Below are 72,089 nucleotides of genomic sequence, written 5' to 3' on the forward strand. Positions count from 1 at the left end.
AACCATATTTTTAAAAAACATAATTTTTCATCAACAAAATTAGTCCATGCATTTGTTACTTCTAGGTTGGACTACTGCAATTCCTTATTATCCGGCTGCCCGAATATGTCCCTTAAGACTGTCCAGCAACTGGACTGTGCAACGTTCTGATGTTAAACTCTTACAAAACTGAAGTTATTGTACATGGTCCCAAACACCTCTGAGACAAATTATCTAAAGATATTGTTACTCTAGATGGAATTGCCCTGGCCTCCAGCAGCACCGTAAGGAACCTCGGAGTTATCATTCATCAGGATTTATCCTTGAACTCCCACATGAAACAAACTTCAAGGACTGCCTTTTTCACCTACGTAATATTGCAGAAATCAGCCACATCCTGTCTCAAAATGATGCCGAAAAATTAGTCCATGCATTTGTTACTTCTAGGCTGGACTACTGCAATTCCTTATGATCTGGCTGCCCGAATAAGTCCCTTAAGACTCTCCAGTTGATCCAGAATGCTGCGGCACGTGTACTGACAAAAACTAGGAAAAGAGATCGTATCTCTCCTATATTAGCTTCCCTGCACTGGCTCCCTGTAAAATCTAGAATAGAATTTAAAATCCTTCTCCTCACCTACAAAGCTCTTAATGGTCTGGCACCATCATATCTTAAAGATCTCATAATACCATATTATCCGACTAGAACACTGTGCTCCCAGGATGCAGGGTTACTTGTGGTTCCTAGAGTCTCCAAAAGTAGAATGGGAGCCAGAGCCTTCAGTTATCAAGCTCCTCTCCTGTGGAATCAGATCCCAGTTTGGGTTCGGGAGGCAGACACCATCTCTACATTTAAGAGTAGGCTTAAGACTTTCCTCTTTGATAAAGCTTATGGTTAGGGCTGGCTTGGGTGAGTCCAGAACCATCCCTTAGTTATACTGCTATAGGCCTAGACTGCCGGGAGACTTGATGCACCTCTTTTCTCTCTCCTTCTCTCCCACTCGATCTGTATGCATTTTTATCCCATTACTACATGTTACTAACTCGACATCTTCTCTCTCCCGTAGTTCTGTGCTTTCTCGTTTCTCTCCTCTCTCCTTCTGTCGCTTTCAGCAGGTATTTCTGCCTCTGGAGCTTCAGAGGCTGAGCTGTGGTTGTGGGCCACCTGCTGCCCACTGACATCATTTTTCCTACAGCTGGTATTTGCATTGTGCCCCCCCCCCCAAAAAAAGCCTTCCCTCTCTCCTCTCTCTCTCTCTCTCTCTCTCTCTCTCTCTGTCTCTCTCTCAAAACCAGCGGATGCCCACCATTGAATCTGGTTCTGTCCAAGGTTTCTGCCTCTTAAAGGGAGTTTTTTCTTGCCACTGTCACCAAATGCTTGGTCATGGTGGGATTTGTTGGGTGGTAAATAATATTATAAAGAGTACGGTCTTCTGTTATTAATTGGTGCTATATAAATAAAATGTTATTGAATTGAAATGAAAATGAAAAACAATCATAACTCAACATAATGATTAGCTTGTTATCCACCAATGTTATTAAAACTTAATTTAAACACGAGGTGAACCCTAGTGTAAGCCGCGCCTAGTACTTTCAACAATGGGTTGCCATTCAGTCACTTAGTCAATCAGTGTGTTACTGAAACTCTACTTGAGCCTCCCCGCTGTGCAGTACAGCTAAAAATGATTGATACTCAAACTATATTCATTAAGATATGTGAATGGATTTTTAAAGTATATGTCTGCTTTTTTAAGGCATCATTTCAATTCTATTTACTTTCTGCTTTGTTCTCTTAGGTTCTTCTCCCTTCTGCATAGATCCCTGCTAATTTTCTCTCTATACTTCTGTGTCCTCTCTCTCCCACTAATTTCTCTCCCTCAGTTCTTTCTGTCAAATAAAGACTTAAGTATCACATTTTATACTTATTTTCATGACACTTTGTAACAGTACAAAGTTTCTGCAAAAACTGCAGAAAATATTTTAATTAATGCAATTATTACATTTAAAAACACTGAATGAAAAAAGAATAAAAAGGAGTTAAACAAATCTTATTTAATCATTTAAAATGCTTCTTAAAGAGACCATGTCCTTTTGTGACATCTTTGTCCTCCAGTGTGACAGTACAGGTGTCAGGACATTTTCTGTCACACCAAAGGATGTTTCAGCCTTTTGTGTCAGTTAATGACCTTGCTATTCCTAGCTAATCTGTCATTAGCAGTTAGCAAGACACAGGTCTGTGAAGTTAAGTGATTTTGAGTGCTTATTAACTGGTGTATTTTATGTCATAGACCAACTATGACATAAAATACACCAGTTAATATCCAACTCATGAATTTTGGAGCTTTCATATGCCTTTTAAAAGGCGGTTGCTAGCAAGTGGCTATATGAAACTACAATAGTTGTAGTTGCACCTGAGCTACACAAGTCTTCGGGGTAAATGCAACGGTTTGTAGTTTAGCATGATGTTAGCTTTTTACTATTATCTACTCCATTTATGCTTAAAAAATGTCAAATGTGGCTCTCATTCAGCCACATTGGAGGGTTTTTGAGCATGAACTGCCTTTTTAAGGTCATGCCACAGCATCTCAATAGGATTCAGGTCAGGACTTTGACGAGGCCACTCCAAAGTCTTCATTTTGTTCTTCTGAAGCCATTCAGAGGTGGACTTGCTGGTGTATTTTGGATCACTGTCCTGCTGCAGAACCCAAGTTCGCTTCTGCTTGAGGTCACGAACAGATGGCCGGACATTCTCCTTCAGGAGTTTTTTGTAGACAGCAGAATTCATGGTTCCATTTATCACAGCAAGTCTTCCAGGTCCTGAAGCAGCAAAACAGCCCCAGACCATCACACTACCACCACCATATTTTACTGTTGGTATGATGTTCTTTTTCTGAAATGCAGTGTTACTTTTACGCCAGATGTAATGGGACACACACCTTCCAAAAGGCTCAACTTTTGTCTCATCAGTCCACAGAGTATTTTCTCAAACGTCTTGGGGATCATCAAGATGTTTTCTGGCAAAAATAAGACGAGCCTTAATGTTCTTTTTGCTCAGCAGTGGTTTTCGTCTTGGAACTCTGCCATGCAGGCCATTTTTGCCCAGTCTCTCTCTTATGGTGGAGTCATGAACACTGACCTTATCTGAGGCAAGTGAGGCCTGCAGTTCTTTGGATGTTGTTGTGGGGTCTCTGAATGGCTGAAGAAGAACAAAATGAAGACTTTGGAGTGGCCTAGTGGAGATAAGTTGAGCAAACTGTTTGCGAATGTTTATTCAACATCTGTTGCATAATAGCCGAACCTTATATGGATTCAGATGTGAATTTGATACAGCATTCTAGTGAGGCTGAAAGACTTTGGAGTGGCCTAGTCAAAGTCCTGACCTGAATCCTATTGAGATGCTGTGGCATGACCTTAAAAGGCAGTTCATACTCGAAAACCCTCCAATGTGGCTGAATTACAACAATTCTGCAAAGATGAGTGGGCCAAAATTCCTCCAGAGTGCTGTAAAAGACTCATTGCAAGTTATCACAAACACTTGATTGCAGTTGTTGCTGCTAAGGGTGGCCCAACCAGTTATTAGGTTTAGGGGGCAATCACTTTTTCACACAGGGCCATGCAGGTTTGGATTTTGTTTTCCCTTAATAATAACAACCTCAATTTAATATATATATATATATATATATATATATATATATATATATATATATATATATATATATATATATATATATATATATTATTCTCAGAAATATAATAATTTGAGATTTGGTTAAAACTCCATTTTTGGTGTCATCTTTTAATGAACCAACCTCAAGACAGAACTCTTCTTTAGAGAGCAGTTGCTTTGTCCTTGTCCTTTTTTTTGTTTATTTGTTTTAGCTTGAGACAGTTACTAGTAATGTCTAAATATGTTTAGTATAGTAGCTACATCAAACATAAGTAAGTCACAAAATCAAAAGAGATACAAAAAGATGTATGCAGTATGTCAGAGCAAAATGAAGGAAAACAACACCCCTCAAAGTGACATGATACTTAAGGACTGGTCTGGATAACAATATTAGAGCATAATTGCTTTAGACTATTAATCGACTCATGGTTTTACTTTTTTCGTAGGGGGTTTTACGGATTTTCCCAGGGCTTGAGGCTGCGCCAGATTGACATGTTGCAGGAAGTATACGCACACTGTCCAAAATGAGCAATTCACCGCAAGCTATCTACATTTGGGCAATGAGGAGAAAGAAAGGACAGCAACTTGGTTTTCACATTTAGTTTTCATTAACGATAATAACCTTGCTACAAACAGAAGGTTTTTGCTCTCTTATGATATAGTCCAATTTACTCTTACTATTTATATATTATTCTCATGACTAAATGCTTGGCGTGCAATTGTAATTAAAATAATACATTTTCATGATATTGCCATTAGTAGGCAATATTTTTTCATCCTTTTATCTTTTCTCATCAATCTGCATACAAATAGCATGACTTTACACTTTTAAATTGCGTGCAGTCCATACGCCAAAGTCCAATTTTGTGTGTAGGTGATATGCCAGTCCTTCCCATTAACTTCTCTGGAGAGCAGATGCTTCCACATACCACGCATCATCTTGAACGGTCATGACGTCACCAGCGAGTCTCAGTTTGGTTAGGTTTAGGAAAAGATCAGAAGTTAAAATAAGTTTGATTTCACAGGGGCTCAAACAGCGGACTCCTGGGTGAAAATCCTGTGTTTGTTTGACCCATCCATCTTCCCAAACACAGACTTTATTGCGCTTTATACTACATCACCTGACTTTTTTTTCCTATGAATGGAAAAAAATGGGCCAACCTCTCATTTAATTACTGGTCTGGTGCTAAGCCCCATATATGTGAATGGCAAGAAGTTGTACATTTTCAGTGATGAGCAGTAAGTGAATGATTTCACTGGTGAATGTGTATTTGTGCCTAGTTTTTGATTCTGACATGTTCTGATCTTTGTAAATTATCATTTAACAGCATGGTCAAGGGCGAAACAGCAAGACATGGAGGAGACGAAAGTGGGTATTTGGAATGCTATGCATCAAACAAGAAAGAAGACGGCCAGTTCTCAGCCTTGTGAAGAAACCCTTTCAGTGCCATTTGCACTCAGTAACGCAGACCTTGTTGTGAGCAGTTTTATGTAGGAACTAACAGTAGAAAGAAAATAGTTCCTACATGTAACTGCTTACATCTGTGCAGCTGAATATCACATCTAATTTATCTGAACACTGTCAGTATTCAGATGAAATTTATGAGTGAAGTTTTTGGAAAAAGTTAAAGAAAGATTAGCTATAATGATCGAGCTGCAGGTTGCCTCTTTTTGAGTCATACAAAACTCCACCAAAAAACAGTTTGATTCACTTTCAAAAACAGCCTTTAGTGATGTTCATTGCATTCTAGGTCTGTTTTGTTAGGCATACTTGTATACATAGATTCTGCAATTTTCATGTTGAGACATTCCCAGCTCAACTACCATGTTTTTGAGTTTCTGGGCGAGTTTCAGATGACTGAAACACAACAGTAAATGTCAGTCTCCCTGAATCAAAAAAACAAAACAAAACATTTTTTACCCACATTAGAGAGGGTAGCAATAGCAATAGCAGCCGCATTATGCCAGAATGTTTACTTAATCCCCATCTTTACACACACACACACACACACACACACACAGGAAGCTGTCCCTTGCCAAACTTCATAAAGGCCCCTCAGGATTCCCAAGGCTTTAAATTGACTTGACAGAGAGTTCAGTACCCTGCAGACCTCCCCATAGTTCATTACACTAGAGATGTGATCATTTAAAAATATGAGGTGACATAACCCTACCAATTAGTCCATTTTAAGACCATTAAACTAGCATATATAGTTAACTAGTTATATTTGTAAACCCATAATTACCACTGAAATGTGAAGTTGACTTTCCTTCAACTTAAACAACAAGTTTATGGCCCCTGTTTGGTTGTTCAAAGTCATTCAGGGGAATGTGGGAAAACACTCAGACAGAAAGAGGCAAAGAGTTCTCTTGGGTGGAAAATGACAACAATTCATTACAGACCCCAGGAATGTATTGAACTTCACAGAATGTTGGTGTTCAACAGTGTGAGTTTATCCTAATGTGGAATGTGTTAAACTGCCGCAAAATTGTAAGTTGGGTCGATGTTTGATAGAGATCCACAAGAACTGTTTTTCACCAAATCAATTTGGTCAACTAGAATCAAGAAACTAAAAAAAAAGGTTTTTAAGGTGAATTGAAAAGGTCTGCAGTGCCATAACTAAACATGTTGACCACTAGATGTCCTCAAAGTTATACCGAATGTAGTGAGGGTGGGGAAAGGCGAGCATGTTCACGTGCTGTCGGAAATATCACAACTAAACCTTGACTAAGTATGGAGGAGCGAACAAAGTGTTAACTGTTGGGCGCTAAATGGGGAAGTTTTCTGTGGCATCCGTATTACTGAGAAGTCATTATGGGAAGAGGGCACGAAAATGAGAAGCTGAGTCAGTGCTAAAAGTAATTCAGTCATTGTACTCTACCAGCTTCTTGGGTGGGTCCCGCTTCTGGGGCTAAATTAGGTAACGCAGGAAACATTATGTGTAGGTCCCTAGACAATCAAAGGACAGCCGAAAAGTAGACTATTTTACTTCTCCTCTATTTTCACCCTTTGTGACATTTTAAAAATCGTGTGTGTGGTATAGGCCTATAAATGAACACGTGCCACGTGATCTCAAAATAGCTCTGTACCACTTCACATGCAAAACAGGCCAAAGTCAGCCCCAAGACCAAGGCTACCTCTGTAACAGGATCCTTTTGGGGTCAGGACAGAGAACCCTCACAAAGTAGGCAATTCATGTTACCGCTTCCTGTAGAGAATGAATTAGTCCTACTGGTCCTACTGAATCGAAGTTTCGTTTGGGGGTTCATCAAACGGCGAGAAAAGCTTGGAATAGCCTAGTGCATATATGATAGCCTATATGTGTCCTTTAATAGTTTAATGACAATTAATTAATGGTTGTGGAAATCCTGACAAAACAAACCAATGACAATAATGGAATGTCAATCGCTATGAATGTCAGATAAACGCAGGGCACAGGTGGATCCATACAAAGCTCACAGCATGTCGCTGTCATCTGTATGCACTTAGTGCATCATGTGCAAAAGTTACGAGTGGTCAGTGCTGGCCAGGAAATAGACCCGCCATTTTCCTTCAAAACCCTCAGTCCATTTAAACGATGATTTAAACCCAGCAGGGGGAGGCGCTGTAGTAAACTGGACGGAGTTCGGCGTGGGAACCAAAGAAAGCGAGAACGAGAGCCGCATCCAGCTAGACACAGTTAATCGCAATAACACCGGAACTGACTCCAAAATAAAGGCTCAATTATCACGCCGTTATTGGTTTCAAATGGGTGGTAAACCCAATTAGACAATGTTTTTTTTTTTTTTTTTACCACTTAGCTTTTTGCTTCTAGGCCATAGCTTCATGTGCAGCGAAGCATTCTTGGGGACTGAATTTGTAGCAGCCCAACAACATCACAAAGTGTGTGCTTTTGAATATATATAAACATAATATTTCATTAATATTAGTGGGTGTTCATTTTACTTGTCTTTAATATATGATAATAATACTGAAGCATTTCTTGCTTTTCTTAAATGCTTTTCTTCAATTTCCTCAATGTAGCTTTTATTGTGAAAAATGGTGTCCGGAAGTAACATCTATTTTTAATCTGTCTATGTAGCTACGGTATGTGAGAAAGATTTGTACGGGAACTGGGAAGACAAATTGAGAAGAGACCGTAACGTTAGACGTGAGGGATCGATTTAAAGACTGGGTTTGTATCTTAGAATCATGAAATATGGAAGGTTCTTACTGCAGGTTTAGTCAGTGTCTTTAACTTAAGTTGTATGGGCGAATGTATCTCCCATTAGTTGGCTTGCCAGCTAGCCTACAAGTGAAATGTAACGCCTGCCGTCATCTCATTATTTCTTCTCTGTCTCTCTCTCTTGTCTCCAGTGTTGTCAGGTGGCACAGAGTCTTTGAAAACCGAAACCGTCCACAAAACCCAGGCTGTTCCGCTGGATTTGGAAGCGTTTCTGTAACTGTGACCGTTTATTCGATCCGATACAGGATGTCTGGACAGAGCATTACAGACAGGATAACCGCCGCTCAGCACAGTGTCACCGGGTCGGCGATTTCCAAAACTGTGTGCAAGGCGACCACGCATGAAATAATGGGGCCAAAAAAGAAACATTTGGATTGTAAGTATATTATTTATATAGCTGTATATTTCAATTCGGATCGGCTTTTTTGTAGTTACCGTCGGAATGTAAATGCTGTGTCCGTGGCTATAAGGCCTGCACATACAACGTTAACGGCACGTTAATTTAGCCATAGGTTACTGTGGTAGTCTACTATTACAACCAGTATACACGTTCCTACAGGCAGGCAGTAGACAGAAACCGCCCGTTTTATATTAGATAACGTTAGTAGCAACTCATAACTGACAAGCAGTTTGCCAGTGACACGGGCTCAGTTTTAGCAGCTTGGGTTTTTGTCCATGCTAATTCGTTGTAACATGAAAGCTTTAACATTGTTCTTTTAAATGATCAACCCCATTCTCTAAACAGCCTCAGAGGGACTAACGGCAGTCCAAACATGTAGTAATTATGAGTTAACTTGCTTAGTTGCAAAGGCTAACTTAGATACCTTATGAATCACAGTGCAATTTGATATTTAGGTTCCAGCAAACAACTCGCACTTAAGCAATATTAAGTTATTAAGCAAGTTATATTAAGCAAGCTTTAGAATGGCCAATAAGTCCCACTGTCTTATACAACATACAGTGCAGCAGGTAGCCAGCAGAGTGTATTCCAAAACTAAGTATTTCATTTGAAATAGTATCTTCCTGATGCATAATGTAACGTTGGCTTAATTGAGCCAACTCCTATTAACTCCTAACATTGTACATTGGCTTTCTGAGGCTACAACCATGTGAGCTGTGTTAGGGCTCTGTTTGCTAAATGTATGCTATGATAATTACATCACTTCAAGCTCAGTAGGATATTCTGTGGACTTTGAGTCCAAGTCCACAACCCCACACAAGTTTTTAAGAGCACACAAGCAAGTGAATATTCAGCAGGGTCATGACCAGATGCATTGTTACCATCTTTCAGAATAAGATTATTTTAGTCTTGAGCTGTTATTATAGTCTTGAGTCCAGCTGCATGGACTTAAACAGTTATTCTCCTTTAGTGCATTTGGAGAGCTTCGACTGCTGGATGGCTGACACAGCCACGCACTTCCTGAACTTTGGGTCATGTTTGAGTTTTTATCTATCTTTTTCTATTTATCTTTTTTTTTCTATCTACATGGTGCTGTCAGGGGCAGTTTGGTAGGTGGTCAGGTGGAACAATATTGGCAAAGTTGTCAGCAGCATTGACATACCACTCAGAATCCGCATAAGTCAGTAAATTTGTGTGTATTTGTGGTCTGATATGGCTTGTTTTATATCTATGATTTTACTCATTGTTTCAGGTAACAATTTACTTCAGGTACGCTTTCCATTTTCCATTTTCCCTAAGGAAGAATTGTAAATATGATGTCTGTTATTTTGCCTGGCTAGTAACTGCGAGGAGAAACAAAAGGAGAAAGGTACAGCTTGTTTGAAACATTTGAGCTGTAACACCAAAAAGAAATGGGTACTTTTAGTGCAGCACAAGAGAATAGTCCATAGTCAGTCAACAATTACATAATTTTACTTCGGTACATGCTTCACATGCCTCCCTATTGGCTTGGGTGAATATATTGAGGAAAGAACACAGTGGCTTGACTAGCTGGTTTTGTGTAAATAGAAAAGATACATGTTTACAAAATAATAACAGTAGTTCTGAGGGAAGATATATAAATTTCCTTTTTTTGCAGTAATATGAAAATGTATCTCGCTTAAGACTGATGTTCTGACTAACCATCTCATTTTGCTAATCATGGAAGATTTTTGTTTTTTTACTGTCATCTGGTCTTTGCTCTTTTGACTTCAAACTACTCCTTTTTGCCCGACAGCGTTAATTTTATGTTTTAGTTCATACTCAGCGTGTATAGGATGACATGTTGATATCAGTCCTAATGCAATACCATTTGTTGAGTAGAAACCCATTGCTGCATCGTAACTTGCAAGATGTCATCCGGTTTTATATATTGCCCTCATTTGTAAACCAGTATGAACAGGATTGTCCATGGTTTATCAGCTTGATCATAGTCAGAGCAGCTAGGTCAACCCTGTTTCCAGTGTAAAAGCTGACCAAGTGAATATGCTGCTCCACTCCATATAGTACAAAGAGAGTGAAAGTAATCCACATCCATTATATTTTCACATATTGGCACTTTAGGTCTCAATTGAATTTCCTGTTATAATTTGTAGCCCTTCTGGTATTGGCTAACTGTGTGTATTACTCATCTTTCAAAAAAGTCTCTCTTCTTTTTCCATGTTTTTCTTCAGGGATAGACTATCTCTTTTGGCCTGCTTCTATCAGCCTTGCAAATGAAATGAGGCGCACCAGAACTTGGCAACACTTTGGTCCACAAACAACAAACATGCAGTGCACCTATTATGCAAATTGGTCAGTGCAGTTTAATTTGAAAAGCAGCCATCAGTCAGACTGTTGGATACATAGTATACTTTTCTGTCCTGTCCTACAGAGAGATTTTATATACACTACCGCTCAAAAGTTTGGCATCGCCTGTTATATTGATGTTTTTCTTCTTTCCTTCAATAATGGCTATTTTAACATAGATACTAACAGTTTAATTATACACCAAATGTATTATTTACATTTGAAAGAGTTTTAGAATAATTAAAAGTCCCCACAGTGTTGCATGACAGGGGAGAATGCTGTTGTAACCATTTTTTTGCCCAAATACTCTTCGATTTTTAATTTGTTTTCCAGTCCAGAAAAGCATAAGTGACCCTTGATAATTCTGAACCACAACTGTGTTTGCAATTGGGCTCTAAATATTTTGGGAATCCGTTTTTCTTTGGGCCCTCTGCAGTCTCCTCAGTGGTTAGATTGAATAGGTTTAAACTGTGATTTGTCAGTCCATGGTATGATCAGCTGCATTTCCGTGATCCAATTCCAGTACTGTTAACCCTGGACTAACCTTCTATTTCTATTTAGAATTTTTAAGAAAAAAAGCAACACTCCTGTTAATTCCAGCTTGTTATAGGCATTATCGTGCACTTGACACTGAAACAGGAACCTGCTCCTACATAAATCTGCACAGATTTGAATGCTCAGCTTCCAATTTCTTTTACCAATGACTGCTGATATCTTATATTCTTATTTAACTGTTGCTCATATGTTTTGCAAACCCTTCATACAAAATAACATCTATTTGTAAAGAGGACTTTCTACAACCTAAAAGCATGAAATACCATTCAAAAAATAAAGTATTTAGTATTCCTCTCAGCCATCTGACTGTACTGAATCAAGCTTTTGTGGCAGGCGACTCCAAACTTTTCAGCGGTAGTGTATGTATTCTCACCATGTTAGATGTTGTAACATGTGGGTTTTTGAATAACCACAGCTTTCAGCTGATGGAGTATGCAGTAATGAGGCCATGTTCCAGTGACCTTCCTGATTCCAGACAACCAGGTGATATGTGACTCCTCTGTGGAGCTGCTGAACTGAATTCTCTCCCTGAGGTCATCTAGAGACCCACTGCCTAGCAGGAATTTGACTTCAGTTTGAGGTATTTAAAGAGGGTTGAAGAGTGCACTTGTGTTTGGAGTTTCGTGACCGGCCAGATATAGCCCTGATGTGTTTGTGTGATGTGTTTAGCTGCCATCCCTGTGTTCCTCTTGTCTGGATTGCAGGAGAGATATGGCCCTCTGCACTTCTCCGTTGAGTTTGTGCTAGACCACGGTTCACATTCTTTAACACTGGCATGCTAGATAAACTCAGTCATATAACTTTAAAGAGACTCTGCAGTGATCATACAGGGATAAGTAAAGGGTGAACAAATTGACCTCCGCTGCTAGCTTCATCTTATTTACCTGCGTGTTTGTTTAAAGTAAGTGTGAATTGACTTCCTGGAAAATTAGCACCAATTGGGTTTGGTTCAGTTTACACCTCAGCAGGGTGGATGAGGTTTTTGTAGCTACGCAGTTATGTAATTTTTGGTATTTCCTACACTGTTGAATGGAGACTATTGAATAGTGTATGGCAGCAATCTTTTTTGTCTAGGTTAATTGCCATTATGTAAAGTTCATTACACACTGCTGTTAAACTGCTCAAAGGTCTCTCATGAGGTAATGAATATATGAAATCAGCAGTGACGGTTGACCTTTGGTACTGGCATAAACATCTTGACTCAAGAGGAAATTCCCATAGGATTTGTTGGCATAAGAATGGGTCCTTTAACGTCCTTTGGTCTGTGGTACATTACCTATGTGTTGATTGATATGCCAATCTGACATAAAGTTGTGTTGGTTGGAGAGGCTGCCTCAGATGCCGTTTATTTATTTATTCATTCTCCAGTGGCTGGTGTGCTCTATTTACAGACACAGAAACAGAAACATACCCTTGATTATTTCTTTACCATCCCCTCCCTTCCCAATATAGTGGATATAACATTAAAGGTCATCCAGAATAGTAGGTTATTTGTTAGTGTTATTTTATTATTTTTGCAACAGAAAAAATAGTGAACTAGTGTTAAACACTGCTGTACACGCACTTATGTTTATGTTGGCAAATTCTTTAGGCACCACAGGAATGCACCACTTCCCCTTTAAAAATTGTGATTAGTTCTCACACAGACACATAAGCAGTACATAACTAGTGTTCTAAAGCTGTCCTTCTCATTTTGATAATGTGATGACTTTGTTTTCGGTCTCTTGTTTTCTCTTCTCGGAGAGAAACAGCCTTGCAGTAATGACACGCCTAGCATTTTTTTCTACTTTGATTTTAGGCAAATACTACATGTGTGAAAGGGGTTGGTGATTGCAGGTTTATTACAGGTTATACACCTCCAACAAGACATTTGCGCCACTTCCTGTTACAGGGTGCAGAGGGTTGGAAAGTATATGTGGTTCATATGTGTATATTTGTCATGCACATTGATTATTTCCATTATTAAATCAAAGGCACATTAATGTTCGAGACTATTATCAGTTACTCAAACAGAGGGCAAAGATTAAACTCTAATCAGTTTTTTAGGCTTGTGTCATCGCGTGCACAGCTGCATCGAGTGCATAGCCATTGGAAATTGACAATTCTATCGGCGGGGGGGGGTATATTACCCTATTTTACTTACTACTTATTTTACCGTTTAAATTTTACTTAATTCTCCACCTTATTTTAGTGTTTAAGTCATCTCACTGGCTTGCCCCGCCTCGTTCTGTTTCTGTTTGCCCCGCCTCGTTCTGTTTCTATCTCCCTGTGTGTCGCCTAATAAACACAACTCGCCTTTTGGATTTTTTCACCCAATTCCGTTTTCAGAACAGCAGGTGAGCTGCATGTGGAGAAGGCTTGTTGTTAATAGCGTAGCCTATCGAAACGTTTGAAACCAACGTGGTACCAAATGACAAGATCTCATTCATGTCTCACCTGTTTTGAGTTTGATGGCTGGATTGTGGTTTTGGGTTTATCTGGTTCTCTGTTGGCACCATTTAACTTGCCTAAATTGTATGGCCTGTGTGGCAAGTTTACAGGGGTAGCTGTGGTCAGACATTGTTTTTCTGTAAAACTACTTAATATAGGAATCTGGATTTACTGATTTGCAGAAACTGTGCATGTAAAGTAGGTTTCTAAAAGACATATAGGCAAATGTGCAGTACCAAAGAATTTAGGCCTACTGTTAATGAAACAGCAAAAAGCAGAGGATTTAAAGGCCTTAGAAAATTGCATTTTGGGAATATGTTACTCCATTAGTTTTTTCTGAAACAGGATTTTATGGAGACATAGTTCTGGCAGTGTTTACAAACCAAGAGGATATCCGTAGAGAATAGAACATGTTTATTTGAGGAGTCGGGACTAGAGCTGCAACGAGTAGTCTGTTCATGGATTAGTTGTCAACTGTTAAATTAATTGCCAACTATTTTGATAATCGATTAATCGCTTGGAGGCATTTTTTTTTTTTTAAAGAAATTCTCAGATTTTTAGCTTCTCAAATGTGAATATTTTCTGCTATCTGTAGTCCTCTATGAAATTAAACTTAATAGTATTGGGTTATGGACAAAACAAGACATTTGTGGATGTCACCTTGGGCTTTGTGAAACAGTGATCAACATTTTTCACCAATCAACTAATCGATTAATCGAGAAAATGATCGACAGATTAATCAATAATGAAAATAATCGTTAGTTGCAGCCCTAGTCGGGACTGTTCAGAATTTTAGTTGGTTTTACTGCTTTGGCAATTTTATTTGCACCTGCTGGTTCAATCTGAAGTATTAGTATTAAATTAGTGGAGGAGGGTGCATGCGTTACATCCCAATATTAGGTAAATCATTAGAGAACAAGATGGTGATAACAGTGCTTTGCGATGAAAGCGTTCATCTCCTCAGATCTCACTGGTCTTATAATATCTTGGCCCCCCAACAAAGGTGAAGGTGGCCGTTCTCTTTCTTTCTTTCTGGAACCTCAGCCATGTCCATCTGTACATGGTTCATCTGAGCTATAATGGCAGGCACATTAGTATACATCTGTACATTTGCACCCTCCCAGAGGCCCTGCCCCATAGCTTCACCCTCCCCATGCTGAATGCAGCGCTGCACCAGGAGCATGTGACTGCAGTGGCATCAAGTGACAGTCCTTAAAAAGAGTGCTAACGCCCTGTCCACCAGCTGAGCTGAATAGAGCTCACTATGACTCTGAGAGGCTTGTGAGATTCAATGGCACAACTCATACTAGCTACCATGACATGCTTGCTCCTGTAGCCCACCAGAGCCCACACTTATGTAATGGAGAAGTCCTTGGGGTGACTGTGCTTAGTGGTAGAGCGGGGCGTCCACCAATTGGAAGGTCGACAGTTCGATCCCAGCCCTCCAGCCCACATGTCGAAGTGTCCTTGGGCAAGATGCTGACGCACACATTCACAGGTGTGCCCCCACCATGTGGCGCAACGCTTTCAGACACCGAACGTGTGTGAACGATTAGTTACTTTGATAAGCAGTTCTGCCATCGGTGTACGAATGTGTGTGAACTGGGGTGAAAGTGATATGTAGTTGAAGCTTTTTAAGACTAGAAAGGCGCTATATAAGTACAGTCCATTTACCATTTACCATCTTTGTCAACAAGTGACACCTGTCTGTCGCCTGATTCTTGGCAATCTGTGTTGAACTTAAGTTTCTAAATTGTGTACAGTATTTCTCTTGACACGGAATGTTTCATAACAAAAAAATTACCAGCAAGTAATCTGTAAAGCGGAGCATAGGTAACCCTTATCCTGTCACACACACCTCTAGCCTGTGTGTCCTGCTAGCTCTGCAATGAAACTTCACGAAGTATCTGAGTTTTGCACCGATGTGCGCTTTACCCCACATTAGACATTTCCTGAAGCAGGAAGTGTTCCTCTAGTTCCTAAAGCAAGCCTTGGATTGCCAAGAGTAAACAGCCAACAGGAAGTCATTACATAACCTAACCCTTTCCCAGAGCACGGTGGAGCTGAGCTGATCAAATGTGAGATTGGCCGGGATACTTTTGATGCATTTCCTGGCAATAATGCTGCTGATTACAATGACTCCAGTGACCACACTGGACCACACCACTGGAATGCCCTCAACACGCCGACATGCTATACTCATGTTATCTTAAAATTCCACATGATTTCCAAAATGAGATGCATCTAATTGAGAATTGCTGCGCGGCAGAATGTGGACATGGAGGTACACATCGGTCAGATCATCATGGATGTCATCTAGTTGCCTGGTTGGATGCACTCCATCAGCTGTTTGATTGTCAGCATGCGGAAAGACCTTTGCGCAATGTAGTTGTTCAGAATGCACAGGTCTAGTATTGGCTGCATGCCCCCCGATTTCTTGGGCACCAGAAAATACGGGTTAAAAAAACCATCCGTGCCTCCGGACGGCAGACTGCCGATATGAATTCCTTCCGGTGGAGTGCGGCTATCTCGGCGGGGATTGAGAGAGATGTCTAAATGATGCCGCTGAATGGAGGAGGTTGAGGGCAGAATTGCAAGGCGGAGCCCTTTCGCAGCGTCCTGTCTAGCCAGGCAGGAGGAGGGCCGCAGAGCTGCACCCACATTGCGGACCCATGAGGGGTAGGGCGATGGGGTTGGCAGGGAGAGTTAGAACGGGCAAGCCAGTGAGCAACAAAACATTCATTAGCTGACCACCCCAGCCTGGGTGGTGCATGGGGCACAGCAGCGGCGAACGGCAAACCGGTATGACATGCACAGCCTATTAGCTACTGAGACAGAGCGTGAGGCCCAAGGAAGAGCGGGCAGAGCACACCACCTTCCCCTTATTTGCTTCACCTGGTGAGATCCGGACCGGGCGGAGCACTTCACATACTTAGCCTAGCTAGGTCTGATGTTAACATTGCTAACAGTGCTAGAATGAGAAACAGCATGGCTAACAGCGGTAACATCTGAACAAACCTGTACGTCAGTGTGTGTCATACCAGAAGAAACACTCCCAGTGGCCATACAAAGTGTATGCCCTTTATTGACATAATAAGATGTGCTGATGTTGCTGTCTCCAGCCAGGGACAGCCGCACGAACAGGCTCCAGCACCACTGCTGCGGCCGGGCAAGGCCCGGGCTGGCTTGCGCTGGCGGTGGCCCTGGTACTGTACCTCTCCATGGGGCGGCCACGTTGTCTGTGGCCTTGCCACTGGTGCTGCTGGCAGGAGGAAGGCTGCTAGGGATGGAAGAGAGGACCCAGATGCTCCGATGCCTTCCGTGTGGCCTCCAGCTTTTCAATCATGGCCCATATGTCGGTGCCGAATAGTGAGTCCGTGGAGAGCGGCGCATTCAGAAGACAGCGCTGCTCCTCCTTCTTCAGAGCGAACAGGCCTAACCAGAGGTGCCTGTGACAGACCTGAGATACTACTATTACTTTTAAGTCCTCTGCCCCTGCCAAATCCAGTACAGCACATCATAAGCAGTAAGGCAGAGTAAAGTACAGCTGAAACAAAGTGTTTTTCCAGTGTGTGTTAATTTACCCTGCGATTACTGCGAATCCATTGCACAGTAGTACTTACATCCTATATCCTCTTTACAAAAGAGTTTACTCATCACTTCCTTTTTCATGTTTTCAGTATACTGTCAGCCATCCTCGCTGAGCTACTTAAATCCTCCACCCTGTCATGCTACCCCTTTTGGAAATCCTCCATGGACACAAACCTTTTCAAAACCTGAGAACCATGCATCTTACAACTAAGCTCTTGTCTAAGTTCCATCAGTTGCCTCGTTTTATTTTGACCTGTTGAATGTCACATTTTCGAGACGTTTCACATTCTTTAGTGACATTGCGGCCAAAAATCTGTTAAGCCCATCTGAGTTGTTGGCAGAGTTCAAAATGATCACCAATACGCAGCATACCATGACCTTGCAGCGTGTGCTGCCATCTTTTCTCTTCAGGGCTTTATCATCAACACATATTATCATTAATCATTTGCCTCTTTTCTTTTTAGTTTAATTATAGTTTGAAGTCCCCACTCTGATCACTCTTTTTCATGAATCTTCGATATGCCTGTATATGGTATTAGTGAAATAATAGACTGATGTTAATTCACCATCATTTAGTATCAAAATTGCACACATAACACACACTTAAGTTCTTGTAGGAGCTCTTCCTTCGTGTGTGTGTGCGCGTGTGCGCGCGTGCGTGCGCGTGCATATATGCGTGTGTGCACGTTTTGAAAGTTGACTAAAATCTACAATTGTGGGCTAATGCTTCTCTGCAAATGGCCCATGCACAACACAGACGTGTTTAATTTTTTTTTTATGCAAGTCTGTTGTGGTGAGGCCTTAGGCCAGCTAAAATGTTTGCAGGCCATTCCAACCCACAGACTGTGTGTGGGTTCTATAAGCTTCTTGTTACAATGCATTTAGTGACATTTTAATGTGTGCTTATAGTGGCCAAGCCAACATATAAAAAGAAAGCAGGAAATAATGTCTTTTTGTATTATTTGGCACACTGTCTCAGGAATTTTGCTGATAGACGACTTTAAATGTAGTATTTGCCAAAAGCTGTGTTAATGTTTTCCTTGGAAATAATTGGAAGGAAGGATAATGATTTTTAGAACAGCTGCCTTCAAAGAAAATGTCTTTTGCTTAGGCGTTTAACAATATCAGTTCTGTTTCACTAACAATAGATTTTAGGGAAGTCAGTGGGTTTCGAATCAATTCCGCACAATGGCTATTTCACAAACAGGGAGGAGCAACAGTTACTTTGAAACATTCTCAGAATACCACAGAGATAATTATGAGAGATGAGGACAGAGGTAGAAGAAAAAGCAACTGGTCTCTAACCACAATCACTGATGCAAAGTGGAGCTTTTCCTTTGGGGATTCTTTTAAGCCATATCATGTCATTTACAAAGTGCAAAGAGATAACTTCTGTTATGAATTGGAGCTAAATAAATAAAATTGAATTCACGCAGGCTTTTAAACAGCAGATTTCCGATGAACTGGAGTTATGAGTAGTTTGTTGTGCTTGGTTTCACATATATTCCGAATTGTTCTGTTTTTAGATTTAAGCAGGAGTGTTTTAACTAGCAATGCTCAGTAGAAATGACTGAACTCATGTCATGGCTTCTTCCTCTTTCTTTCTGTTAAATGTTGCTATTTGTTTGGATGCTGCTTTTTACCTAATGTCTTTCTTCACTTTGGTAATATATTTATGTATTTTAAGAGAGGTGTGAGCCCTGATCTGAGCCTTGTACACTATGCTAGTGTGGCTATGGACTTTTCTGCTTGTTCATATGAACCATTCGGTACAGGACTTCAGGTTCGATATGCGACTTCCTCGGATCGGTGCGCCCTGTGACCCAAACAATTACTCAAAATTAGTCAAAATAGTTTATTTATGTCGACTACTTGCATGCGTAGAACAGAAATTCTAGAGCACAAGTTTTAGCCTTGGCAGTGCACCAGTTGCTGTCTATCAGCTGTAGCATGCTAGTCAGCTTAGCCCGGTTAGCCACATTAATCAAGGTCCTGTAATGTTTGCCTCCGAATGGCAAACACAGAGCTGGAGGATCCTCCCGTGACATTTAGATCCACTGTATGGGAGCATTACAGTTGCCCGTTAGTTCCGATGGGCAACGGTGAGTGTCAAACTGTATGCCGACATTGTACACCTGAAGTCGGGTATGTCTGTGGAAACACAGTACTGTTACAGTAGAACTGCTGGCCAATGAGCCACTGTTGAATGTTTGCATTTTAAAATTAATTATAAAAATCTATTGTCTATTTTTCCTGCTGTACCGAAAACATACCGAACCGTGACCCTAAAACCGAGGTACATACCGAACCGTGAATTTTGTGTACTGTTACACCCCTAGAAACTACACTAGCAACCATATTAAGTAAACACAGAAAACAAAATTAGATGAAAAATAGAGAGATACTTTTGCTATTCTTAGGTTGTTACTACAAATATTCTAAAATTTGGCCTGTAGGATTGCAGTACCAGAGGAAAGGTCATGTTTTATCTAATCAAAAGGTTTGACCTCTGTACATTGGCCTTTTAAGAACATCTCCGACTCAGCTTGTCAGGCTCAGCACTACATTGTCAGAATGGGCTCAACATTGATCAGTCTAAGCTGTAATATGTCAGTCTCAGCTGTGCTTTGAGTTGAAGGCTAACATTAGAATGCTGACATGCAATACAGGCCCTGAGATATGCAACCATAGAATGAGAGTCAACATGTGAGACACAACACTTACAACAGAAGATCATTTGCATACGGGAATAGGACAAGAAACCAGAGGAATTTAATTTCAGATAGTCCATATATCAGTTTGACCTCGTCTGTCTATACATGCGAAGACGTTTCCATTTTTTATTATTTTAAGTATTATAACTTGTCTATCTGATGAGCAAGAGAGAGTTGGTATTTGTCCTTTATACAAAACAAACTTCAGGAACACCAGTGGAGAAAGTTGGTGGTGAGTTTGTACTCCCCACAGCCATTTCAGTTGCGTCTGAAAAGGCTTTTGTTGTCACATGGATGCCCTACTGTGTATGTAAAAGCAAAAAGCCTTTTGTGTGGCTTTCAACAAACACTGAGGAGGATTCATAGACCACTCATGTAAATAGGCCTCAATGGGTAGCACAGCCGCCACCTACACAGCAGATATTCAACTATATATCTAATTGTTTTTATTTTGATTCTATTCTAATTTTAAATATTTGTTTTGTGTGTGTAATGTTAAGGGGTTTATAACTTTCATTTCATTGTGCAGCTCTGTGTTGTGGAATGACAAATAACGGTTGGAAAGCTGTATGCCTAAGTTGTCTGTTATTCGATGTACAGTATATTACTTAAACCTTACTATTAACTGTAGTCCATTTTGGTACTCTCTTTGAACCTGAACTTTTTCAATTGAATTTTAATTTACAGTTATACCACAGTCAATAAAACACACATAAAAATGCAATTGGGATATATATTTGAATATGTCATTGTTACTCTTAATTTCACATCTTGAGGGATCAGTAGGGCCTGGAGAGGATCATTCATCTCCCCTCAAATATAAAATTCACTTAAATATTTATTTACATTGTCTGCCAAGCCTCTTTTTGGCATCTGATGGGTATTAATGTTGGATAACTCGGAGCATTCTCAACAGTTAGCCTGTCACATAATTCTCTAGAAGAGGACAAAATAATATCTGATTATATGTCCTGGGACTGTAGAAAGAAGATTACAGTGTTCAGTAACTTTGTTAAGAGTTTACTGCTTAGGATTTTTCAGATTCATCACATGATTTGGCATCATTGCAGAAGAATGCCTCCTATTTTTGATTGTTTGCCATATGAACACAGCAGTCAGTTGAGCTCCTTATCCTCCTCCTTTCCGTTATTTGTATCCATTCTTGCCTAACTCAGTTATTTTCAGCTTAGTGTGATCTCTAGGAATCTCACTTTAAAAAAACCCAAAGTCTGAGATGATTATACCAACAGTATATAAAACCAGGTATCCACATAGTAGATATTTTTAATTGAAGAAGGGGCCATTAGGGGTTTGACCAAGCTTTTACCTTTCACATATGTCTTTCTTCAAGTACAGTTCACTAGTACCACTTAAGGCTTTGTTCAGACTGCAGGCAAATCAGATTGTTTCTCAAATCAGACATTTAAGATCAGATCGGATTTGTGTGTCCAGACATCACCGACATGTCTGCATGGGTTGCTGTGGTAACGGCGTAGGCGTCAGTAACTACATACACTGCTGACACAGCTTTCCAACGCAGAAGCAAGAGAAATGGAGATCCATCATCTCGCCCTCCAAACAATCGTGCTGTCAAGTCGTGGTGCAGAACTTCTCCATTGCACCAGACAAACTCAGTGACGCAGCATGGATTCTGCTCAGCCGCTCTGATGCACTTCTGTCACTCTGAATTTGATGTTGTCATTGTGTGTTGCATTGCGAGTGAGGCAGGGTTGGAAGTGAACTTTTTGGTCCACCTGCCACTGTGGAGGGTGAATTTCAACCAGCCACTCAATTTTTTTTACCAGCCACTTTCTTGTTTTAACCGGCAGTGTGTAACTGCATGTGAAAAATTATAAAACAAGATCTACAATATTCAAGCAAGAGGCTATTTTATTTCATAAGGTAAATATTTAAACTCTTAAGGAAAATACTGATATTGTCTCTCATATATACACACACACACAGTAGGTGTAGTGCTATTGTGTTGTTGTTGTTTGTTTACCTTGTTGAGCTTGTTGTTCTTGTTTTTAGCTGTATTTATGTCTTTTTGTGTGTATGTACATTGAGAGCAACAAAAAACCAGAGTCAAATTCCTTGTATGTGTACACATACCTGGCCAATAAAGCTGATTCTGATCAAGTACCGGAGCGCACCTATGACGCATGCGCCTGCATGCATGTGCATGGTTAAGTTGTGGCTTGTTTCGAAGGTTATGTAATCACTGTTCTTGCGAAGGCAAGTATACATACATTAATCAACTATAACTGACCATACGATCAAATGTTAGTTTCATCATGTTGAGAATATTATGCGGCAGTCAACCAAACATCTAGCTAAGTAGTATTAGGCGATACCATGGATGATGTAGGTTGTAATTAGCATGCCATTAAGCAATAACGAATGAACACAAGTAAAACTGTGTTTTGAATAAATTATTTTACTTACTTGTGCCGAGCTAATGAAGCCGCGTTGGAAACCTCCGTTCTGAGGAAAAGTTGCAGTGCGTGCAGAAGTCAAGCTCATCTAATAGTTGAGGCCATGAAACGTAGTTAAGCAAGCTTTGATTTTCTGCAGGCATTGTGGATGCAGCACAAGCTGGCCAAGTTTAACAGGCTGGCTTTGTCATGTTTCTTTGAAAATGCATCACAAATAAAGAAACTGTCAGAGGAGTGAATGATTAATGAAAGGATGATTTGCAGCCTTTTCATCTTTACTAGTTAATGTTAGCTAGCTACAGACTTCTGCTCAAGGGCTACCAGCAGCTAACAGCAACTTTTAATTTGGAATTTCTTGCATGTTACTCAATGCACGAGTTGACGTTGTGAATCAGTCAACACACCTTAAATATGAAGCCATGCAATCAAACGCCACATTGTTTTTCTGTGTCTCTCTGTTAAAGTGTCCGAGTGAAACAGGCAGACTCGCGATTCAATCTGCGTTGTGGAATGTCACAAATCACTCATCACAAATCAAATATTACACTACTTTTATTTACCCACAACCGTGGCTGGTTAGTTGAGCAAATTCACCAGGCACTACACAAAATTACCCGCATTTGGTGGGTGCTAATTTCAACCCCTGACTGAGAATTAGTAGGGCGCATGCGCCAGCCTTGTATGCTGCCTGTTGCCGTAGCTCAAAGAGTTTCACTATGGGGATCAATAAAGTATTTCTGATTCTGATTCTGAGAAGCATCTGTAGAAATCCGATTGGAATTGCATTTCAAACCAAATCGCATTTCATGTGGTTTTTTTTGCTGTCCAGACTCCAAATCAATCTGGATATGCCAAAAAATTTGAGCTGGCAGTCTGAACAAGGCCTAAAAGATCAAAAATTGTGGCACCTTAGGTTACTATCAAGTTCAAGTGCAAGATGTGCAGTTAAGAATGGGCACACAGCACTGAGAGAGAAGGCTCTGTGAGAGTGTGTGTGTGTGTATGTGTGGGCGGCCTGATGAGGTCTGGCATCATTGATCAGTCCCATGGCATTCATGGAAAAAGGAACCAGGAGGCTTTTACTTCAGGCCAGATGGTCATGGTGCACTAGCATGGCAGCTGCTGAGGATGTGTGCCCTGCCTGTCCACAAATCAGAGCGTGTGTGAATAGTAAGGAAGAGTCATGGGTAACATTTCAAAATAACAGTGTTTTCTCAGGAATAGTGTGAATAAACTGTAATCTCACTTTGATCAGGGGTCATGATGATGAGACCATCCACTTCCAGAAAGTTTGTCACATATTCCTGTACCGTAGCTTTCTAGAAGTCTCCATATTTTATTGATTGTGGTCAGCATGGTGTTTTGCAAAGGAACAGATGAAAGAAAATGAGGAAGCTACATGGAGAAAACCTCTGCTTTCACTGAACAGCAAACTTGTGTTTCCTCTGAGATGCTGTGCATTGATTGCCTCATAATACCACACTGGCTAATTGATCCATGCCCCCCTTTTCCTTCCTTCCTGCTCTTTCTCCTCCCTCAGACTTGATTCAGTGCACAAATGAGATGAATGTGAACATCCCTCAGCTGGCCGACACACTGTTTGAGAGGACCACCAACACCAGCTGGGTGGTTGTCTTCAAGTCCCTCACCACAACACACCATCTGATGGTCTACGGCAGTGAGGTCAGGACTTAAGTAATAACTGTTCTCTACCTTTGCTGAATTGGATGGAAATATCATAGGTTATTTAACAAAAATAACTTTTCTGAAAAAGTTATGAGATATCTTGTTATCATCTCATAGTAATGCACTAAGTGGTACATGTAAAGCTGTTCATTGCACAACAGTTAGCTGGTTCAAGAGCCTCACTGGTGGTAAATGTCCCTTGTGCAAGCACAATATGAGTTCCTCATATGTTGTTTTTCTTGCAGAGATTTATACAGTATCTGGCTTCAAGGAACACACTATTCAACCTCAGCAATTTTTTGGACAAAAGTGGCCTACAAGGTATATTACCCACATTGTGCAGCAATAAGCCTTTGAGTACTCAGCCAATATTCATCTGTGTCATGACATTTAGCATGACCCCCTCAAATGTTTTGTTTGTAATGTAGGCTATGATATGTCAACGTTCATAAGGAGGTATAGCCGCTACCTGAATGAGAAGGCTGTGTCGTACAGACAAGTTGCTTTTGACTTCACTAAAGTGAAAAGAGGGTAAGAAGCATTTACTTTCACTTCTTAGCTTTCACTGTTGTGTTGACTTGTACCTGAGCCACAAAGCTTGATGTTCTTCTTCCAGAAACCTGGTCTTGTTTGACACCCTAGGGAAGGGTATCTGATCTGATACTGAAAAATAACAATGCAATAGTGTTATTTCTTGCAAAATGTATTGTGACAGTTTTGGTAAAAGTTGCATAAGTTCATTAGATATATGCAGAATTTATCTTCTACAGCTCTATTAGGGGAAAAAATAGTTCCTGTTTTTGCTTAACTTTTCTTCACATCGTTTAAAGCCAAAATTTCTTCCCATTTTTCACCAAACCTTCTTATTTAGGATGTTGTTGTTGTTTTTTTTCAAGCTTTGTGGTGGGCCTGGGCACAGTGGGCCTAATTTGACAGATTATTTTGCATCTATTGCAGTGTAACTATAGTTATTACTCTACTTCATCCAGTGGGACTGTTTCACATTGGTACATTGCAGTGTCAAACAAGACATTGTGAAACTCTACACTGCAAAGTCATATGTATGCACTGATACATATATGTTTTTGTGTTGATTCAGTTAGTTGGAGATCATTTGGATGAACCATGTCCATTTACAGTTTAAAAAAAAAATCTAAATCAAGTAATGAACAATCAAGACTAGGAAGCCCATTTCCATCGGTGTCAGCAGACTCAAAAATATCTTTATTAGATTAGATTAGATTTGTTGAAGCATTCTCTTTCTTTTCCACAGGTCTGATGGAGTGATGAGAACCATGAACACAGAGAAACTCCTCAAGACCATCCCTATTATCCAAAATCAGATGGATGTGCTACTTGATTTCAATGTGAATGCTCAGTATTGGCTGTACTGGTTGGCATCTAAATCTATTGCTGACAAACTTAAAAATGATTGTTCTGAACTCCTCCACCTCTCTTCCAGGTCAATGCTAATGAACTGACAAATGGTGTGATCAATGCAGCCTTCATGCTTCTGTTCAAGGATGCGATCCGACTGTTTGCAGCGTACAATGAGGGCATAATCAACCTCCTGGGTAAAAACAAGCTTTTGTGTTGGTATAGCCGTGCAGATTCACTATTTGGTCTGCAGGCTTTTTCTTACTGACTCTGGGCATTATGATTGAAGGGATCACTACAGATGATGAAGGACAGTGGTGAAAGACTAACTGAATTACTATAGGCGTCCTTGCAATTATTTAATACTTTGTTTTCAGCCTTGGAAGCAAGGATTTGCTGAGGGAATTTTCGTTAGCATTCCCGCACAGTTCATGTAAGTCTTTAATTAACAGAAAAATGGAGGACTGGAGAACTGATGGCTTTCTTGAACTGCAGACCCCTAACAAGCTTATTTCAAAGACTGTTTATAGAGGGCAAACTATTTCCCTGCAGACCTCAAGAATTCTTTTCTGACCCCAGCATAAAATTAAAGGGAAAATTTGGCACCTTTTTTATGTGGATGTCCAGTCATTGTTGATATTATATGTAGTCAATTAAAGCAATAAATTCCTCTCGCGAAGCCATGCCTGCAGTGCCTGTATGTACTAGGATGCATTGCTCGCGAGCTTCTGATCTCCACCCAGCGGGCAATTACAGCTCGGAGCAAGCTTCTTTGGCCATATGCTCGAATAAATACAGCTGAATATCCGAGTCAGCCAAAACATTGTAAAATGTATCCTCGTCCATAATATCCTCTGCACTCATATTTTGGGATGACATTTTTGCTGTTGGAAATGTAGCTTGTTTGCAATACAAGCGAAGAGTTGAGTCCTTTTCCAGTTTTGTTTTTGAGCAGCATCTAGAGCACGCCTCCTGGCTACCCAAGCTGAAGTAGCCTGTAGTTCTTCCTTGCCTCTAACTACGTCACTGTCAGGTCAAATATCGGCGCTGGATGCAGGAAGAACTACTTGGCGTACTCAGCTTTCTCAGTCAATATAGCACGCACTGAGGAAGTTATTGCTTCAATCGACTGCATTTTCCATCAACACTGATTGGACATCCACATAAAAGGTGCCGAATTTTCCCTTTAATGTGCAGCCAGCTTTCCTTTCTCCTGTTGTAGCATGAGCATGCACTGCTCAGCTTCTCCTGGGAAAAGGTTACCCACCTTGGTTTCACCTTGTAGACAAAAAACGATTTTCAGTAGCCTTGTTTGCATATCGTGAAACAGGAAAAACTGCTATGATAGGGCAGATCACTTGAAACTGTAGTTTGGTACAATAGTCCCCAGTGCTCATGATCATATGATGGGCCTTCAATATTTACTAAGCGAATCTCACAACATATTGGTATGATTAGTGATTTGTTCTCATTGTTCTCATTTACTTTTTGTCCTGAGTCCCAAGATTTCAAAGGCAGCTTCAGGCGTTGAATTTTACAAGCATATATCAGTGTCTGCTGAGACTGACAATTTGATGTACAGTGGTGTGCAAAAGTGTTTGCCTCCTTCCTGATTTCTTTTTGCATGTTTGTCACACTTAAATGTTTTAGATCATCAAACAAATTTAAATATTAGTCAAAGATAACACAAGTAAACACAAAATGCAGTTTTTAAATGAAGATTGTTATTATTAAGGGAAAATCCAAACCTGCATGCCCACGTGTGAAAAAGTGATTGCCCCCTAAACCTAATAACTGGTTGGGCCACCCTTAGCAGCAACAACTGCAATCAAGCGTTTGCGATAACTTGCAATGAGTCTTTTACAGTGCTGTGGAGGAATTTTGGCCCACTCATCTTTTCAGAATTGTTGTAATTCAGCCACATTGGAGGGTTTTCGAGTATGAACTGCCTTTTAAGGTCATGCCACAGCATCTCAATAGGATTCAGGTCAGGACTTTGACGAGGCCACTCCAAAGTCTTCATTTTGTTCTTCTTCAGCCATTCAGAGGTGGACTTGCTGGTGTGTTTTGGATCATTGTCCTGCTGCAGAACCCAAGTTCGCTTCAGCTTGAGGTCACGAACAGATGGCTGGACATTCTCCTTCAGGAGTTTTTGGTAGACAGCAGAATTCATGGTTCCATTTATCACAGAAAGTCTTCTAGGTCAGGAAGCAGCAAAACAGACCCAGACCATCACATTACCACCACCATATTTTACTGTTGGTATGATGTTCTTTTTCTCAAATGTGGTGTTACTTTTACGCCAGATGTAATGGGACACACACCTTCCAAAAAGTTCAACTTTTGTCTCGTCAGTCCACAGAGTATTTTCCCAAAAGTCTTGGGGATCATCAAGATGTCTTCTGGCAAAAATGAGATGAGCCTTAATGTTCTTTTTGCTCAGCAGTGGTTTTCGTCTTGGCCATTTTTGCCCAGTCTCTTTCTTATAGTGGAGTCATGAACACTGACCTTATCTGAGGCAAGTGAGGCCTGCAGTTCTTTGGATGTTGTTGTGGGGTCTCTGAATGGCTGAAGAAGAACAAAATGAAGACTTTGGAGTGGGCTAGTGGAGATAAGTTGAGCAAACTGTTTGCGAATGTTTATTCAACATCTGTTGCATAATAGCCGAACCTTATATGGATTCAGATGTGAATTTGATACAGCATTCTAGTGAGGCTGACAGACTTTGGAGTGGCCTAGTCAAAGTCCTGACCTGAATCCTATTGATATGCTGTAGCATGACCTTAAAAAGGCAGTTCATACTTGAAAACCCTCCAATGTGGCTGAATTACAACAATTCTGCAAAGATGAGTGGGCCAAAATTCCTCCACAGCGCTGTAAAAGACTCATTGCAAGTTATCGCAAACACTTGATTGCAGTTGTTGCTGCTAAGGGTGGCCCAACCAGTTATTAGGTTTAGGGGGCAATCACTTTTTCACACGTGGCCATGCAGGTTTGGATTTTGTTTTCCCTTAATAATAACATAATCTATGGAGATACTGTACCCATAAGACTATAAATTGTGTTTTGAAAATATAAACTTAAAAACTTCAAAATAACAGACAAAACAGAAATATGTGGAAAGGAAATGATGATGTTTTATCATATTTTTGTTGTGCTTATATTCTTGTTCTGTTAACAGAGAAATACTTTGACATGAAGAAAATCCAGTGCAAAGAAGGACTTGAGATCTACAAGAAATTCCTTACACGAATGACAAGAATCTCAGAGTTCCTCAAAGTTGCAGAGGTAAGTCAGGACCCCATATCCGCCAATCAGTATTACAAAGGGGGCCTTGGATCATTTAGATGGGTTGGCTATTTTCTACCATCCAAATTCTGTGTTTCTTTGTTCTCTTTCTATAGCAAGTGGGAATTGATCGAGGGGACATCCCAGATCTGTCTCAGGTAAGCAAATTCTAAAGATAACCATTTGGCATCTTTACAATTACTTTGAATAACTTACAGCCCTCACCTCTTTGCTGGCTTTGCTTAACTTAAAAAGAGAAGAATGGGGTCTATATACTGCTAGAATATACAGTGTATGTGTTTGCCATGAACCAGCACACAAATGTGCTTTTAAGTGGCAAATCATCATGGAATAATGGCTGAAATAAAGTATACTGCAATGAAATGTGCTAGTAATAGTGAAATACTATAATTATTGCCATTGGTACAAGTATGTTAAAGGGTCAGTTCACCAAATCACAAGAAGAACAGTTTGTCATTTAATCCAACTGGTATCCAGCTATCCCTATAGTTTCTGTTTTATGTGCTGAGGTTTTAAGATATCCACCACTGAGAATTCAGTCGCAACTCAATACAATGGAATTGAGTGAAGTGTTATTTGTGCTGCATTTGTTGTAGGAAATGATATTGCTGTTGAGATTTTTTTTTTCTCAGTGCTTTGGGCACCACAAACAAAATTCCACTCAGCTTCATTGTATTTGGGTACCAGCAAACGTATTGAAGAGGAACTGTCCACATGCAAGTCTCAGATTTTGTTGAACTGACCCTTTTTAAATATACAGTTCCGGAAATATTTGGACAGTGACACAATTTTCATAATTTTGGCTCTGCATGTCTCCACAATGGATTTGAAATGAAACAATCGAGATGCTGTTGAAGTGCAGACTTTCAGCTTTAATTCAAGGGGTTGAACAAAAATGCTTTGAAAAGTTTGCGAATTGCAACCATTTTTATACACAGTCCGCTATTTTCAGGGGCTCAAATGTAATTGGACATATTAACATAATCATAAATAGTGTGAAGCACCGTCCAATCAACTTTGCTGAATTTGGCAGAATCTGAGCAGACAGTATATTCCTATACACTCCAGAATTAATCCGGCTGCTCTGTCTTCTGTCGCATCATCAATAAACACTAGTGACCCAGTGCCATTGGAAGCCATGCATTCCCATACCATCACACTGCCTCTACAGTGTTTTACAGATGATGTGGTATGCTGCGGATCATGAGCCATTCCAAGTCTTCTCCATACTTTTTTCTTCCCATCATTCTGGTATGGGTTGATCTTAGTTTCCTCCGTCCAAAGAATGCTGTTCCAGAACTGGGCTGTCTTTTTTTAGATGTTTTTAAGTCTAATCTGGCCTTTCTATTCTTGAGGCTTATCAGTGGTTTGCACCTTGTGTTGAACCGTCTGTATTTGCTCTTGTGAAGTCTTCTCTTTATGGTAGACTTGGATAATGATATGCCTTCCTTCTGGATTGTTTTCTTCACTTGGCTGGATGTTGTGAAGGGGTTTTTCTTTACCATAGAAAGGATCCTGCGATCATCCATCGCTATTATCACCAGTGTGTTATTTATTTATTTTTTTCTTCTCAGAATGTACCAAACTGTTGATTTGGCCACTCCTTATGTTCCTGCTATCTCTCTGATGGATTTGTTTTGTTTTTGCAGCCTTAAGCAATTGTATGAGGAATTCAACAATTCATTTTTTGTCGCATAACACAAATCTATGTGAGGTTCATAAGGTTGTTGATCAGTACTGATGACCTGATTGCTTTGCAATACTCAGATTTGTAAATCATTTTATAGTCCACTACAGTGGTAGTGAAATATGTTGTTATTTTATTTCTATGTTTTAGTTTATCTATCAGCACAGTAACACTTTTAGACTGTTTACTGTTAGACGATTGTGTGCATCAAGTGAGTTTCAATTCAAGAGAGCTGTCACAGGAGCTATAGTAACATATCTCAGCAGTACTGTACAAACTATTGGTAACTTGGTAAGATGTAAACAGTTATGCAGCATTTGATTTGATTTACGGTGTTAAGTATACTGACCCAGTGTAATTACGGGTCATTATTTGTGCTCAAATAGGTTTAATGACCTCTATATGAACTTCCAAAATGTGACTATTACTGTCTTTTCACAGTCTGCTAACCCCCTGCAGCTTCAGGCCTAACAAGTTTTAACACCAAGTGCTGTGCATGCTAGGCAGTCAATGCATGTGCCCACTATTGCACTGACAAACACCTTCAAACTCACATTCACTCGTGATCTTGCACGCCATACAGCAAATAAAGGTGTGAATCAAGGGCTTTAGTATGGGATATGATAGGTCCCTCTTATATAGACCAGTAACCTGCTGAAGCGGTACATTATGTACAAAATACATTTATTTGGAGGCTCTGTTATTCATTATAGTATTTAGTTGAACTTTGTAACTGCAGATAAACCATAATTAAACAGCTTTCTCCCCAAACATTTTCTAAATAGTATCTTGACTGTTACCACCTTTATTTTCTGTATTTTTCCCTTCCTTCTATCTCTCCATTTTCAGTTTACAGTTTGTGTAAGTATCTGAACCTTTTCTCTCTATGTCTCTGTATTTCAGAGTAGCTCTGTTTGTGGACTCTTGGCAATAACTTGGCATGCTTGAGTGTTGTTTTGTTTTTTTTCTCTTTTTTTTCTGCCTTTGAAACTTAATGTGTGTCAATGACATTCATATTAGGCCCCCAGCAGCCTTCTGGATGCCCTGGAGCAGCACTTGGCCTCTTTGGAGGGAAAGAAAGTCAAAGACTCAACAGCGGCCAGCAGGTAGGTCTGCTTCACTTGATCTGGCTCACTGCCATCCAGGCTCAGAGCGGAGCCTTTTTTTCCCAGCATGGAAGATGGTAAAAGTAAAACTATTCATGTATATGTCACGATTCAGAACACAGTAGAAATGAGTCAGCTTTGACATTACAGAGAGGTAATGCAATAAGCTTACCAAAGTCTAAGTGTAAAAGTGTATATGTGCAAATCTCACTGTATTTAAACAAAGTTTTTTGATAGCCCTGAAATGATTCTTGGTTTGTCACTGTTTTCTGTGTCTGTCCCTTGATTCAGGGCTAGCACCCTCTCTAATGCGGTCTCGTCCCTGGCCAACACCGGCATATCTTTCACCAAAGTTGACGAGAGGGAAAAACAGGCAGCCCTGGAAGAAGAGCAGGCTCGCCTAAAAGCACTAAAAGTACATTTTTCTCACTCACCTACATTCCTTTCAGTTTAGTACTTAGCACTTCAGTCCTGCAGGCATTTTGCTATACCTTGAAGTTTAATGAAGTCATGCCATTCATATCATTAGGACTCCCTTCTAGTGATTATATCAAATGCATAGCCATAACTATTGTTACAGATTTTGAGTAGTAGGATGAATGGGTTTTTGGTTAGATGCCTGAAATAAGGTCTGTGGTTAATACAAGCTTAAGAGATTTTCACGTTTTGTATTATGACATAAAATAAGTCAGTAAATATCCCATTTGTGAATGTTGAAGCTTTTACGTGTATTTAAAAATGGCGGTTGCTAACAAGTGGCTAAATGAGAGTACACAGGTTGTCGGGGACATTAAATGTTATCACGCCGAACACGGAAACTCATCTACTCACTAGTCCGCCTTTACAGCCTCGTTGTGTTTATACTCGTGCCCTTGCAAACTATTCTAACTCAAACTTTCCAACTTTTCACAGCCATGACCACTAACTAGATCAGGTCACGCTAAGAACAATTTGGAAGCTTAGTGACGGTGACGTTGAAGTCATGCGATCGTGGTGTAGTTTGTTTATAGCCTAACGCTAGCTTTTTACTTCTGGCGATTGCATTTACGCTTCAGTAATCATAAAAATTTTGTTCATTTGTGAAGATTATCTTGCTGAACAAAAGGTGTAAGTATCAAACTTTTGTTTGCCACAGAACTTATTTTCTGCATTAATCCAAAATCCAGTGGAAAAATCCCTTTGGCTTTTTGTCGCGGGAACCAGGGACACTGTATTTCCTGTCTATCGCTACTATGAACTGCAAAATTAAAGCAAAATGTTTAAAAAGTCATTAAAAACGATTTTGGTATTATCATAATGAGTAGCATACAAGTTCGCCTCAGTGTTGCTAACATTAATTATTGTAGGAGCAGCGTCTGAAAGAGCTCCAGAAGAATCCTGCTGCAGCTACCACAGACTCCTCCCCTGTCTCCCAGGTGGGCGGGACCATCAACTCAGCCCCTACCATTGACCTCTTCTCCACCTCCAGCTCCACCAACAGGTGAGGCCACAGGACTTACGCCCTATAACTCATCTTAAAGTGACTACCGTTTAGTTTCATGGCTTCTCCAAATGTTTTTAAATAGATGCCACAACATCCTAATGCTTGTACATTCAGATGCAGATGAACATATATTTAGATCAACCCATAGAAACTGGAATGCTGCAGCAGCAGTACTAATAACTTTATCTAAAAGACAGTACCCACCCCAGCCCCAATATATGTATATAAGTAACTTTATATATTGTTTTTATTTTATTCTATTCAAATTTTAAATGTTTGTATATATGTTCTGTGTATGTTGTGTGAAGGGGGCTACAACTTTCATTTCATTGCGCAGCCTTGTCTTAGAATGACAAATAAATGTACATTGAACATTAGATGTAGCACAAGAAAATGCAATAAAAATGAAAATACTTACAAACTTGCAAATAGGGGCAACGTAACAGTTTAACATAACACTGTCAACAGCTTTAACACCGGAACCAGAAATAAGAGTGAAGCAAATATTTTTAGGTTGCCCTGCGTTGAGGACAAAACTGCAGTCCATTGCAATAGAAACCTTGAACTAAGGAGAGAACCTAATGTTTTGTCAATGAGTGACTGATTTATCCTGAATGCCCTTATTTTCCTACTTGTTCGCTCCAGTGCCTTCAAGGCAGCAAACGACCTGCTGGACCTACAACCAGCTTTCGAGCAGACGCTGCCTCTCTCCACCACCAACACATGGGGAGGTGAGAGCTCCACTCTTCTTGGCAACACTTCAGTCCACACTGCTACCACATTTACAAACACACATACACATCACATAATCGTTAGCACACACATCTCTCAAACATTCTCCACAGTACACACATTCAGTAGTATGATTCCTTAGAAATTATGTATCTTTGTAAAGGAAGGATTGAGGTTTACAGTATGATTATTCAAATTCAATATCATATATATGAATACAGAGGGACAGTTAAAGACAAGCTGAGAATACAAAACATAAGTATTATTAATGGTAACTAGTTAAAAACCCAGTACTGAAACCTACTTATATTAATTGATGTCTTTTTTGTGAGGTGTTGGCCATATATTCTGAACTGTAGTTGGTGTTTTACATATTCCGTTAGACATGTGATATTGATTGGTATATGACACAGACATAGCAATTGTTTCCTGTAAAAAACACGAGTATGATATTGACTTGCATAGGGCCTAGTTGCAGTTGTAACCTTATCTCATATCTCTTTATAATGTTATGTGCTTTTCACTTCAGTGTCATATCAAAAGGTATGTAAATAAAGTGGTTGGCACAGATGACAGCAGTGTATGCCTGTAATGTAACATATTAGTGAGCAGACTAAAAGTATAGTTTTAGAGTAGGCCACGTAGTCTGTTCTCATTCATTTCAAGTAACTTTTATTTATTGTATTGCAGAAAGCTTATCCAAAATAATTTCATTGTATAATATAATTTAACTAACTCAGGCCTGACATGTGAATGTTGGCAAAGGTTAGAGCTTGTTAGTGTTACCATATATGGTTCCCTTGTTCATGTTTGCACTTACTGTATTTTAATGCGAAACAGGTCAGGCAAGATATCACCAAACTGACACGCATTCTGAACACAAACATCATACACAGCTGTTTTATTGTAAGCACAGTCTTTGGATATCAGCCCCCTGTGCTGGATTGTTTTGATAATGAAGACCCTTAACCTGTGGACTGCTGAAAGCGGTTGTGATAAAGCTGGTCCTCAGGTCTGAAATTTGGGCCAGTAAGAGCAGTGCAACAGAGTGCTTGATATCAGTCTGTCGTATCTCAAACACTCTTTTAAATCTTCTCACCTTCATCACTGACATTTTCCCCTTGTGCTACATCTTGCATGCACTTTTTAAACTTCTCTTTTTAACTTTTCTCACCCTCCTCTCCACCATAATCTCCCTGTTTTGTCTTCTTTTTTTTCTTGTCCTTTTCTCCCCCTCTGCCCACTCAGATCCTTTCACCTCTGCTGCAGAAGCTGTGGAGGAATCCATTCCAAACTCAAACCCTTTCCTCACACTACCTGTTGTTGATACTGTCCACCTGTCACCGGCGTCCTCGGCTGCTGGCAGCCTGTCCTCTAGGACACCTAGCCATGAAGTGTTTGGTGGGATTGTTTTGCTGCATCTTCTCTTATCTTTTACAGCCTAGATTTAATTTTGTGTCCACACAACATGTTAATGTGTTGCACTGATGTAACAAGTCTCATAACGTCGTCCTGGCTGATGATTTACTGTAGGTGAATTCACTGTGTAGTTTAAAATGGGTATGGAATGAATACATAGAGGAAAGAAATAGAGGAAATGACTGAGTGGTTGAGGGTCACTGGTCAGAACTAACTGTTTTCTGACACTTTTCTCACATTCATCAAACGTCTGGCATGCTGCCCTACTCCAAACATTTGCTTCCTTCCACAATCAGGCTAAGTTGCTAATGTTTGTTTTCACAGCTCTTTGATTTAGGCTGTTTAATCTTTTATTTGCTTTTTGTCTTTCTGTTTGTATTTCAAAGGCCAAAACTCTTTGTTGCTTGAATGTCCATCTTCATCAGCAGCATTTTTGTTTTTCTCCAGATCATTACAATCCCTTTTTTGACTCAAGCTCTTCCCTGGCATCTGATCTTGATACGACTGCACAGATAGAGACATTTATCACAGGTACTATGGTGGACAACTGTCTGGCTGCTAGAGTGCTGATGTGAGAGTAGTGAGGTGTTGTGTGACATTTGTGAATTGTCATGAGTAGAAATGGATTAACATAGTGTCTCTCAGTGAAATCAGAGCGTTACACAGAGCGTTCCTACTGAACATGGCGGCTCCTCCCTCCCTGCTTCCTACAAGCCAATGGGTGTGAGCCTGCATTGTTTTGTGGTTTGCCACTAGTTGTGCGCTGCCCTGAATTTTGCCCTGTATTTAGGCTAGCCATGTGATGAGTGCCGGCTTCCTCCGCTTTTGTCCTGGAAATCCTGATCTTTGTTTTTCCTCTGTTACAAAACCATTCCCACAGTTGCTTGGCGTCCTTGCTGCTCTTTCATCGCTCTATTTTTTCTGGTCTCGTATCTCATAATCTTCTGCCCTCTTCTCTCTCCGTCTGGTTCTTTGCCCGTCTGCTGTTGTTGCTGTGTGTCAGACTCTTTCTGTCGACCAAGCCCTTACAACACCACTCCTCTCCTCCAATCTGAGCCCCCTGCCATAGCTGGTCTATTCAGAGGTAGGTACTCTGCAGTTGATCAGGGTGTTACAAGTCTTACTCAGAAATCCAACCTAATACATCTGATGTACCTTACTTTTGTTGCTTTGCGTTGTATTTTTCTTATTCTCCTGGGGAAATGTCCACATGGACATTGAGGTTGTTACAGCGTAGCTACAGCTGAGTTTAATTGATTGAAAAATGTGTCGGTGACCTAAAACATAGATGGTAAATATCAGGTTTGGTGTGAATTCTAGCAACTAACGATTATTTTCATTATTGATTAATATGTTGATTATTTTCTTGATTAATCATTTATAACATGTCAGAAAATAGTGAAAAATGCCCATCACAATTTCTAGCAGCCCAACGTCTTCAAATGTCTTGTTTTGTCCGACCAATAGTCCAAAACTCTAAAATATTCGGTTTACTATCATATAAAAATAAAATGTAAAGCAGCAAATCCTCACATTTGGGAAGTTGGAACCAGAGAAAAATAATGAATCAACTATCAAAATAGTTGCTGATTTTATTTTATCAGTCAATCAACTAATTGATTAAATGCTTAATTGTAATTAAGTGTTTCCAAGACTTACTTACCCTCAACAAATATACATTGAACATTCCATCATTGAAGATAAAGAAATAACCAGTTCCCCCCACTGACAGTAGCCTCGGTAGACCAAAATCCAATACAGCCACACATTTTATAAAGAAGTTTTTGTCATTTGAACAACCAGCAAAAAAATGTTTCACTAGTTACTAACACCCTCCACTGCCACCAAATATCACTTGAGTGTACTAGAGATCATAAATGATCTCTCTGTGTAAAATGCATCACATCTTTGTGTCACCTGTTTAGATAGAAGTAATCAAGCTGCATTACCCAGGATGTGCCGATCTAGGGAGCAAAGGTGATAACTGCTGCTTTTCTTGAGTGTTCATGGGCGTGGACGCTGGGAATCAGAACAGTATCCTGACACACCACCGGTCTGTGCACTTACATAGAAAATAATAGACATGGGTGTTACGACACGCGTCATATGGCGCCAGCGGGTTTACACAGTCACAATGTGGCGACTCGCCTTCCGTGTGTGTGTGTGTGTGTGTGTGTGCGTGTGTGTGTGTGGCTACCTCTGTCTGGTCCGTAAGTGCTCTCGCTCTGCCCTTTGGTGGCAATGAAATGAACTATTGAAAGAAAAGATCATTCAGACCCTCCCATAGTCGGACTGGCCATCGCGAGCACTGGGAGAAATACCGGTCGGCGAGATGCATCTTCGGCCAACTTTCAACTGTTAGTCAAGGTTTTGCAGCTGAAGCCATAAGACAGAAGACAAATGGGATAAGATATTATATTTAGCAATATCGGGTGCCTTTTGTTGAAACATGTTCAACTTTTCATAAAGTTCACTTTTCGTGAACCGACCAATCACAGCCTGGATGGAGCGGGACATTATAAAGAGGTTGCTGTTCTACAGTAAACTTTAGAAATGTTTAACTTATTGTTATGTATGAATGGTTATTGACAAGTTAGTACATAGCATTAACAAATTAGAGAATAACCACCATTGTAGACCATTTGTCTTGCACGAGGATTTAAGAAAGGAACAAAACCTTCAAAAATGATAAATGTTGGTTGTGTGTTTCTTAAACTGCTGTATTGTCCAACTGGAATTAATACTAGTGGTAGGCGATATAATATAGTATACTATTGTATGAAATGAGCCAGGATGCCAGTGCCATTGTGCCAATATGTGCTCCTTCTAGCCAGCTACCTTCCCCTTGTTATATTTAACATCTATTTTACTAAATTATTGTAAATATTGTTCAATAATCTTGTTTAGGCTACATAAAGTGTGGTGTGGTTTGTGTGGGTGTTGGTGTGTCGTCGGGTTATATTTATTACCAAAGCATTTATCAGTAATACAGATAAGGTGGAAAAAATATGAATATGTTGCATTGCAATTCAATTTTATTTATATAGCGCCAATTCATAACAGAAGTTTATCTCATTGCGCTTTTCCTATAGAGCAGGTCTAGACCGTACTCTTTATAATATTAATTACAGAGACCCAACAAATCCCACCATGAGCAAGCATTTGGCGACAGTGGCAAGGAAAAACCTCTTTTAACAGGCAGAAACCTTGGACAGAACCCGATTGCATGTCAATTTAAGTGCTCAACTTTGTGCTGGTGCTCCTAAAATTTTCAGTAGGGAGCACTAGTGCTACTAGTGGAAAAAGTTAGTCTAGAGCCCTGAGTTTAGAACTGTACACTGTTCTATCTACAAGGGTAAGTGAACAGCTTTATAAAAGCATGATGCCTCCCTCGGGTATGACAGATTTTTCATTAGTAGCACACATGGTGATTGCTACAATAAGTCAAGTGGTTTATAAGTATGTGACTGGTTCTAAAAGGAAGAATCTTCCAAATATTTGGTGTGTTTGTCTACCTGCTTGTGGTTGTGTTGGGAGGAGCAGAGCTATTTGGGTGTCAATATTTGGATCCTGATAGTTAGTTTTCTTTTTGCTTCACCAGGGTTTACATCCTCCCCAACGCTCCAGCAGCCACAAAACTCTCGAGGCCTTAACGTCGACTTTGACTCAGTATTTGGCAACAACACCAATGCCAACAACCTGGATTCTACAGGTTAGTGTTGTACTCCTACACACACTGACATTTTCTCTTCCCATTGCCCTTTGGTAGCCAGCAGACCTCATGTACTCTGCTGCCACCTGAAGGTTTGGGGAACAGATTGCATGTGGATCATATTGAGGCTTTAGACAATCAAAGTGCTGGACTTTGATTTGTTTGTAAGTGTGTGTGGTTTATGTGGACTATGAATGTTGAGCATATCCCAAACCAAGCATTCATGCCTCATCAGACTGTAAAGTGGCTTTCCTTTATCATGACAAAAGGTTGGTGCCGGTGGCTCTTCATTAGGGTTTTGTCATGTGGACAAAGAACAACCAACACAAAAGTGGCAGAGCCTGAAATGCATGGTTATACTTCATAACTAGTCCTTTTTTTGAACTATCCTATAGAAAAAATGGTGTGGTGGAAAAAAGCCTTTCTATTGTCTCCGTTAGAATATAGGGATGCACTGGCATATTTACCAATCATAGCCGTTTTATATTACATATTTTTGTTATGGTTGCTAACACAGCAGCGGCAGATGGCCGCCCACCATTGAGTCTGGTTCTGTCCAAGGTTTCTGCCTGTTAAAAGGAAGTGTTTCCTTGCCACTGTCGCCAAATGCTTGCTCATGGTGGGATTTGTTGGGTCTCTTTAATTAATATTATAAAGAGTACGGTCTAGATAACTTCTGTTATGAATTGGCGCTATATAAATAAAATTGAATTGTTTGTGCATGGGGTGGTCAATGTGCATTGACCATCCCATGCTAATTCAGGTTTTCAGAAAGCAGTGGTGGGCAACCTTGCACTCTAGTGAGAATTTTTCACCAACCAAGTGTTTGATTATTCCTACTTCACTAACAGAACAAAGTGGAATCCCAAGCAGATATTTTCACTGCACTTTCATTGTCAGCATCTGCATATGGTCTATATACATTGTAACAATTTTAATCCTGACTGATTAACCCAGATAGCATTTTACTTCAAAACCCACTACAATGGTTCAATTAGAGCTTCCTTAATGGCAGAAAGACATTATATGACCATGAAATTGATTTCACACTCTGCTCAGTACATAACCATAAGACAATGACATAGGTGGGGTTTAGCCCTTTCTGAAATATCCTGCCAAGCACATCACAGATAGTACTGAAAAGCCCCACATTTGATAAAACTATTCACTATTGTTTTTTGACCTGTGATTAAGTTGAATTATATGTTTTAGAGATATTAATCTGTTGTGTGTAGTATTTTAAAATCTAAACATCACTTTAAATAGACATAAGTGTAATTAAAACAAATGAGCCCATTGCTGGAAACATTGGCAGCCTGTAATGACCTCTACGTTGCATTTAACATTTTGTGCCACTGAGACGGATTTTGGAGGAAATCGCATAAATTGTGATTAATGAGAAATTAGTCAGAATTGTGATAAACATTGTCAATAACAGTACCACTGGAGTGTGATTGAGGTTAATGATTATTTTACCCAGTTTCTGAAAGCTACATTTAGCACCTGGAATCTCTTACACACTCATTATTTGTACACCCTCACTGGGTTCTAGGCTGCTCACAATCTCACAACATTTTTTTTCTCTTTTCCCTTGTCCTTGGGTTAAACACACTCCCTGTGGCCTTGGCTTTTTGCATGGCATATGCATGACTGGGTGAGTTGACTCGACACACATTCCTCTCACACAGTCTTGGCTTGATGAGTTTTTTCTGTGAGCCCTGCTTCCTGCCTTATCCACGCTCAACACCACCTCTCTCTGTCCATGTGTGTGCATTTTATGTACTGTTGTGTGTTTGTCTTTGTGTGTTTCTTTGTTATTGTCTGTTGTATTGTGTTTTTACCTGTTTTGGGCACCCCAACCTCTCACCCTCCCCTCCCCTTCCTTTCCCCTCCTTCCCCTTTGTCCTGCTCTCTTTTGATTAAGACATTTTAGGTGGCATCCTCAAACCCACAGTGGCATCCTCACCCCATCAGGGCATGACCCTGAACGGTCAACAGCCCCACAAACTGGTGTCCAACGACCTGGACTCGTCACTGGCCAATCTTGTTGGCAGTAAGTTCCCTTTTTTGTAACCTTAATGCCAAATATTTAAGAAATTGAACCAATAGTGCTAAAAGCAGATCATTAGATGAGGTGACATTTGTACTAACCAGTAGCAGTAAAAGAGAATAGTATAATTTACAAAATTATAGCATGGAAATAAAAAAAGCATAAATATGAAATGTGTAAAATTGGCATAAAATGTAAAGAAAGGGAAAATGACATCTGTTTTTCTACATTTTATGTCTTGTGTAAATTAGGTGTCTTGTTTTTTTTTCGTGGCTGTGCATTCATTCATTACTGTGCTTCTGTCCTCTTCAGGTCTGGGAATTGCCAACGGCACAGCAAAAAAGTAAGTACGCTGAAGTACTGTTAAACTTCATGTCCCTGGTACTGCATACTAAACATGACTAACATTTTTACTTGGTCTCTGTAGTGATCTTCACTGGAGTCAGCCTGGTGAGAAGAAGCTGACAGGTGGAACCAACTGGCAACCCAAGACAGCTCCCTCTACCACCTGGAACCCTGCAGCCATGGTAGGGCTATCACCTATCTGCAGCAGATCAGTTGGGCATGAATAATTTTTTTAGCCGCCTTATATACTAGTGGCTCTTCTCCATAGTCCTGCAAGTCCTAAGAATATGGGGGCTTCAGTGTGGGCTTTCCCTAAATGAATCAAATTACCACCATTTTGAATCTCATACTGACTTAAAAGGCCTTTTCCTACTGGAGTGTCCCATACATTGAACTTTTAAGAACCTGAAAGACTTTGGTGCTAGGTTCTGCCTTGCACTTACAGCGTTTTACAAACCGGAATGTTGTGGATATAAGGCATTTTTGTTTAGCAGGTGAGTGCAGTTCAATTGTGGGACAGATAACAATCAAATAAGTGTTGCTAGTATAGATTTACTTTCTTGTTTACACATAAATATCAGTACCATAAAATTTATAGATAAGCCCCCACCTGCAGGAGGAGGTCGACAGAATGGAGCAAACTAGTAACATACTCCCCAACAGTGACTAAACAATCTACAGAACAGACACAAAAGCAGTGCCTGTGAAAACAGTAACATGTTAAGTTACAGCTCATTAAACTCCTGCAGTTGTACTCATATTGCAATTCTGAATAATTGTCTTTAAACTGACAAAAGCTACAACCAGGGACATCAAACCAGAAGTTCAACCAACCGATTAGCCAACAGCCCAGTAGCTTTAACTGGCTCTGCTGTAATTCTGCATGTCAAACATATCAGCAGTGGGCCAACATGAGAAAGGAAATACATGCACTCATGTATTAGACAGAAACTATTGTTATGTTTATCATCATAGCAGGTAGCCAGATGGCTAGTAAATATCACCTTGGGCTAGCCAACTGAGGATAGAGCTTAAACCCTAAATTCCCTTTGTACCTTATGTCTTGTCTGTTTAATGTTAACGTAACAATGTTAACGCCGTGCTAGCGGCGAGTTCACCACGTTGCACATGCTCTTGTAGCTTAACCTCACAAAATGTCAAGAAATATAATTATTATTATTATTATTATTATTATTATTAGACGAAAATATTCGTACACCTATTTTCCTTATTAAAGGAAACAACCGTACACCTTCTGAATTTTCTTTTACCGAACTAAGACCAGCTTAATTGCCTTGTTAACTCATCGTAAAACACACTTCATTTAAACTCAACAGAAACAAAATAAAACTCACCAAAACCACTGTTCCAACAATCACCAACTGGTTTGGTGGAAATAAATCCTTAATTCACAGAGTTAGATGTGAAAATAATCTGGCTCTACACACTGCCTCTCTGATGCCCGACCTCCCTCTTGCTCCTCTCCTGCTTCACGCCTCTCCTGAACTTGCCGTGTCTTTGTCGTCCTTGGAGTCAGAGTTCTGGTCAGAGCTGCTGTAAATCACCTCGGTACTATAGTCTCTGTCGTCAAACTGGCCTTCGTCTGTCCCAGTTCGGCTGTGTTCACTGGGAGGCTGCTGAGTCTGGTACCGTTGCCCGCTTGCCCGGCTCCGGTTCTGGTGACCCCGTCAGTGCACGCAGGAATAGAAGTTCTATGAAGTTACCCACCGCCATTTTCTCAATTGGTGCCCAATTGGTACTATGCATGTGCAGCTCTCAACAGAGATAAGAAAGAAGCGAGATGGCTCACTCCATAGCTACTTCCATTATCAGTTTTGGGAAAAAAAGATGTTTTAAATATTTTTTATTGGCCGAGTGAGTTGCTAGATTTACTAGTCCGACTTGGCATTTTATTTGCCCCAGGCAATCGGGCAATCCTTATTGTTGAGCCCTGTGATCCCTAACATGATGCAAAAAAATAAACCTTATCATGTCATTATTGACTATCTGAGGAATGAGAGGAGTGAGATGTCCCTGAAACAAACCAAACACTGTCAGCGAGAACTGAATTCTGAAGGAGAGCTCTCAGTGACATGAAACAAGCACAGTCTGTGATGAATGCGCCAATTTTGGCACCAGGGTCACATCTGACTCACTTGTGCCTCCCTCGCCAATGACAGAATAGTTAATGAAACGTATCCTTCCCAAGAGGGCTGGGCGTTAGACAAGTCTGGGTCTGTTATCACTGTAGGGGCTGTTGGAGAAGCAAGGAGTACTCAGAGAAAGGTTCTGTACTTTTTTCTCTCTTTCTACAAGGAGCTATGCACCTGCTGGTAACCAACTTCTACCCTCAGACACTGTCTTTTTGCTTTCCTTTATCTCTGTCTGTCCTTTCAGATCAGATCCAGCTTTGATAAGATCAGAAGCCCTTAGTCTAGTTTTAAGGCATTCTTTTAGTAACATTTGACACACTTTCAGTGGAAAGTTTCAGTGTCTGTCACTGAACATGAAATGTGTCTGGAACTTTTAGAATGATATTGATCATCAGCTGTGTCAACTTCAATCCAAAAATGATTCGTAAATCCCCATATTGCCTGAATCCTGCTGTCATTTTCTCACATTATCTTCTTTCACGCTCCCATTCAAGCTGCATTCTTGATTTACTATGAAAACTATGCAGGCATCAGTGGTGGAATGTAACTGAGTACTTTTACTTTTTTAAAGTACTGTACTTAAGTACACATTTGAGGTACTTGTACTTTATTTAAGTATTTCTATTTTAAGTAACTTTATACTTCTACTCCACTACATCTCAGAGGCAAAAATTGTACTTTTTACTCCACTAGATTTATCTGACAGCTTTAGTTCCTAGTTACTTTACAGATTACAATTTTTTGTACCCTTCCTGTCCAGTGAAAACCATGTTTTTCCAAATTTGGTGATTTTTTATTAATGTAAACTGAGAAAAGTCTCCTACTTCTTAAGAAAAATAAACTATTTAAAACCCCTCGGATCAGCTGGAAAACGCATCGTCACAATGCTGAAAACAGGCTTTTTTTTCTGAGCTCATGAAACTTTCTAGAGATACGTGGTTCTCACAGGACAGTGATGCTACAAACACATGATGATAGAATATGATTCATTGCTGTTGATTAAACTACCCAACAGCATATAAAGTAGTTAAAATTTGTGCAACCGTAAACAACTAAAGCAGTAAAAATGCAACATACACATTAATGCAGCAGTAATATTAATCCAAAAACTTCAGATATAATAGGAAAACACTGACAGGGACTGACTGATATTTCTGTACATTTTGCTGATATACTTTTACTTAAGTAAGGTTATAAATGCAGGACTTTTACTTGTAGTGAAGTATTTTCATAGTGTGGTGTTTTGTATTTTTACTTAAGTAAAGGATCTGAATACTTCTTCCACCACTGGCAGGCATCAGTGCACTGAGTTTTGAATGAAGCAGTAAAAAACATCAGCAAGCTTAGCAAGTCCGAACAAGGTGAGCTTTGTCATGTGTCTGCTCTATTAACAGAAACAAATCCTCTTGCTAAGCACCTTTTTGAAAGTGGTTGAATATGATCTTAATTAAAATTGGTATTGAATCAATTCTTTCTGAAGCCTTTATCATGACATATTCCTGAATACATTTTTAAAGGTTCATGTTAGTTATTGTAATTAAATGTAAGCTGAAGTACGCTGAACTTAAATTAGATCATCTAAAAATAAACCGTTAAATGTGAGTTGGATATCGCCCTGTCCTTATTATGTAGAAGGAATCATCTTGTTTTTTGTGTCACCTCAGGCACCATCTGTCGTGGCCTTCCCTGCAACCACACCGACGGGCATGATGGCATATGCAATGGTAAGTCAGCTGGGACTGTATGTTCAGCAGGATTTCACTTCCTGTTACTCTCTCCCTCACTCACTCACTCACTCACACACACACACACACACACACACACACACACACACACACACACACACACAGTGTTTAGTGGCTTTTCAGAACCTCTTAGAGGCGTTATTTCTAAAGAGCAAATTTAGCGACCCATTCAGACCATCAAGGAAAAGGCAAGAAGTATATTAATATATTATATTGTAATTCATTCCTATGTATGCTGCTCAGAGTTATCACTGTCCTTGGTTGTTAATATGCTTATAATATACTATATGTATGTTTTTTTTACTTTTCATTGCAAGACAAAAGACAGAACATTGACAGGACAACATGAGGAAAACAAAACAATAAATACAGGACAATTAACAAAAGTCTAGCCAGAGAACAAGAGAACAAGGTGATGCTCGTTGTCGGGTGTTGTTGTGGTGATTTGGCGTATGTGTGCGTGGGGGCATGTGTGCACTTCCTGTGTCCCACACTGTCAGACTGGGAAAACGTCTATAAAGTGGATGGGAGAGTGAGAAAAGGAGGTGGCAAACTAAGGGGGGGGTACAGGGGAACAAAAAGGTGGTGGTGGGGTTTAGAAAAAAAGGGGGATAGGGGAGCTGTGGAGGGTTAACTATAAACAATAAAGTAAGATACAGAAATGGAAGAATGTATAATATGCATGACAAATAAATATATTGGCAGAGCTTAAAGGAGTCATATTATGCTATTTCCAACTCTATATTTTTAATCTGGGATTCCACTAGAGTAGCTTTGCATTATTCACAGTTCAGAAAAATCCTTATTTATCTTTTACTGGCCCATTATGCAGCCCCTCAGTTCATCTTTTGTCTGAAACAAGCCGGTTTAGCTCCTGTCTCTTTAAGGCCCCCCTACTCTCTTCTGATTGGCCAACTCCCAGAAGCCTGCCAAGGGGCTTGTGAGCCGCTGTCACCAGTTCTCTTTATAAACCCAGTGCTATGAGCCCACATCGCCTCGTTCTCATGGTCATTTGTCGTTCTCGACAACAAATGACCATGGAGGACAGGAACCTCCAAAATAAAAAAGAAAGAAAGAAATAATTAAAAGACTCAATAAATAAATGTATGCCATTAAATGCACCATTTATGTGTGTATGTATGTATGTGTGTGTGTGTGTGTGTGTGTGTGTGTGTGTGTGTGTGTAAATATATATGTATAGACATACATTTTTTTCTTTCCCATCAGCCTCCTCACATGGGCTCCATGATGATGACACAGCCCACTATGATGTACACCCAGCCTGTGATGAGGCCAGCCAACCCCTTTGGCCCCAATCCAGGTGCACAGGTAATGAATGTCTACATCTACAATGTCAAGCTTAGTGACCCAGCCTGTCTGAACCAGATAAACATTTGTGTTCAATTCTTCCATAATACATGATCACCTCAGCTCTGAGAGTCCACTTGCTCTTCCCTGGATTAGCAAGGACGTTTTAGTGAGTTTTATATAAATTCTATGGGGAAGTCAGGGAATGTCTTTTTATGAGATGAAATCAAAATCAAACAATTGTGAAAGGTTTTGTGTTTTAAAATTAGCATGTAGCAATTTTTCCAAGAGTTTATACAGAAATGCGTTTCTGGCTGGTGGTTTTCAGTTGTTTTTTTTCTTCTTCCGCAGCAAGTCAAAGTCAGGTGCTCCCCACAGGTAGAGAGTTGTGTGTATCAAAGCTCTCCAATCTGACTCTGGAAAGTTGGCCGCTAAACAACATTACATTCACAGGCCAGCTTTTGATTAATGAATACATTTTTCCTATCTGAGTATACAGATTTCACAGTCCAATCAATCTACGTTTTACACTGCTTTTCCATGCAAACTTCTGAATCAGTCTATAAGTATGTTTCCATCCACCTGTTTATATGCACATTTTTAATTTGCGCACAAAAAAAAACCTGAGTAGAAACGGCAGAAATTCGAAAGAGGATTGAAATATCGCAATAAAATTTTTATGTGTGGCTATGGTGGAAAATTTGATGTATCGATAAACAGTGTTGGACAAGTTTCTTTCAAAAAGGAATAAATTACATATTACTAGTTACTTTCATTTGAAAATAATAAGTTACTTGACATTACTGTCTGTCTAGACTAATGTGTTACACTGCTTTTGCGTTACTTTCACCAAAATAACCACAGAAGTATGATTAGACATTGTAAAATGGAAGAGGGTGATGTTGTTTAATAGCGCTATCCCTGCAAATGCCCCTATATACCCATCATGCATTCAATGGGCATCTTTTTAAATAAAATAAATGCAGTGCTGGACCAAGTAGTTTGTTAAATTAGCTATTTTATGTTCCAAAATGTATTACTTTTTGTTAGTGTTTGTAGTGTGTCTGTTCAGAACATGGTGGTTTATGTTGGTAGCCTAATTGTCATTTTCATTTTTGTGCTGGTTTTATGTTTTAACTATTGTTGAGTTGGCTGTTAAATTTCTTGACACCAGCTGTATTTTGCTAGCTTGGGGAAACAGAAGAATCTGCGGACTTCATGTTTTATTTGCTCTGGCAGATGCGTCTGGCCCCCCTCCCATTCAGACAGTTTTCCAACCAAAGTGGATTCAGTTAGGCCAATCAAAACCGTTGATCTACTATGGGAGGAGCATCATGGGTCCAGATTTGAAAAGTCACATGTCACATGTTCCGCTGCTCTGACTGGTTGTAGGTCTGGACCTGTGTCCAGTCTGCAGGTCCGTCCAGCACGGACCTGCAACACACCAGGCTCACAAAACTCAGATCAAACTGTCAAACTAGGCAGCGCTGATCAAATATGAATCAAGACTCTGTTAATGCATTGCCTATTTCCCGCCTCAGATCTGTGTAGAGTGATGAGGAGGCTGTAACCTTCCTCAGATTAACACATGAAACAAACAGAAATGTCATATTTCCATCATGTTTTCCATCGCTTGAGCTTTTACTGGAGCTCTTTTGATGACGTCATCTCATTGCGTCCTCCTCTTCTGCAATGGTTTAATGGCAACGACTGGAGAATTAGCTCCACCAACTGTTTATCTTGATGGACCAACTCCTAATATTCACAGAACAGTTGTGGATTTTCTTTAATGTTGTTTAAAATGTGGACTACATTTCATTGGAAACTGAACTTATGAGTCCAAAAATCTTGCGATCAAGAGGTGGGCATTGCTGTGTTTCGCTATCATTCTTTGTGTCAATGTCTATCATGATCTAATACGAGGTCTGTGATGCTGTTTTGACATCCACACACAATATCATCAATATGTGCGTTACTGAAAAATAGCAATGCATAAGTGTTATTTTCTGATCAGACACCTGTAGCGTAGCTTTTCTTTTGGAGTTCCTCTTTTATCACTGGCTCTCCATTCTTCCCTGGTCTGCTTTCTTCCTCTCTGTCCTTCTGTGTGACTCAGTCCCCCACAGCCTCTAGTCCCCCCAGTCTCCAGTCTCAGCCACCTGAGCAGCAGGGAAGGACCTCTCTGCACAGCTCTTTCTGCAGAATTTCTTATAGATTCAATTCAATTTTATTTATATAGCACCAATTCATAACAGGAGTTATCTCAATGCACTTTTCCTATAGAGCAGGTCTAGACCGTACTCTTTATAATATTAATTACAGAGACCCAACAAATCCCATAGATCATCTTTAGGTACAGCTCGTCTTCTGTGTGTGCTTAATTGCAACTCAATGTCCTGAGCGTGTCAATAAAGTGAATGTTTCATTCTACTTTGTGCCAGTTAACACTTTCCTGTGAGATGCCATCACACTCGACTCCCCCGCTGGCTGCTTTGCACACTCTGCACACACGTCTTGTCTCCAATTGAATAAGGACTGAATTAGTCAAGGTTTCTTTGCTCTGCAGGAGACTGAAGCTCTATTTGCTCAGGACTAATGTCACGCTGAGATGTGAGAGACACTTGTAGTTTTACGCAGGCATGAGTTTTGACATGTCCATGGATATAGGCAAGTTAAGTAGTTGTAACATGCTTTGTTAATAGCAATTCATAGTCTGATTCATTGTCTGAAAGAAAAAAAAGATTGCCGCTGATGTGATTCATCAGATGATATAACAGACAACTTTTATCTGAAAAAAGAACTAAAATGACCAGTGATATTAGTGTCTTGTGAATTGAAGCCCTTATTTTGCAATGCAAGCGTCACACACCATCTTTATTTTGCCTTGTTGGAGCATTTTAGCTGATGTATTTCTTTATATATAGAGCGTTAGACTGGAGATGCATTAGAAGTCTGGATACTGGTCTTGCATTACTGGGTCTACCACTATTTTCCTTGTTCTTAAAAAAAAAAAAAAAAAAAAGAGTTGACACTGTTGCTTTTCTATCTTACCAGATGCAGTTTATGTAACCTGAGGGGGGGGAGTCTTTCCCGTTTGAAGATGATTCACAACAAAGTCAACTATCCAAGCAAACCTGCTGTTTGCTTCTAATTAACTCACCTCTCTGAGAATGAAAGGCCCAAGTAAGACTTGTTGAATAAAATCACAGTGACTGGGAGTGGCTCTGGCCATCTCAGAGAGGCATCACAGTGGACATTGTGCCCATCTAGTCATGTCTAAGTCATAGAAGGAGAAGAAGACTGCGTGCTGCCATTCAAAACCACGTGGACAGGGAGCAGCCCCTACTGTATCCTGGACTAAGAGAAACACAACACCCAAAGGGAGAGCTTTCTGACATCACTGTTTATGTACCTGGGGAAAAAAACAAGTTGGGTTGTCACACTGTTTGAGTTGTCTTTTTTTGTTCCTCTTTCTCCAGGTGAGGCTGGGAGAGTCACTTCTTTTGATTATCAATCATGATTCCCGTCTTAAAGCATCCCCAGATTAGAAAACAATTGCAAACTCCTCTTTATATCACACTTTTTTTATGTATTGTTTGCAGTAGACATTCCGTGTGTATTGTTTGTATTTATTTATGATTACCTTCAGAGAGGATGACGTAAAAAAAAAAAATTAAATAAAAATAAAGTAAGTATGTAACTAGTCACTGACTTCCTCCTTGTGGAAGGTCTTCAGGTTTATAGATAGGTATGATTGATTGTAGAATTGGATTTTGAGTGATTTGAGATGATTTTTAAAAAAAGTTAATATAAAGTTTAAAGAGATGACACATTTTGCTGTTGGGGCTCTAAATATTCTCTGTACTCGCCTTGTACAGTTACCTGTGGCTCGAGGGGTCACACAGAGGGAGTGTGTGAACATAATAATTCATTAACATACGGCATATTGGTGGGGCCGATGTCTATGAATTTGGCATGGGAACGTTTTTCACATCAGCAAAAGCACTACATTTTGTGATTGAGGCAGCACTGCATTGGAAAGGAATCTGCATTTATGCTTTTGACGCTTTTGGCATGCCATTTATTCTTACATTTAACAAAGCTCCTGGCTGCCTTTTTTCAACCTGAATGTGCAGGGTCCCTTTCATGCTCAGATCATGTTTCCATAGGCGAGCACTGGGGAATTTTGGAACAATGTCGGGGCATGGGGAGGCGTCAGGTGTAGGTTCAGAGCGACTGGTAACTGGTAGGGATGGGGGTGGGGGGCAACTAGTTGTGCAGGAGAATAGAGCACTGTTGATCGGTGCTTTGTGTATATAAAACTTATCCTGCCAATTACAAGAATGGATGGGTGCAGGTATGAAAGATGGTCTGAACATAAAAGTGGCCCTTAATCCATTAACTGAGCATATTTGCTGCATTGTCCCTGCAGATTATATTTTTGTTTGTTTGATTTTTACAATAAAGTCCATGCTTCCACACTTCTTTGGCTCTATATTTATTTATCAACAGAAAGAAAAAATGTTTTGGGAACTGATTTGTGTAATAAGTGCATAAATAAGGAGAGCTCACTTAGAAGTGTATAACAGTATTTGAGGTTAGCCAAAGAAAAAGACTCCATAGATGTGAAGGATCTACATGAAGCATAGGCCCATGAACTTAGAAGAAAGGATCCCACCACTAGCTTCCCTAAGTCAGCAGGTAATTGATGGAAACTAAACTTTGAACCTCCCTGGATATCCTGGAGGTGATGGGGGAAAATGTTTCTGGGACAGATTGTGTAATAAGTATATTTGTCTCTCAGCTGTGTCTATACAGTGGCATGCAAAAGTATTCAACCCCTTAAAAAGGTATCAGATTTGTTTGAATTACAAATGAAACCTACACGTATTTTTCCATTCAGTATTCTTAATACAAATCTATATGCTGTAACAGTAATTTTGAAATTAAATTCTTTGACAGCAGACTTTTTTAAAGAAATATAAAAACTGAAAAATGCTGCTTGCATAAGTATTCAAGGGGTTGAATACTGCTATAACTTTAAGTCTTTTGGGATAAATATCTACCAGCTTTGCACACTGTTTGGAAGTCCCCCTTCCTGGCAGAGTTGCTCCAGATTGTTCAGGTTGGTTGGATGAACAGTGCCACAGATTTTCTACTGGATTGAGATCTGGACTTTGATTTGGACACTGTAGACCTTGCACCTTTTTGCTGGGTTGCTTTGTCTTTCTGCTTGCGGTCATTGTCCTGCTGAAAGGTGAGCTTCGGTTTTTTAGCAGACTGAAGCATCCATTCTTCCTTCAATTCTAACAAGGTGCCCAGTCCCTGCTGAGGAATGAGAGATTATTTGTTGAGACATGGGCAGTGTTAAGTTTGCGGCATGCATAGCGCTTTGAATTTTGTCCAAAAAGCTCTATCTTTGTCCACATCTCACCACCTTGTCCCACATCTTTGCTGGGTCACTCTCATGCTTTCTGGCAAATTCCAGATGTGCTTTGATGTGTTTTTTCTTGAGTAATGGCTTCTCTCAGTCCACTCAGTCACTGAACTCTAGCTCCTTCAAAGTGATTGTTGGATTATTGGTGGCTACCCTCACTCTCCTTCTTGCTCGGCTGAGTTTTGAGGGACAGCCTTGTCTATGCAGTGCCTGGGTGGTATGATGCAGCTTCCATTTCCTCACTATTGATCCAGCAGTGCTCACTTGGATATTATTTTGTAGCAATTTTTGCATGTCTATTACTTTATCTCTAATTTTCTTTAGAATTCTCTTTGGTAATTATTTTCACACATTTCCTTCAAATTCACAGTCTGACCAATGATACTTAAACTTCAGGAGTTATTTTAATGTTTCACAGATGGAGGCCAATTGTAAGCCAGTTGTGTCCTCATTAGGGCAATATTTCTCCTCTAAGTAAACTTGAAGCTTCCAGATCATGGGTCTTGAATACTTATGCAAACACCATATTTCAGTTATTTAACATAAGACCAATGTCACTTTAAAATAGTTAATTTTGAGGATGAGTCTTTTAAAATGAAATATTACACAGAAAATCTCAATGTATCATTTGTAATTCAGACAAATCTGATAACTTTTCAGGGGGTTGAATACTTTTACAAGCTGCTGTATAAACAGGAATGTAGACTGCCATCTAGACTAGAAACAAAAATTAGGGAACTCATGAGAGACAGTTTAAAAAAAACCCAAAAAGGTCAAAATCAAAGCAGCAGAGCCTGATACATGACTTTTACTCATGTATCAGGGTCATAACACACTGAATCCAACATTTCCCAAAATCCAACCAATAGCTTATAGTTTATAATTTAATTAGTGGAGTAGTACTAAGGGAGTTTCCTCTTAATGTCAACATTCAGGAAGTACTGGTGTTGAATTTGTGGAAAGTGAGTGATGGGTGATCCAAGTGGTGAGGGGTCCTTGGCCCTTGATGATGCCGGAGTCCCACCCTTCGTCATTATGGAGGCTTCTGCTGCTGAACCCACAGGTGCAGTAGCTCATCCATGTGCAACACACACACTAACACAAACACAGAAGGACCTTGATATAAAAGCTACATCCTGCTTGGCAAAGCCTCTCCACCAGCAACAACAAGATTCTTTGTTGTGCTGCTACTTCCCCTTAGTTTGGATGCAGCAGTAGAAAGATGCACGTGTGTGAGAGAGAGACTGCCTTTCATGATAGAATTAATTGGTGAGTTAATAAAAGCCTTACTGTTGAACTGAGGCCTTTCTTTTCACAGCCATCTTCAGACAGTCAACCTTATGTGACTACTCCTTCCCTTCCAAAAAAGAGAGAGCCTTGGTCTGTTTCCTCTAGAATAGAATTCTCAGGAAAATTGAAAACTTATTTATGATAAAAAAAATCTCTGATTTCAACAAAAGTATGCATATATTTGAACAGGCATTTAACAGTGTGAATATGCTGAAAGCCATTGTCATTAACATGCTTGTAAACAGGATTATGAGAAAATAAATGCAAAAAATTGCCATTTTTAACGTGAAGAAGATCTATTTCCTGTGAACTGGTTGAACAAAAAGTCAATTGGTATGCTGTGGAGTTCCTCCTCCTCCTGCCAAGCAGCACCCAAAGGTCCTAAGGTGCAAAGATGAAGCCTGTCTGGTCCAGCCCCTTCCAGATGCTATGTGGAAACACCTACATCGGAATGCTGTTTGTTGATTTCAGATCAGCAATCAACTCAGTCTCCCCCATGAAACTGATTGGCAAACTTAGCACTTTGGGCTTGAGTACCACACTCTGCACCTGGATATTGAACTTCCTCACAAACAGACCCCAGACAGTTCGGATTGTTTGGTTACACCTCCTCCTCTCTAGTGCTGAACACCGGAGCCCCCCAGGGCTGTGTGCTCAGCCCCCTCCTGTTCACGGTGTACACCCATGACTGCAGAGACAACTCTGTTGTGAAGTTTGCAGATGACCCCACCATCATTGACTAGATTACAAACGATGAGAATTCATATCTGGAGGAAATCAACAATCTTGCAGAGTGGTGCACAGAGAACAACCTACTGCTCAATGTCAGCAAAACCAAGGAGCTGATCATTTTTGGGGGGGGGGAAATAAGGCAAAGACATACTGCGTATACCCCAGTCTACATCAGTAGAGCTGAGGTGGAGCAGGTGAACAGTTTTAGGTTCCTGGGAATCAGCATCACAGAGAACCTGTCATGGACATCACACATCTCCACCCTGGTAAACAAAGCTCAGAAATGACTGTATTTCCTAAGGAAACTTAAGAGGCTAAATTCCCGTGCCAAGTTCTTGTTATCTCTTACAGAGGAGCAACAGAAAGCATCCTGACTGGAAACATCACAAACTGGATGGGATGTGCACGGCCAGGACCGGAGGGCTCTGCAGCGGGTGATTAAAACCGCTCAGAAGATCGCTGGTACCCATCTACCGAGCAGCAGTGATATCGGAGAGGTGAGGTGCCTGTGCAGAGCCCAAAGGATACTAAAAGACAGTACCCCTCCAACCACAGCCTGTTCACCCTGTTGCTGTCAAGGCAAGCAATACACAGCTACACACAGGACTCCTCAGTGCATTCTCTGCACTCCACCACAAATAATAGTTTTCTGTTGTTGTTTTTTTTGCATGTGTAGCATGAAGGGACTACAGCTTGTGTTTTGTTGTACAAAATAAATGAACCTTGAACCTTGATCCCAGTCACTGTGAGCCACTGTGGAAATGACACGGACAATCATCCCTAATGATCTAGGTGGTGGAGGGTTTGCTTTGGTGTTGATGATAAAAACAAACATTTTCTGTGGCTGAAGCCAGAATGTATATCATCATGATGCTGCCTTACACTAGTCCAACTGTTCTGGCTTTCTTCAAGGGGCAGGAGGACACTGGATAAACTAATGCCCAGATAGGGGCAACTGTCAAAGGAAAATGTGTGCATTCTGTCAGGGTGGGTCAACACCAAACCAGTTGGAAAATGGGGAACTTACAAAAGTGTTTGTTGCGAAATAATATTGAGAAATTTCTTATTACAGCAGTAATCATAAACAAATGTATCTTTGAAATATTTGTTAATGTACGTTTTCCAGCTTCTTCCAGGTAGTAATGCTACATCGGGTCTTAGTCTAATGTACGATTTATATCATTCCTTATTATATGTAATATATTAATGGATTGGTTATGTTAATATTTGGAAAATGTCATGTAATATGAATAACAATCAATCAGAGTTTCAGAAATCTCTGTAGGTTAGGTAGTCAGATAGTGGACTAGTAAAGAATGGAGCACTTCTGCCACCTTGTGGTCTACAGAATGAAGAGCCATGATTATTTGCTTAATGAAGTGTGCTACTGGTTGTATGCTATATGTAGTGTATTGCCTGTGTGTATTGCCTGTGTTGTGGCTCTGTGCAGTTTAATGATTTTTTTATTGATTTTTTGGCCAGTGGAAACAAGCTGTGAACACAACATTGACATCAAGCTGATATGGTGAACTTGTTAGCAAACAGTTGTTTATTTGCACATTCACCAGTTAGGGAGCAACATCATCATTCATTTGGAGTTGTGTTTGTGTCCACCTGATGAATGTAAGCCCAATATTCACTCTCCTTTAGCTCTGTTTTTGCTCTCTAACAACTCCTGAGGGAAATATCTGGCTTTTTAGCTGCTAAATGTTCTACTATGTTCACCAGCTAGTCTCTAACTGTGCCTATCTGCTGTTTGGGACTGAGCAGGTAGTGTACAGTGGGTTTTTAGAGCTTTTTTGCTGAAAATGATGCTATGAGAGCAGTAAGAGTCAACCAAAACAGTAAAGTTGCAGCCGGACAGATAAACACTAATCACTATAAAGCTCCATAAAGCTGAGGGGAGCTGCAGATTTAACTGATAATTATCTGTAGGTTGATCACTGCATGCAACCCCTTTCACATTAAACATTGTTTTCACATTGTCATTTGATACATTGTTATAGTACGAATATTGATTATGGCCGCTTGAAATATGTTTTTTGATATTGTATATCCTATGGTCTTCTGTTCTTTTCTCACATAGTCTTTAATCAGAATTAGATTATTATATTAAACTGGCTTTATTCTTATTTGGTTGATCTACCAAAATTTCTATATAGTCAGATCATCCTTATAAAATTATTATTTATGGCAAATGTGCTGCATGTGTATTGTAGGGTTTACCTGTTCTGGAGGCTGTAAATAGTTCAATTATGTACACTTTATTAATGTTTAGAATGTTCATACCATTTCTGTGTATATTTCCTTCCCAATGAATTCTTGAAGCAAACATCCTTCCTCCTCGAAGTTTCACCCATCTGTATTTACTTGTGTAGTCTACATCATGTTTGCACATAGATTATGTGTCACTGACTTCTGAATGCCGAAATCACGCAACATTTTAGCAGTAAAATTACATTCTGAAAGTTAATATGCTTTTGAATGAGATTTAATTCAACATTTTACACTGCTAGCTGACTTTGTGGCGCAACGGTGGGGGAGTCTACTAGGTTTACCAGAATAGAGATTTAGTTCACTAAATTCCCTAGCTGTACATACACTGGTGTGAAAAAGTGTTTGCCCCCTTCCTGATTTCTTATTTTTTTGCATGTTTGTCACACTTAAATGTTTCAGATCATCAAACAAATTTAAATATTAGTCAAAGATAACACAAGTAAACACAAAATGCAGTTTTTAAATGAAGGTTGTTATTATTAAGGGAAAACAAAATCCAAACCTGCATGGCCCTGTGTGAAAAAGTGATTGCCCCTAAACCTAATAACTGTTTGGGCCACCCTTAGCAGCAACACCTGCAATCAAGTGTTTGCCATTACTTGCAATGAGTCTTTCACAGCGCTGTGGAGGAATTTTGGCCCACTCATCTTTTCGGAATTGTTGTAATTCAGCCACATTGGGGGGTTTTTCAGCATGAACTGCCTTTTTAAGGTCATGTCACAGCATCTCAATAGGATTCAAGTCAGGACTTTGACTAGGGAACTCCAAAGTCTTCATTTTGTTCTTCTTCAGCCATTGAGTTGGACTTGCTGGTGTGTTTTGGATCATTGTCCTGCTGCAGAACAGAAAGTTTGCTTCAGCTTGAGGTCACGAACAGATGGCCGGACATTCTCCTTCAGGAGTTTTTGGTAGACAGCAGAATTCATGGTTCCATTTATCACAGCAAGTCTTCCAGGTCCTGAAGCAGCAAAACAGCCCCATCACACTACCTCCACCATATTTTACTGTTGGTAAGGTGTTCTTTTTCTGAAATGCGGTGTTACTTTTACGCCAGACACCTTCCGAAAAATAAAATTTTTGTCCACAGAGTATTTTCCCAAAAGTCTTAGGAAAGACTTTTGGGAAAATACTCTGTGGACTGACGAGACAAAAGTTGAACTTTTTGGAAAAGATGAACGATGTGTCTCAACTTCCTCCCACTATGCTAAATGAAGCCAAAACATCCCGGATACGGGAGCTGCCATCTTGCCCTGGTGACGTCATTTGGAGCCAGAGTCTGCACAGTAGTGATCGGGGTTGGAGCCACATACATCGAGGTCCCACCCATACACCCGGCCCACTCAATCGCCGAGCAGGGCTCAGCTGTCAATCATGATGTGAAACCCCCTTTTTATAGCATCAAATAACTTAATTAAAACCAAACTTAGCAGTTAAATTAACACTTGAACACTCATTCGCATGATAAGAACTACCTAAAATGTTAGAAACCATCTTTGGGGAAAATTTATTTGACGTGTACTTTGCATTTTAAGTTTGGCCCATGTCCCATCCGTTAACATGGAGGGGGCGGGGTTTATGACCTATAGTTCAGGCTGGCCTACAGGGGCAATCAAGATGTTTTGGCTTCACTTTTGGGGAGTTGTCATGTCGTCCATTTTTATATACAGTCTATGGTCCGGATGCTCAAAGTGTCTTTTGCATCACTCGCAATACGACACACAATGACAACATCAAATCCAGAGTGATGGAAGTGCATCAGAGCGGCTCATGGATGCTTTTGTGAGTGCCCGATCATGGATGTATTATTAGAACTGGATACCCAGTAGGCAATTTGAGGGGAGACGAGGGGGATGCCATCCCCCTTGTTAGCAAAATGACCAAAATCCACCCCCCTTGTTAACCTGCTAAAAAGATGCTCTGTGCTTTGTGTAGTGGAACTTTACATTGCCACTTTTAATAATTGCCACGCCGATTTTGGAACATATGAGACATACTGGATTTGAACTGCCTGTGGGAAGATTGAACATGTAACAGTCTGTCTATTCTTGATTAAAAAACTGTTTCCACTGTCTATCTCTGTCTCTTCCACTTTTCTTCACTCACTGACTCGACCACAGGCCACTAAACCAGTGCCATAAAGCCATCCCCCCTGTTAAAAATGAACAAATCGACTACTGTGGATATCTGACCCAGAAATGGCGCCTACGCCAAAAATGTTTTCTAGCTTCCGGGTTTACTTCTGGGGTATGCGACCCACTGAACATGCGCAGTAGTGTTTCTTCGGCTGGCCCATTGCGATGACGTCATGTATTTTTAAATCACTTTTCTCGGCTCGAGGAAAGTTTTACAAATATAAACCCTCCATGGGTCAAAAATTCATAATAGAAAGAGTCATATTTGACCTTGTTTGCAGTTTGAGCTGTCCTGTCAACAGTTTTACAGATGACTCTTATAATGGTGGCCTATAGGGAAAATACTTATTAGGCCGCAGGGGGATTTTTCGTGGCCACTGGAAAAAAATTGGAAGCAAGGCTGAGCGGCAGCACCGTTTCTAGTTCTTAATATAGACACATCCACGGGTCATGCCTTTGCCATAGTAGGATTCACAAATTTGCGATCAATCAACCAGGGAGAGGTTCACACTTGTATGATTTGGTAAAAAGTGCCACTGCATCACATAATGTTTTAGACAATTTTAGACCACAGGGGTGGGAAATGTTTTAAAAAACGTTGTTTTAAATGTATCGCTATCTGCTATCCCACGTTGGGCTATTGCAGAATAGAAATGGGGATGATGACACAACTAGTGAAATGAGTTTTACGACCCATGACAAATCAGACAACAGATAAAGAGAAAACATTCCTTGAATGGTACATAAAGGTTTAGCACACCTCCTAGGACACCTGGATCAAAGTGGTTGAAATCACCTCGATTAGACACTACTGGCTACATGGCTAGATTTTTGATTTCTTTTACTATTTCAATGTATTATAGGAAGACTGTATTTTTATGCAGGTTAAATGTACAAATGACAAAACGAATGGATTTTTGATGTCTTTTTACTACACCTATATATTATACAGGGCTCAACAATAAGGATTGCCAGTAAAATGCCAGGTCGGGCAAGTAAATCTAGCAACTCACTTGCCCGATCAACACATGTATTTTTCCAGAGCTGATGATGGAAGTAGCTATCTCTGTTGAGAGTTGCACATACCATTCGGGCACTTGCGAGTAGGGACGGGTTCTGAAACCCGGTATTAGTCTGCAGTATTATCACACTCGCTGCAGCCTCTCCTGCTGTCTGTCAGGCTGAGCTCCTCCACACACACACCCACACACGAAGCACAGTCAATTCAACTCAGTTCAATTTTATTTATATAGCGCCAATTCATAACAGAAGTTATCTCATTGCACTTTTCCTATAGAGCAGGTCTAGACCGTACTCTTTATAATATTAATTACAGAGACCCAACAAATCCCACCATGAGCAAGCATTTGGCGACAGTCCAAGTCAGCAGATCAGACAGGCCGCAGTGGAGACAACTGACGTTGTTACTGTAAGTAAGTGCAATAAAACATCCGCTAGTAAAAAGCCAATATTCTATCAATACACCTGTTCAACAAGCATAAATGTGTAATGTAGAAAGCGATTCAGTTCTAATCCTGTTCTGAATTCATTCTTTTTTTTAAATATTTTTTTTAAAAGCAATTATTTAGTAATGAAAAAGAACCAATAGGAGTATCGATAAAGAACCAAACCAATAAGAGCATTGATAAAAATAGTAGTATCAATAAAATCCTAACGATACCATCCCTACTCACAAGAAAATGCTGGCAGGTAAAGACAAAGTTTATGATAATTTATCACTCACTCACAGTTAACGAGTCCGTCTCTGGGAAGAAGAAGGGGGGATCGTCATACCATTTTGAATATGCAAGAATCTTTGTTTCTTTGCATCTGTGACACACTGTGTCCTTGTTCTGATTCATTAACTTTATTTCTAAAGATTAAACATGACAATTAACTTTAGTTTTTGTTATTTGATAACCGCTAATAAACAATTTGTATAGGGCCAAGTAAAAACTGACTTCGGCAAGTAGATTTCTGACCCACTTGCCCAACCGGGGAAGAATTAATGTATGTTTATGCAAACAAAATGTGCCAATGACAGAGCAATGTATTTTTTATTTCTTTTACTATTTCTATGTATTATAGGCAGAATTAATATATTTTTTATGAAAGTCTAAATGTGCCAATGACAGAACTATTGTATTTTTTCCATTGTATTTTTATTTATCATTTATAGATCAAATTGCCTTTTCAAAATGTTTTTTAAAACATTGTACAACTGTAAACTTCAATACAAATACAAGTATTGATAAATCATGTTCTCCAATGTTTTTTGTGTTTGAAATTATCATTGTTACACAACATTTATCATTAGATTAAACATCTATTTTCCATATTGTACACATGTAAAATTATATCCATGGCACACATCAGGTAGTATCTTGTTAACAAATCAACAAACAAGCATTATTACAAACGAGATTAGTTCCATACATGTTTATCACCTGTGTATAAGTCATTTTTGTATATGACAGAAAGAACATGCAATGTTGACCGCAGGATGTAGCGTGATTATTCTGGACCTGTCTTTTAGAATAAGATACATCTGTACAGTTTTTCACAAGGAAGTTGTTTATCTCCGGAAAATTGTCAAAAAATATCCTTGTTTGTATTTTGTAATATAAATTGCCAGCCAATGCTCGCCAGGCATGTCAGATGGATGTGTGTTTGCAATCAACATAGCGGGTCTGTACCATTAATGATTCTTTTTCCAACAATACTAGATAATTCTATAGTATTCATCATGTTTTAGTAGTAATCCAGGAGTACTTGTCTCCTGTTTGATATCTCAATAACTGAATCAAAAACAGAATAACATATCAGCTTAACTGTGTGGGGCAGAGGTGTTCTAAAATGGGCTTCCAAACGTACATTGCCTGTTTTAATTAGTGAAACATTCCCTGAACATCCTCTGTCAGGCTCCAAGTTGGAACAGAATAAGGTATAGCCAACACCAAAATCTTGCCGTGATGCGGCCAGCGATCTGTCTTTTAGATGGTGACCGGTGGTTTGTATCAGCTGGTAATACTCTGTTGTGTACTGTCCTCTCTGAAAATGTGAATGTGTATCGTAGTGCTAAAGAAAACGGGTTACGTATTTAATCCCTCGTTATCGACAAATCCAACTATAACAAATTTAGGGATCTGCCCAATGTAGAGATTTTCTTGGTTGCATACCCTTGTTCCGGCAGGAATGGAGAATGTTTTCAAAGACACTCTGTCTATAGCATATTTAGCATTAGCATGCTGTAGAGCCCTGCTGTGTGCCAACCTGACAGTAAGAGCAACAGTCACATTTGTTACACATACAATGGCCGACATAATCTTAACACTGTATTGAGCATTTGCTGCGGTCATTAGAGAGAATTAGTCTTTTTACTGTATAAAGTTCAGAGAAATATCAACACAGTTTAGCAACAGTTTTCTTTTAAAATAAGTCGGTGCAATTAATTCCACAATACGATGTTTCCTGTGTATCCGCCTCTCTCCACCAGCCCACGGTTGTCTCCTTCTATCGATGCATCATCCATGTGATTACTGGTGTCTTTCAAAACAGGTCTGTACTGAACTGTGTATCCAGTGTGTCTTTTCCATAGTTAATCAAACATTCGATTATTCCATGGTATGGATATGTGTTGGAGGATTGCATTATATCGACCTGTGAGAAAAGCATCCCGGGTAGTTTCTAAAACCCACATTGGCATTGTTAGCCAAGTTTGTACCGTCAGTATTTGTAATTCTCACACGCGTGTACAAATAAGTGTCATTCAGATCGAAGTAATCCTCCCCGCTAGCCGATATGTAATACTCCAGTGGACCTGTATCTGTTATTGCTGAAACCGGAGGGATTTCAACAAATGTAGATTTTTCAATGGATGTCTGAGTGAACAGCACAGTAAACAGATCCAGTTCAGTCTTCACACATTCTTCTGAATGATTATGAATGAGAGCCATGGTTATTTTCCACAAATTTTTCTTAGAAAATGTCTTTTGACAAAAATGGTGCCAGACTGTTTTAGCAGCTCTTTTACGTTTTTTAGACACACAAAGGTTCTGCCCACATCCTTTTAACGGTCTTTGGCTGTATACCATCAGTCCGTTTCCCTCCTGTTTTCTCGATACTGTTATATTGGACACCACATTCCCCACAATGTTTGTGGCAGCTGTTTTTAAATGAGGCTTAGCCAGACTAAATAGATATGAATGAATGTCAGCAGGGTGGGGCTCTGCATATTGTTTCCTGAAATTAGGGGTTGCTGGTATCTCAGACGGTTCCCCTGGTTTAAAACCCAGTATTTCAGCTAATTAACCTTTAAGTAGTTCCTTCTGCCCCAGAAAAATAAATAAGATTGAAGATGCACGTAGGCACGTGCATTTCACAAGCACGCGCAAATAAACCACATATATACTACTCACCGGCTGCCCAATCTGCACATGCGCGTACTTATTCCTGCCTGACTTTTTAACTTTATTAACAACATAATATTATAGTAGTCTAAGTAGACAAAAAAAAATTGAGAACTCTACAGAGGATTACACTGTGATTTCAAAAGAATTTATTATTTTTATATCATATACTGTGATGTATATTTACAACAGGTTTCATAATGACATACTATCTGGAACATGTATTTTTCATAAATTGAATGAATTGTATTGAATGAACACAAAACAAAACAGAATCACGTTTTTTTTCGTTTTTAATTACAAATGAAGTACGGCTGATGATACACGGACCGAACTAACACATTTCCAAAGAATAAAAACCATTTTGTTAACTTGAGTGTGAGTAGGATTGTTTTATGATCAGTCATTCACATCACAAGTAATTTTGAACAGACACAAGATGGCGCCAATTTATTCCAATGATAACTGCTCACCTAGCTCGTTCGCCAAAAAAGTTTTCTTGCTTCCGGGTTTACTTCCAGGGTATGTGGCCGACTGAATATGCGCAGTAGTGTTTCTCCCGCTTACCCCGACTGCAAGTTCCAAATCCACCCATAGACTACATTGAGATGACGTCACAGATTTTAAAATCGCTTTTATCGGCTCTAGGAAAGTTTTACAAATATAAAACCTCCATGGATCAAAAATGCACAATAGAAAGAGTCATAATTGACCTTGTTTGCAGTCCGAGGTGTCCTGTTAACAGTTTTACAAACTTCTTTTATAATGGTGGCCTATGGGGAAAATGCCTTTTGGGCCGCTGGGGAATTTTTCGTTGCAAGTGGCCACTGGAAAAAAATTGGCTGCAACGCTGAGTGGCGGCGCCGTATCCAGTTCTTATTTTATATCCATGGCTTCGGCCTGTTGCTGCGGTACATCAATGTCGCCGCCGTATATGACCAGGCAAGACTGGCCTGTAAACAAATACAAGTAAACGGGGGAGCTGCCATTTTTACAGATAAAAATCATTATGACGTTTACATTTCTCAACCGATTTCAATGAGTCGTTATATTCAAGGGTTTATGATCTAAGTGTAGTAGAAAAAAAAGTCTCCAGCTACTTAAAAGCGGCTTCATACCCCACTGGGAGTGTTTCAAAAGCAGAACGGTTTGTCTGCCTGACGTTGACTTGGTCCTTTTTCCTTGACGTTTGTGCTTCTACCATTGGTAAGTAGGCTATGTAGTTAAATGGTTTCTATTTTTGTCTGTTATAGTTGTGTTTTTTTGTTTATATACAACCAGGATTCTGCATAGGGTGTTTTATATTGAAAATTGACCGGATTCTCTGTGGTGTTTCTGTGTCTGACTTCCTGCCCGGTTCATCTGCTCTGTGTAGCAGTGCAGCCCTGCCCAGTGGAATCCAGGCGCGTCCACAGGGGCGTTTTTGGATGCAAGGGGTCATGGCACTTCCCAGCATTAGACGCTTGATAGATGTGCCACTAGATGTCACAATAAATGTGTTATGTGGTGCACAGTTTAAGGACCCAAATGCAGAAGACCAGGAAGCGGTAAGTGGATGAGGTAGCAGGATGACTTCAGTATTTATTTGGTGATGTAGCTGACAAGCAGGTACAGGCAGACAGACAGGCACGCAGACAGATGAACGAACAGGTAACAGGCAGGTAGGCAGATACAGGTACAGGTAATGAAAAATGGGTTACAGGCTGACAGTGGTCGAAACCAGGAAATAAGTCCAACAAAGCTAAACAGATCCAACAGGGAGCAGGCAAAGTTCAAAGTCCAGAATCCAGACACGGTACAAGGGAGACAAGGAATAATTCCAACAGAATTCACCAGAAACAACTGCCTGGCCACTTGACATCGGTACAATGGTACAATGAAACACGCACATGACAGGAACAACAACACGACAATGAACAAAGGAAAAGACCCGGACTAAATACACTAAGGTAAGTGAGACAACAAGACACAGGTGCAAACAATCAAGGAGGGGCCAACAATCAAAACTGGAGGGAAAGCAAACAAAGACAGGAAGTAAACCACAAGACACACAAGGGGAGGAGAATACTACAAAACAAAACAGGAAACAGGACAAAACCTCAAACTATGACAAAATGATGGACAGGTGCTTGACTTCCCTGAAACACAACGGTAAACACTACCAGGCTACATCTGATTGGATGAACGCTTTCACTCGTGGGCTGTCTCCTCCTGGGTTTCAAATCAGACCAACATGGCGGCTCGTTTGGAAACTTTCTCTTATATTATGAAAATTACGGAGCCTCCTAAAGGTCACGGTGAGAATTTTTTTAAGGACTACTTTTGCATTCCCTCGAAATATGATTTGTGTTACCTCACAATACTTTCCTCCCTACGCAACGCCCCAGTATATCAGCTCATTGAATTTTACTTTGAACTGGGCATTAAGTATGCTGATATAGTATTACTGCTCAATAGGCATGCATGGTTATGTAATTAATGAAAGTAAACTTAAACGAATTCTTAGATGAAGAGGTCTCTCCAGAAGAAAGCAGTACGGTAATCTGCAGGATGCTGTCTGTTTAATTTGTGAACAGCTACTGTACACTGTACTCTACTGGACCCCAGAGGGTGTTCACTGAGGAAAAGGAGACAGATGTGCAGTTGAATCTACCTCATAAAGCTACTGTGCTGTATTTGTAAGAGTCAAAAACAAACAAGAAGGTGACTGAAATGCTGCAGAGTCTGTAGTTCTGTCACAGAAAGAGCAGACAACATTGAACTACTTGCAGAGATACATCAGGAATACAGACCAATGCAAGTTGGAAAGCTTTTTGAGTTCTCTGTTCTTTGCACAAAATAATTTAATGTAACCTTCAATGCTGAAACAAAAAGAGAGTTTTTTCTACTCCACGTAGATTGTAAAACGTAGATTGGAGTGGCCTAGTCAAAGTCCTGACCTGAATCCTATTGAGATGCTGTGGCATGACCTTAAAAAGGCAGTTCATGCTCGAAAACCCTCCAATGTGGCTGAATTACAACAATTCTGCAAAGATGAGTGGGCCAAAATTCCTCCACAGCGCTGTAAAAGACTCATTGCAAGTTATCGCAAACACTTGATTGCAGTTGTTGCTGCTAAGGGTGGCCCAACCAGTTATTAGGTTTAGGAGGCAATCACTTTTTCACACAGGGCCATGTAGGTTTGGATTTTGTTTTCCCTTAATAATAACAACCTTCATTTAAAAACTGCATTTTGTGTTTACTTGTGTCATCTTTGAATGATATTTAAATTTGTTTGATGATCTGAAACATTTAAGTGTGACAAACATGCAAAAAAATAAGAAATCAGGAAGGGGGCAAACACTTTTGCACACCACTGTAGGTTGGTGATGTCTGGACACACAAATCCGACCTGATCACTTGCAAATAACAATGTAGACAGTCTGTCTTAAAGATCTGATTTGAGACACAAATCTGATTGACAATGTAGAACAATGTCTTAAAAATGTTTCAATGTGACAGAGAGGTCAAGGACTATACTGTATATGTTTCCAGTGAGACAGGCTGACTTGAGACTGAGAGCCTGTACTGTTCTGTGGAGCAGGCTGGTCAGGAGGAGGAGGACTTTAGATAAAAGACAATTACTCCCCTGGAACACACTGGACTTTTAATATCTCACCTCACTATGCACTTTATCACTTTTTCCACTTTGTATTTTGTGTAATATTCCTGTTTTGAATTAATATTGAATTATTTATGCTGTGTTTCTGTACAATTTTTGTATGTAACCTGTTGATATTCAATAAAGATTTATTAAAAAAAAAAAAGTAAAGCAACCTGGAGACAGACCTTCTACCTGCTCTCTGCTGCCTCCTGCTGCAGTGTCTGCAGCTCACCCTCCTCCAGCAGCTCAGGATCCAGTTGCACTTTAGTTTTCTCTCAGCACGGACAAGGAGCAACAGCAAGAGGTGAGCTAGCTTCTTTCTGACTTCACACTTGGAAAATAGTGTCTTTTTTTGATATATGATATACTCCACTTTCCTCTTTATGTTGTTGTCCTTACACTGTTAAGATTAAGAACTGGAATGTCAGTGCAGTTTGGGAGGAATGCTAAGTGAAAGTCACAGCAAAGGGAGTAACCATCATTTTTGATCCAAATAAGCAGTGATGTTGGTCAGAACAGCTGAAAGTTTCAGCAGCTGTTTCACTTCAACATCATTGCAAAACTATACATTCCTGTTACTGTCAACTAACATAGATTGTAAATGTTACAACATATTATAAGGTCATTATATAACCTCAGTTTATCAAAGTCATGTTAAAACTTTCTATAGGAATTTGGTGTAGATTTTTAATTAGGAAACTCCATTTATAAACATAGCCTTTTAACTGCCAGTTTTATATTTTTTTGATTGTTTTCTCTTTTCTGCTGAAGAATATATATGCTTGCTTACTTACCCCTAGACACCCTTGTTGGGCTGCGCTGGACTGTTTGGATAGAAACATTCTGTTTGATGTTTTGACTCTCACAGTATCTGAATGTGCAGATAGTCATATTTTAAGTCATTAACTGAACATGATATAAACTACAGCACTCTTTCCATATGATGAAGTTAGATTTAGAGGATATACAATAAAACGTAAACATTGTTTTTCTACTGTAGTAAAAAACTCCACAGAGCTGCTCAAGGGGCTGGAGATTTACTGGTTTGACTGGTTGAGCTTTGGTAGTGTACAAAAAAGTAACCTTGTGGTCACCATTTTTAGATCACTGTTGTTCTTTGTTTTTTAATGCTTTATTTCGATTTAGTATTCAGTCAGTGCAAATGACAGTAAGCAAGGATTTGTGTCACCACTCCAGTCTTTGAAACCTGGTGCTACAGAAACGGGAGATAAAGGGAGATACTATGTAGCAGTTAGTTCTTTAGTTTCTTTGATGTCAATAGTAACTTACAGGTCAAAATATCATTTTTACAGCAGATATATTTTCCCCCATAAACCTGCATGACCTTACTCATTCAGGCTTCTTACAGCTCAGTTTTCATGCAACCTTGTACTGAATAAGAGGTGATTACAACTTTCTTAACTTAGATAATGAATAAACAGTGGGAGCCAGTTTGACCATAACTATTTTTAAAACACACAGTTTTAAAAGTCATAACTTTTTAAATATGAAATTTTAAACTTACATAACTACCATTTTCTCCATAGCAGCTGAATGGCATTACTTTTATCCTCTGGTGAGAACATTTAGCAAATATAAGTTTGCTAATTTTAACACAGTGAAGTATTTTTTCAATATGAATCTCAAACCAGCATTTGAAATTTCCTTCAAAATTCCTCCAATACCCACATATAGATGTGGGTGAACAAGGACACAGTTAGAACATGCAGGCATTCCTCAGAAAGATTGTGTCTTCTCTTAAAGGAAAAGCAGCAGCTCTGCTGAGATAAAAGACCTGTGGTTTTAATCTATTTAAAAATATGTATATTGGTGTTTCACCTTCTCTATCAGATAGACATGTGTATCATAACCTTGCCATCTTGTCACACACACAAAGATTTAGATGTTAGATTTTTAGAACATATATAACGTATAAGGTATTGTGGTTGTGGAGCAGACAGAAGAATGACAGACAGTGGTAGTCAGTGGGAGGAAGGAGTGAGAAAGAAAGGAGTGTTTTTAGTGAGAATAGTAAACAGTGTGTGAACATTACATGTCAAGGCAAAGGAGCCTTCATGTTTTATCAAGCTGTTGTGGTGGCTTGAAAATCAAGCCATAAACTATTGCTCTGTGTGCCTAAACATGTTTTTATTGTGGACTCCTTGCACATATAGAATGATTGAAACAAGTTTTACTGTGTCAGATTTCATTAGGTGATTTATTTTAAACTGAGAACTGACCTGCTAAATGTTTAACTAGTCATCATTTAAATTAATTTCACATTCAGTTTTTTACTCCTGAGCAAGCCAGTGCACTCTGTGTTGACCAGCACCACACTTTAATTTTTAAATTTCTAGTTTTGTACAGCTTACAGTACATCTTACTTATCAACTATCATTGCATATCATAACACACAATTAATATGATTTAATATCTTAATTTTTAAGAACCACCTGTAAAAGCTGTCAGTGTTGCATTATCACCTAATAATGTTGACATGGGTGTAAGTTATAGCAAAGTTTTTTACAAGACACTGAGGCTTATTAAACTGCTTCCAACTAGGGATGCAACTAATGATTATTTTCATTACTGATTAATCTGCTGATTATTTTCTCAATAAACTGTTTGGTCTACAAAATGTAAGAAAATAGTGAAAAATACCAATCACAATTTCCCACAGCCCAATATGAGATATTCAGTTTGCTCATTTTGTCTATATAACAGTCCAAAACCCAAAGATATTAAATGTATTATCACAAAAGACTTACCAGCACATATTCACCATGGAGTAGCTGGAACCAGTGAACTTTTAGCATTCTTGCTAAAAAGTATTGATTATCATAATTGTTGCTTATTAATTTGCTGTTGATTGATCAATCCATTAATCATTGTGGCTGTGCTACTAACTATTGTACAGTCTGTTGAGGAATGCTAAATGACAAACAGACTTTCTTCTGTGAATCTCAGATAAAAGAATTCCCCCTTGATTTTTGCTGTTTTATTTCAGGTTCAAACAGGTGTGGAAAGGTTCAAACATGGCTGCAGAAAACAGCCCCAACTGAAGCAAAATATATCCAAAACTAGCAAAGCTCCAGTAGAGTAAATGCAATAAGGAGTGCCTTACCCACTGTCTCAATATGATCACTGTATACGATGAATAAATGACATGTCACCCAGTTTGTATAAACCACTGACACTGACTTGACTTGGAAGTACAGAACAAGGCCTCTACTCAAAGCAGTGGAAAGCTGAGGATGCAGTGAGCGGCAGCAGTCACCATGATTGACCTGAGTTTCCTGATGGAGGAGGAGCAGGAGACCATCCTGGCTGTGTTGAAAAGAGATGCTGAGCTGAAGAAGGCTGAGGAGCGGCGTGTCCAGTGAGTTCCTTGTGTCAGTTGTTCCATGTTTTAACAGCTCTGGGTACTGGGCACTAACGAGATTGTGTAGAAAGTATAAAGGATACAAATGTCTGTCCTGAATCTTACAGGACTGTACATTTATCTCCTACTTTCAAGTTCCAGGGGCAGGTGGAAATTTTGCTTACAGCACAGCAGAGGCTTATGCATGTTTTTTTTTTTTTTGCAAATTTGTTTTTATTAGATTCTTTATTTTCTCATACCAAAATTTAGAAATGAATGTTCTGAATAATTAAGTAGTGACTATACATTTCCCACTGATGCGTCTGCACTCAGGAGCCTACAGAAGTCTGTGACTGACAAGGGCCAGCTGAGGTACATGACTGGAGAATGGTTCTACGAGACCAAGCAGCTTCGCCATCAGGATCGCATCCATGGCTCCGACATCATCAGGGCCTCCATGAGACACACACATAAATCACTGACTATATGTGAGTCTCTCTCGTGAACATTGTAAAATGAGCATGATGCCTTAAAATGCAAGTTCTCTGTGTGTGAAGTGACAGAACTCTTTTCCCTCCATGAACAGAATTGCATGAAAGCAAAACCAGAGACCATTCCTCAAAATCGTTGTCATTGTGTGCTAGAAACACTTGTATGCTCACCAGAGTATAACACTTTTTTTATTTAGGTAACAATGTGGCCTTTCAGGTCATAGGGATGTAAGAATACCAAAGTTGTCATTCTTTATCCATCCAGTAGTTTTGTTTTCTGGTGTGTAATGAACATTACAACCTCCATAGAGTTCTTGTTTAGCCATTACAAAACCCTTACACTCGCCTTAACCCAGTTGCTGATGACAGGACTTAACTCAGCTGATACATCGGCTGATCCAGGGCACAATTCAAACTCCAGCTGTCTGCTTTAACCAGCTTCATCATTTGTCTCAACTTGTTAAAATTGTTTTACTTGCTCGAACTAAACCATTTGCTAAGCTGTTAACATAAAAACATGTGCAAGGTGACTATTTGCCAGTATTGTAATATTACCAAATTTGTGTTGAAGGAATTTGTGTTGTTATTCCACCATATGACCCCAAAATACCTTATTTTCTTGAACCCAACAAAATTTGTCAAAAGTGCTCTGCATCATTTAAATCTCCTTTTTTCTCAAGTCATTTTGTTTCATGGGGCTGTGATAATCCACAAGATCAGTAAATTCAATTCAATTAAATTTTATTTATATAGCGCCAATTCATAACAGAAGTTATCTCATTGCGTTTTTCCTATAGAGCAGGTCTAGAGCATACTCTTTATAATATTAATTACAGAGACCCAACAAATCCCACCATGACCAAGCATTTGGTGACAGTGGCAAGGAAAAACTTCCTTTTAAGAGGCAGAAACCTTGGACAGAACCAGACTCAATGGTGGGCAGCCATCTGCTGCTGCCGTGTTAGGTTTTGAGAGAGAGACAGAGAGAGAGACAGAGAGAGAGAGAGGGAAGGGAGGGGTTTGGGGGAAGGGGATAGGGTTAGGAAGGCAAAGGATGTTGTAGAGAAAAAACATCAGAGCAAGGAAAAGAATGGGGTTACAAAGACTTCTTAAATATTTACACATGAATGAACGCAGGCTTCTTGTGAAAATTTGCACTATTGTAGATTTTTTTTAAATGCATGTTTTTGCCTTATTTATATTGGTGCATCATAAAATATTACAGTTACAGAGGCAAGTAAGCACCTATTTCACCCCACATTGAAAATATACTTTAGTGATTCCTGACATTGGATTTATGACCCCTCATACAGAAAAAAAAAACATGTTTAAAATTGTTCTGGTGCGTCTCCTTTGGAAAAGCCTTTTGTGAACAACTGCATGGCTGGGGTTAGAAGATTAGATTATACACTTTATAAACTCAATGTGTCTATATACCTCTGAAACTCCCTTGTTAGCTGGAGTATACATTTATTCTGGTCAGGATGGAGATGTATAATTACATATGGGTTGTTTTTACATGAAACTAAGGTAATTATTAGGTTATTATGTTGTAATGAATATAAACAGTGTGTGTTACAGTGAATGATTAACTTTCTCTAACGGTAGCTGTGTGTTGTGTGCTGCAGTGGAGCGCTCCCAAATATTGCCTGAGAAGCCCAGTTTTGTCAGTAGTGAAAATAAAGAAGTGTTCGTCCCACCTGTACTCTGTGGAGTCCTTCAGGAGCCTCACATGCAGCTCAGCAATGAAAGGTGAGTTTAGAGAACCAAAGTAGGAAGTTGTCTGCAAGCTGAAGTCACACATTTATTACATTTGTTAGGAGTGTGATTTTATATTTTCCCTAAAACTGCAGCTTCTGACAGCCTTCACTGGGTCTTTTG

The 72,089-nt window shown here is 39.7% G+C and overlaps 2 protein-coding genes across 11 annotated transcripts in view; both read left to right on the forward strand.

Annotated features, from left to right (window-relative positions):
• The first annotated feature begins 7,662 nt into the window (after positions 1–7,662).
• picalma (phosphatidylinositol binding clathrin assembly protein a) lies at positions 7,663–50,917 on the forward strand. 4 transcript variants are annotated; one of them, XM_044221790.1, is made up of 24 exons: positions 7,663–7,820; positions 8,003–8,247; positions 23,865–24,007; positions 24,256–24,331; positions 24,439–24,541; positions 25,284–25,377; positions 25,473–25,584; positions 28,569–28,675; positions 28,792–28,833; positions 31,233–31,244; positions 31,404–31,489; positions 31,781–31,904; positions 32,836–32,969; positions 33,618–33,703; positions 34,953–35,105; positions 35,571–35,654; positions 36,127–36,207; positions 38,725–38,835; positions 40,760–40,888; positions 41,198–41,228; positions 41,313–41,412; positions 45,048–45,107; positions 46,356–46,457; positions 49,491–50,917. In XM_044221790.1, exons 2-24 carry the CDS (start codon positions 8,118–8,120, stop codon positions 49,503–49,505), a joined length of 2,115 nt encoding a protein of 704 aa, XP_044077725.1. In that variant the 5' UTR covers positions 7,663–7,820; positions 8,003–8,117; the 3' UTR covers positions 49,506–50,917. The 4 variants fall into 4 exon arrangements, with proteins under 4 accessions (XP_044077725.1, XP_044077726.1, XP_044077727.1 ...); XM_044221791.1 differs by lacking the exons at positions 31,233–31,244; positions 34,953–35,105; positions 35,571–35,654; positions 36,127–36,207; XM_044221792.1 differs by lacking the exons at positions 31,233–31,244; positions 34,953–35,105; positions 35,571–35,654; positions 36,127–36,207 and having other exon boundaries at positions 40,769–40,888.
• A 15,624-nt stretch (positions 50,918–66,541) lies between these two features.
• The window catches only part of sytl2a (synaptotagmin-like 2a), a 25,291-nt gene continuing 19,743 nt past the window's right edge, over positions 66,542–72,089 (forward strand). For 3 of the 7 annotated variants that reach the window (XM_044223125.1, XM_044223128.1, XM_044223131.1), the window contains exons 1-4: positions 66,588–66,660; positions 69,364–69,735; positions 70,051–70,205; positions 71,837–71,960. In XM_044223125.1, coding sequence (XP_044079060.1) covers positions 69,635–69,735; positions 70,051–70,205; positions 71,837–71,960 — 380 coding nt within the window. In that variant the 5' untranslated portion in view covers positions 66,588–66,660; positions 69,364–69,634. Of the gene's footprint in view, positions 66,661–69,363; positions 69,736–70,050; positions 70,206–71,836; positions 71,961–72,089 lie in introns of those variants that run through there. The other 4 variants (XM_044223127.1, XM_044223130.1, XM_044223132.1 and 1 more) reach the window with 2 other exon arrangements.

Source organism: Siniperca chuatsi, linkage group LG14, assembly GCF_020085105.1.
Source record: "Siniperca chuatsi isolate FFG_IHB_CAS linkage group LG14, ASM2008510v1, whole genome shotgun sequence".
Classification (NCBI taxonomy): Eukaryota; Metazoa; Chordata; class Actinopteri; order Centrarchiformes; family Sinipercidae; genus Siniperca; species Siniperca chuatsi.

What these genes read in the sequence shown, in the direction of transcription:
- picalma (XM_044221790.1), top strand. Translation starts at nt 8,118, where the DNA reads ATGTCTGGACAGAGCATTACAGACAGGATAACCGCCGCTCAGCACAGT. An exon ending in AAAAAAGAAACATTTGGATT is followed by an intron (nt 8,248 to 23,864) that starts GTAAGTATATTA and finishes CTCCTCCCTCAG; the next exon opens with ACTTGATTCAGTGCACAAAT. An exon ending in ACCTAGCCATGAAGTGTTTG is followed by an intron (nt 35,106 to 35,570) that starts GTGGGATTGTTT and finishes GTTTTTCTCCAG; the next exon opens with ATCATTACAATCCCTTTTTT.